Consider the following 70,003-nt stretch of genomic DNA (forward strand, 5'->3'; position numbering starts at 1 on the left):
AAAATATCTCTGGTTTTTGAAAATCTATGCAACTTGCTTGGCATATCTTTTTTTATCTTCTTGAATATATGGTGATTTACATATAACCTGTAAACAATTGTATTTTATGCTAATTCTTAAACTATATAAAAGCATCTTAATTTCTCTATATTTAAATTCTAAAAAGACCCTCATTATATTTCTCTTTCAGGCTACAAAACGGTAATAGGATTTTCTTTTAAAAATGCTTAAAATATACTATACTTTTATAACATAATGAACTCCAAAAACTTTTAGAAATATGTTATAAAATATTTCAATTCTAAAATTTCAAAGGATAAATAAAAGAGATACATTTGAACCAAGAGAAGAAGGCATGAAGCTGATATATAATACATTAAAAAATAGTTATAGCTGGTACCTTTAACAGACGTTCATGCATCATAACTAGTAAGATAAAAAATATAAAAATTTTCAATAGAATCTCAGCATAGTGCAGAAAATGCTAAAATTTTCAATAGAATCTCAGCATAGTCCCCTTAAATTCGGTTCAAGGTCGTAATCTGGCCTGTTTAAACATGTGGGCCGCCAGCGGGTCGGGTCAACTCAGGCTGGGTTTGTCCAACGCAATGAAGGGCCCAAGCCATGATCGGGCAACCCTAGTCGAAAAGAAGGCCAAGCGGTGGGGTTTTGAAACCCTTTCTCTTGCTGGGCACCAGAGGAAAGGCGAGAAGAGGAACGGCGAGAGGCGAGACGAGATAGATGGCCGTTCCGGGGAGGCGCAACGGTCTGATGGACGATGGAGAGGATGAGGAGGGGCCTTTCGACGAGGTGGAAGGAGAGGCCTGGGACGATCTCGACCGCGACGTCCCTCCCCATCTCCGCGCCCTCGTCGACGCCGCCCAGCGCGGCAACGTCGACGCCCTCCGCCTCGCCCTCGGTACCATTCCCAAAACCTCTCTCTCATCTATTCCTCCGAAGAAATTGATTTTGTTCTATTCTCTGATGTCCTAACATGATTTTAGCTTTCGTTTGATGTAGTTTGATGTGTTTTGGTTCTCAGTGCTATTTAAATCGATTACCGTCCTCTTTTTTCATGGAAAGATCTATTGAGCATGACATTTCGGGGAATAACCTTATCCATTACAATGCCAAATGGGCAAGTCCTGTTCTGAATTGAAATTTGGTTGCTCTTGGAAAATCAAACCGTTTAATTGCTTATGTCTTGTGGACGCTTGGCGATACGTGGATTGATGTATGAAACGGAGTACTATTAATTGTGTGAATAAGGATGTGCTTTGTTTTGTGTCTATTTGGAACTGTAGAGGAGGTATATCAGCTGAAAAATTTAACTTCTGCGTAGGGTTCCTTCACTTGCATATGCTGTTATTTCATCATATATTCCTTCCAGCTTCAAATGCTAGGATAATAGTGAGTTTGATATAACCTCCTAGTCGTTAATGTTAGCATTCATTTGTTTTAGTCGCCAATATCGGGGTAAAAGAACATAGGATGTTAAGCAAGAAAAAAAGTGGGCACAGATTACCATAGAGGAGCCTTTTAGGAGGTTGAAATTTTTATTTTTATTTGTAACTAATTGTGTTCTGTTAGCAATACCATGTGATGCGTCGATTTGCTTGATTTTTGCATGTTCTTTGTATGCTTTAAGAAAGAAATATCAAGGTACCTAGGAAAATTAGAATGATAAATAATGTTAGTAACCTGAGTGTGAGCAGGTATAGGAGCAGATTCAAATGTGGGTTTGGGGAAGCACATTTCCCTGAAAAATTAGAATAAGAAGTGCTTACATAATCGGTGCAGAGTGAATTTTTTGCGAGATTCAAAAGTGGGGGCAGTGTCCTAGACAGAATTTTCCCATTAGTAGGTAAACAACTAGTCATATTTCCTGAAAAGCAACTTGTGATTACTTTTAAAATCTCTTTTCATGAGATAGAAGCTGGGAAGCTAACTGAGTTGGACTTGTACCTTTAAAGTACAAAAGGAAAACAAGTTAGTGTGCCCATGATTGGGCTAGGTAAAGCTATTCAGTATTAAGAGTAGAATGCTTTCACATTTCATTTTTCTATTTTTCATTCTTACTTACAGCATCTTTATTTTTATAGGTTTGTTAAACCGAACCTTTCGATTCATCCTTGAATACATGCACCTGAAAATTAGATGCAAGAATTAGGACGACACTTAAGTATTGGACTGTAAGAAGAAAATATTTTATATATTGGAAGGATTCAAACACTTAGACATGCACTTGCACTTGACAGATGTACCCAAGTTCATGTAGCATAGGTTTGCCTTCATGCTATATTATTATTATTTTTTGTTCCCTCTTTGGCTTAGCAACTATATTTTATTATACTTTTCAGCTATTTCGATTGATCTATTTTTTTGTCCTAAAAGCCTTTATTTGAGAAGTTTTGGAATAAAGATGCCCACAGGATAAAAATTCTCTTTTCCTTGTCTAACAGATGCCGTTCTCTATTCCAAGTCCATGAAAATAAATGATCTAGTGAACTACTGATAATGTAAATTTTGGCTTCAAGGGGACTAGAAGTCACATATGTGTTATCAGTCTCATCATATCAATTACTCAAGCTACATTGATGAGGCAATACTTTGTCCGATAAGATATCTTTTTGTGTGTGCATTTTAATGTGGTTGAAAAGAAAACCTATAACTCAAAAGAGGACTTAGCTCGTTTTTTATCTTTTTGTAAGCAAAGGCTTTATCTCTAGCGACTAGGATTGTTCAGTGAAATTCAGCTTGAGACATTACAATGTAGAAGCTCTTGTAGTTGGGTTTTAGTTGCTCCTAGAGATACCTGTAGCTTGCTTGATGGCTAGATACCAGCTAACTGTTCAGCTAGTTGGTTTGCTTCCTTGTGGACATGTTTAGCCTTGAACTGTAGAAGATACTTCTTTGGATAAATCTCCTTCCAACCCAAGGTTCTGCTGGTGGAGGAATTGCAGGTTGGAGCAGCCTCCTTAGCTCTCCTTGTCAATGTAAGATAGTCACATCATCCGTTTTCCCTATTCTCTTCAAACGGAGAAGCTAGCATCAACCTTTCTCCCTATGGGGTAGAATAGAAATTTATATTTAATTTATATTTATAGTATTAACTTGTGGGGTAACACCTAAATGCCATAGGATGTAACTTGGGTTGGGCTCAACCCAAACCTGAACGGCCCGACCCATTAGTTGGGTTAGGTTAGGCCTATGCTTCATGAACTTGTGTTGCACTTGATGCAAAAGATCCAATATGATCAATCCCATGTTTTGTGGTGTTAGGATTGAGCTTAAACCCAACTTGTACCTGAATCTAATGCAACATGACCCAAACCAGCCCGGTACATCCTATTTGGATAAATAGATTTATACTATGTTTTGCAAAATATACTTATATATTTCACATAACTATATCTTTGGTTTTATCAAGTCATATAATTGCATACAGGCTCTCAAAAAAGATCCTAGCTAATCCAGTATCTAACCTAATAAGGATTTCTAAATCCTTTCCCTAATCTTAAATTACCTATATTATTTGACTTAGCCTGGTGTTGGGCAACTCAACACAACACAAGCCAAACCAATACTAAAGCGACCCAACTGAACTTTGCTAAGGTGGTGGTCTTTCGGGTTAGATTGGAGAAATCTCAACCCAAGGAAGAATTGGGTTAGTGTTGGAGATATAGAGGTGCGTTGGGGAAATCCCAGTTCAAGGTAGAGATGGGTACTTGGTTTAGGGTTGGCAGATCTAGGGTTGGCAGATCATTAAATTTATTAAAGATGACCTGCAAGTAGTTTATTGTACTTCTGTTAGTAGGATACCATCTTAAAGCCCCTGCATTCTCTTTATGGATCAATATATGATCAACTGAAGTTTGAGAATGTGTTTCATCTGTTCTCAACATGAAGCTTCTCTCTTTGTATTGGCATTGAATTTCTGGCCAACCTAAAATTGAGCATGAAGGGTATGAAATCTGAATTGCTTTTTGGAAGATGGGATGACAGCCTTATTGGCTATCTGGTTTAAGCTCTTGCAGTCATTGGCAATCGCCTTAGACTCCTAGGTTCTTTTAGACTTGGGAAGTGTTTTAACTTTGAACGAGGATGGTGAAAATAAAGGGTCAGTAATCAGTCTAGAGATCCTCATCTGTCTTTTATGCATAACTTGTTAGCCAAAGAGCCAAATCAGAACGCAGAACCCACTTAATGCGACAGGATAATGGTAAAAAGTACTTGTTTACTGTCACCGTGATCCCTTTGTTACTAACTGTAAATGTAATCTGGTTGTTAGGTCACAGTAATCAATTATTTGATATGCAATCGACTATACTTCTAATTTTTGTAAATTATGCTCATTAAATTCTTTGAAGCTTCTAACATATACTTGATCTTGTTGTGCTATGGTGTGCTATTTTGTATCCTCATTATGGCAAGTATTTTTCGTGGCCTATGAGTTAAAGTTGGAACCGGTTATGCTTTTCATGCTTTGATCTATTATTTATCATAACTACTGCCTGATTTTATTGTGCTTCTGCACATGAAATACAGATAATCACAGTGGCAGCATTGACGATCCAGTTGAAGATGGTGATACCGTCCTTCACTTGTCTTGTCTCTATGGCTATCTTCCATGTGTACAGGTTGGCAATCTAATGTTTGATTGGTTCTCAGTTTTTGTTTGCTTCTTGATTGATCATAGAAGTGACATATGCTAAATCTTCCTCTCAGCTACTGTTGCAACGGGGTGCTAACTTAGAGTCCAAAGATGAGGAAGGGGCAATTCCTCTTCATGATGCTTGTGCTGGAGGTAGGTATCACATGATCTGGGGTTTAGGCCCATGACCCAGCAGACTACTTTCTGACCTTTTAGGTCATGAGATCCAACCCTGATACACATCAACAGTCGAAATAGTAAACCAAGAAAGATCAATGTGCTTTTTTTTGGGGGGGTTCCTCACATTAAACATTTGTGCAGGATTTACCGACATTGTTCAATATATAATCAACTTTGCTGGTAGCCCTGATTGTGTTGAGCGAATGCTGAATATCACTGACGCTGAAGGAGATACTGTAATTTAGCTTAAATTCTAACCCACTTTTCTTATATGCCTATCTCGTTTTCATGTTCCGAGATTTGAATAGTCTTGATTTGTTGTATGTCCAGCCTCTTCATCATGCAGCCAGAGGTGAACATCTGGATGTCATACGGTTGTTGCTTGCAGCTGGGGCTTCTCCTAAGAAGACAAATGTATATGGAAAGGTTCATATAACAAGACTTTTTATGCTATTAGTCATTTTTTATGTAGTCCAATCACTATTTACTAGATTTACCAGTTCTTTTCTCCAATCACAACTATTTATATTTAATTTACTAACTATTGACCTTAACAGACTCCTGCTGAGCTTGCGGATCCAGATACAGAAGTTTGGAGTGTTTTAACAGCAGCAGCGGCTTCTGTCCCAGATGCTGTTCGCTGCCAGTAGGATTGGCAGAACATTTGAAAGCCAGTCGTAAGTACAGCCTCCTTTTTTCCACTTCTACGGTAAACTGAAGCTTTCTATAGGAATGATTTGGTAAGTTGAAATGTATCAGGATGGAGATTGTTTTTGGTTTACTTGGTTAGAATGGTTTCATTATAAACATATTGCTTACAATTAAAACTTTTGATTTGGGTATAAGCACTGTTTGCTTTTGGTATACCCAGGGTCATAATGTGTACTCTCAAATTTCTAGTAGATTATTTAATGAATCAGTTCCTTGATTAGATCTCTTCATATTCTGTAAATGGTTATTTATAAAGTTTGATCATTTTTCTTTTCTTTCTTACTAATAAATAACTGAAGTGACAGACTTGTTTGGATGGTTTTTTGCTAGTGCGACATATATATATTCCATGTGATGCATCAACCTGGTTAGAGAAAACTAGATATGCCCATTGCATGACCAATGATTTTCCGTGTTATTTGGCTAGCCCTAATGTTATAAGGCACGTGAATGCATTCCTAAATTCTATCTCTACTTCCTTCACTGCTTCCTGAAACTGACCTGCTTACACTGCACTGCTTCTTCCAACAATACTGGAAGTGGGGCTACCCTATATGGTCAAGCCAAGCAAAAAGGAGTCAGATCTTGGGATAATAATAAAGTGAAGATGGCACTTTTGAACTTCTTGCACTTGTCGCACATTCACAATTCTTTTGTGGACTTTTTGGATTTTCAACATGTCAGTGAGGATATTATGGTATCTACTAGTTGTGTGGTGTATATTTTGAGGGCAGTAGTTATATGCTTTACTATCTATTTTGTGCCTACAGTAGAGGGCCATAGCCCATAAGTAGATTACTTGGAGCAAGTATTAAGGATGAACTTTGGTCCTATATGGACGTCCCTCTTTCTTCTCAAAGGCAACAGACTCAAAACTGTATTTCAGGCATGGAAGTGGAAAGAACTTGCTTTTGCAGTGTGAATCGCTCTTCTTCAGTTGGTACTTACTAGTGTTCCTCTTTATCTAATGATCAACTCCCCTGATTCACTAACACTATTGGATGATATGGGAAAAAAATCTTCAGACCGTTCCTCTGGGTCTTCTACTGAACATTGAAAGTTTCACTTGGTTGAGTGGGAACATGTTTGCCAATCAAAATCTAGTGGAGTTTTAGGTAGACCTTGCAGGCTTGTTTTAATGGCTAAAGCAGCAGGCGATATAATCCTCCATCCTAACTCATTGTCCTCTTGGGTTATTTGGACCAAATATCATTATGATGCTTCATGGTCTTCTTACACTCAGGGAAGTGGTGTATCCAATATTTTTTTAGGAGGTTTGGGAAGGAGCCCGACTTCTTATCACAAGACCAGATGGATTATTGGCAATGGAAGCCTTATTCGGGTTTTTGCTGACCCCTGGTTTGACATCACATTGCTTGACCTATATTGCCTTCAGCCTTTAATGCAGAAGGATACAAGGATGATCTCAGGGTGGCAGACCTTATAACGAACGATGAACAGTTGAATTCTTAGCTTTTGACTAATCTTTTCCCCCCTCATCTTGCTACTTGAGCGGCTGATTTGCAAATACCCAGAAGTGATTGGAATGATGGACTGATATGGGGTGCCAAACACTGCTATATCAAGGTGATTCTTGAGGGGGCTTACAGGATGACTCTCATTGTCCCGAGAGGGATGTAAGCTTCGCCTGGGTGAAAGTTTTCATAAGAAATATCAGCATATTTATATAGCTGTAAGGATGATCAGTTTGCTCAATATTGTAATTCTGATATTATCTTTTATTTTTTCTGTAAGTTCTACTATAATCATTAAATTAAGGCCATTTAATTACATCACACAACCAATATTGGTAGTTCATCACCATCACATTGTCAAAGTGACTTAAATCAGTTGACTTAACTTACCATTACCTACTTTCCGTAAAATAAAAATCATTACCTTTTTTTGTATAGGTGAATGATAAACTTACTGAGTATCAATTAGTAGCATGTCAAGATTTACAAATCATGATGGTGATATTTGCCAAAAGTAAGTTGATGAAATTGGATTAACCTCCCATTCTTTGACATCATAAACCAACCTATCACCTTGCTTCATACAAAAATCCGCCCCTAAATTACCTATCTTGAAGCTTAGCTAATGAGCGCCCTATATGTCTAGAAAATTCCAAAATACTTTCATGTCGTTTTGTAACAAATCTTCATTCCTTATATTTCAAGATAAGTTCCTTGTCTGTCATGATGTTTGCCATATATCTAGTTGCTATATAATCATTTGTTCTTACAAGCGAAAAGTTCATGTTCTTGACTTAAAAGTGAATAAATTTCTTCTCCATCGAGTGTTGTGGTGTTAGGATATACCATGTTTGCAGATGAGATTCTGGGTGGAAACTCTATTCTGGTAGCGTAACTTTCTGTCAACATTTTTTTTAATTGTTTCCGAGTAACATCCCAAGCTCATGACATTTTTCTTTTCAATCTCTCTATTCTTTATTTTCATTTCATCTGTATTTATTACATGTGAGTTATTATTTTCATTATACTCATTTAGAAGCCTTGCTCTCTTCACATATATTATAAATGACCATGACTGTGTGCGGTTGCCAAATAGCTTCCTCACATGTAACTAGAGCATGAATGCTATATCAATTTATTTACTCAAGATTTTGTTAATAGAAAATTATATCATCACTTAAATAAATAGTGGATGCATTGTTCTCTCATATAAGAGATTCATTGACACTTGACTGAGAAGTAAATACGAGTCGATATGCTGACACAAACAAGGTTCAAAAAAATCAATCTGGCTAACAAGTTTCTCAGTCATAATTTTCCATATTAGTGCCAAGATGCCTCACTAACACCCATTTTGTAGCTCTTGTATACAACCACCTTATGTTTTGTTAAAAAGAACTAGCTTCCTAGATGTATGCATTGTTCTGTGTGCTTTCGCTGATTTTGATTATAAACACCAATGCTTGCTTCATATCTGAGGAGATAAATTGTTGCTAATTCAGAAAGTAGCAACATTTGACATTCTTCCTATTAGTGATTTGTGTTAACCATTAGCTCATCATAGAAGTAGTGGTATCTGTTATTTTTTCTATCTAAAACTTGTCATTCTATCGATGAATGATTTATTTTAATCATTTATTTGAGTGGTGTAGGTGGACTCATAATTGAATTCATCCTTCCATTTTAATCTCAATTAATTAAAGGACTGTTATAGTGGGTTTAAAGAGGAAAAAGGATTAATGATAAAAATGTGTATCGTATAATTTTAAATAATAAAAAAAAATTAATTGGTATGTAATTTTCGTATTACGTCTAATATGCTAATTTAGAAGTTAAACTTTGCTTCTGTTTTTAAAAAATTAACTCTGATAAGAGTCAATGATTCGTGCAGACCCTTTTTTTCCTGAGAAATGTGTAAATAAACTTTTGTAGGATAGTATGCTAGAAAATAATGCCAGTAGGCTCACTAGTATAGATGGCCCAAAACGGGGTCTTACATAACTTATTGTTGGAATATGGATCTTATGCAGATTGCCCTGAAATGCTCACTCTGTACCTAGAGCACATAAGTTTAGAATGATTGACAGTCTCGTAGCTGCTATTAGTTTCAAAGTAAAATAGCTACAAGTGAGTTTTTATGCATATATTCATATCTTCCAGCGAGCTTTGCAACTCTTAAAACATCTCCCAGTGGTCAAGAAAGTTGGGTTGCCATATTAATAAAACGTATTTCAGTTAGTTTCCTTTAAGTTAAGGAATTCTTGGGTCAATTCTTCTATTGCGATTTTTGTGGGAAAATCATCTGAAATTTGGCACCACAGATGAGCTAATGCACCATCCTTAGGCTACAGTACCAATGCGAACCTTGGCTTGTGCTGGCTTCTATCCTGTCCTTACTGGTGGTTTCATGGATCTGCCTGGCTCTCGGGAGGGTTATTTTAGAAGGGCCAGGTTAGCATGGTGACTCAGTTTGAATGGAACTAAGCTACCATAGTTTGGTTCAAGCAAGTGGAAGTAGCATGGTTTTCAGGTTAATGGAGGAGGACTTGATAATTATATCAAATTACATGAGGAAATTAAGTTAGTAGAGAAATTGAAAGGATAACTATACTATGAGGGAACTTATAGACGCAGGAAAGTACATTTTCATTTTCATAAAAAGATAGGGATGACCTCCTTTGTGGATTACAAGAAGTTTAATGCCAGACTAATGATGAATTGATATTTGTTCTTTTATGGAGGTTTTTTTGGGTTTTGATAATATACAGAAAAGAAGTTACTTTTTTTTCCAAAAAATGTTTGGCAGCGAAAAGAAAATTTTGGAAAGATGAGAGAGACGGAGAATAAAAAAGGGTTGATTTTGACCAACCCAAGTGGCTGGAAAAACTTTTGCAACTGTATCAAATAATTTTCAGAGAACATTAATAATTTCTAGTTCATTAGACTAAATCCATATCATGATTACTTTCTCTAAAATTTTCTTTGCAAGTTTCCTATTAAACAACGTAGGTGATATTGTTGTGATTATTTTTATCTTCTTGCATATCAGATTGTCTTTCTGTTATTTAATTTGCGAAAAACACATGGTTTTTTGTTCTCTGTAAGAAATGGAGAACAATAATAAAGGAAAACTTCCTCTCAAAAAATAATAAAGAGAAGTAACTGTTCGTAGTTTACATTTTTTTTTTTAATGTGAAGCGCTGCACAAGCCCGCTGTCCCAGTAGATCTAGTAGAAAGATTTCAAAGGAACAGGAAGACAAGAAGAATTGCGTCATAAATTCCAAAAGTGAGATGCTGCTGCTGCTTTAGCCTTACCTAGAAATATACACACAAACATGCATTTATGTGGGCTTCACCTGTTGATAAAGGAGAGAGATCTATCCATGGACAAAAGTGGGGAGTAGCTTACACTTAAGAGTGTTAAAGTCTCATGAGGCCTGCGTGAAGTGGGAGTGGGATCAGTAGGTGTTGAGTGAAGAGTAGTGCTGAACTTATGGGTGGGAGTAGGTCTGAGGCCACTGTCGTCAGAGCGGCTTCTGAGGCGGCTTGTCTCTTTTCTTACATCACTCAAATAACAACCATAACACTATCCGGCCACTATCAACTCCCCTTCTTTCCACCATCCACTAGTAAATAGCTACCCCCACCCCAAGCGTCTCTAGCGCTGTGGTCATCACATGCTCCTCTTCTTATCTCCACACTACCTAACAGCCTTATTGACAAAATAATGTGGACACCAGTGCCAGGTCAGCCATCACTCGAGTTTACGGTCGCTACAGAATCCAGCCAGTTCAGTCAGCTTGATTTTATTTTGGATTGATTTTATGTTGTGGATCTATTTGCATATTGTCATTTTAGAGCTTTATGGAATTGTTTTCTTTGGAGGATTTTTTTTGTTATTTTATGACGTTATATATATGGGTCCGTACATTGTTTATGGGGATGCTATGATGAATGAAAATTGATTCTCTTTTTTTGAGCTCTGGCGTGTGAAACCCTGAGTGGAGTCAGGTGAGAAGCCTGGTTCATCCTCCTCCCCCTCCCTCCTCTCTCCTTCTTTTCTATTTCTCCTCTCGCCCTTTTCTCTCTTCCTTTCTCTCCCTGCTGTCGTGCGTCACAAAATGGATGGCGACATCTTTGCAAGGTATCCATGCGAGTACATGTGGCAGCACATGAATGGCCATGCTCGCCATGCTGGTCCATTTAGAACGCAGCCTTGCGTAGCCATGGTCTTTTTCCTTCTATTCATTTGGGCGAGCTGACACATGGGATGACATAGAGGAGTAGAATTAATTACCATTCAATCAAGGGGGTGGCGACTACTGGTGATTGCCCATTAGGAAAGCTAAGAGTTTCTTTAAAATTAAGAAGGGAAGGAGTGGGGGGCATTGACTCTCATCACACTGCCACTCCACGCCGCTGCTAAGTTAAAAAGCCAAAACAGTGACACAAGAGGGAGCTGGAAAGGCCAACAAGTGGTTTTAGCTGGTATTTGGTGGATGCGTTGTTTTCTATCATGCTGTGGGCTCATCGCCAATTGTGTTTCGGCCGATAACGGTGGATGTCTTGTTTGGATGGAGATCTCACAAAGTATGCTCGTAGACGTAGTCGGCAACCGCACACTGACAGCCTATCAGTCTAGTCCTTCGGCTCCTCGGCTATGTCACCTACTGAAGGAAATTGTCACATTAGGAATGGTTGGATAAAAATGCCGGTCTGTTTGAGAACAGGTCGTTGACTTCGAGGATGGTGATAGATAGAGCTATGCTACATGCGGAGGAGATCATCGGTGCTGCTGCATTGTTCTCTTTCGAAATGGCTAAGGACATATGGGATGCTCTTTCCACTATTATAGCGCTCAGATTTGCCTTAGTTTCTTGGGTGCCTCCATCTTTTGGTCATCTCAAAGTAAATTTTGACGGCAGCATATCGGTGGATGGTGTGTCTGGAGGTATCGGGTTTGTAATCAGAGATTCCTTTGGCACACTAGTAGTAGCTGGCGGTCGCCGTACGCCAGGATTTACCGTTGTTGGGGCAGAGCTCCAGGTAGCGTGGGAGGGATTATCTTATGCAAAGTAGGTACTTGATGCTGAGCAGATGCATCTGGAGGGGGATTCATTAGTGGTGATCGACTGGATACGGGGAGCGGATAGGTATGGCGATGGTCATCCTCCATCCGTGAGACCCGCAAATTGGCTCAGGAGATGGACGATTTTCAGGCAGCACATGTGTTTAGGGAGGCGAACCGGCCTGCAGACTGGATCGCCTCCTTTGCTGCCCGGCATGCCGGGAAGGTCATTTGGACTTCAGCAGTAGACGCTCCCTCTTCTCTATGTTCTTTACTTTTTTGTGATTTAGCAGGTTGGATTCACGTTAGAGCTTTATAAATTGCCGTCTTTACTAAAAAAAAAAAAAGAAAATTGTCACAAAGTATTGCTGTGACTGGTTAGCGGTAAACTTGTAGAAGTCGGCAATGAAGTTTAGTGTGACAAAGAATTTTGCTGAGAAGCAAAACTTAACGAATGTTTAGGATCCAAGATGTGGCATTATCTTGGGGCTCCGATTTTGGGGAGGAAGTGATTCTATCTTGCTGGTACATAGAGTGCAGGCAAGATTGGTAGAAGGTTGGAAACAAAAGTTTCTTTTGGTGATGGGCAGAGCTGTTCTAATCAAGTCGGCACTTTGTGCGATCGATAAAATTTCATACAAATGAAAGCTATAGGGTTGATAAATGATAGTTTCATTAGCCCATTGACTCGTAATCTGGGTACCAATCTACGTTTGACATCATAACTAGGCATTAAAAAGATGATTAATATATAAAAATCAATCTATGTTTGGTACCATACTAGACAATAGTGAAATGACTAAAATGCAAAAAAATCATGTAGTCTTTTCGCGTGAGATTTGTTGAGAGAACAAGATATCAAGTGCGGTAGAATTTGATATACATGTTGAAATCTTACTCCGCTTAAAAATTCATTTGTGCTTCCTTGGTGATGTCAGGCGTAAGATGTCTGATTGGGGATGAAAATTCCATCAAATGTATTTAGGGACCCATGGATCTTGCATCTACCTTTAAATCAAACCCATGTTCTCTTGAATAGCTTTGCTCTGGAGAATTCAAGGTAAAAAGATCGGATCGTAAATGAAGAAAGGAGATGGGATGAAACTCTTATCAAGCAGGTTTTTGGAGAAGAGAGCTCAGCAAGTCCCCTCTCTCTTGCTTTGTCGAGGTTTAAGGAGCATTATAAGCTTGGATGGGATGGTTTTGTATCTTCCAAAGACATGGTTAAGGATTTGTATAAACTTCGTTGTTGCAGAACCCTGGCTAGCAGGAATGTGGCATAGATAAGTGTAAGAAAATATAAAATATATAAATAAATCTATCTTATTTTATTAGCTTAAGCTTTTAGGATAAGTGGTGATTTTAACATGGTATCTATGAGACCCTGGAACTGGGCCCGGTCCACCCCAGTCCCAACGCAGCAACGGGATGGATTCTTTCCATCCCGAAGAAGAAGGAAGAGCCCTATTTTAGGGCTTTCTTCTCCTTCTCCTTCTCCTTTGAGCCCACCGAAGGAGAGCCGCCGCAAAGGGGGGAGGGTCTTCTTCGCGTTGCCGCCGAAAGTGAGAGGGAGAGAGAGGGCTATTGGGTTCGTACGGGGGGTCTTCTTCCTCTTCATTGCCGTCGGAGAGGGGGAGGCGCCGGTCTTCGTCGGGGCGGAGGTAAGAATCCTTAGCCTTTTTCTCCTCTTCTTTCACTGCTTGGCCATGACGTGTGGTGGGTTGGAACCGGCCGATCGCCGGATTTGGGTCCAAAACGGCTTGCTCTAGCCGTCGGCGTGTTCGCCGCCGCCAGTCGCCGGGGGTGGCCGGATTTGCTCCGCCACCCGCTGCCGCTGCCAAGGCCGGCCACCGCGGCCGCCTTGGGTTCGACCGGGAGGAAAGAAGAGGGGGCGGCGGCAGGGGGTCATGGATCCCCTGTTTCGCCGAAGGAGAAGAAGGGAGTCGGGAGAGGAAAGAAGAAAGAAGAAAAAGAAAAGAAGGAAAAAGAAAAGAAAAGAAAAAGAAAAGAAAAGAAAAGAAAGAAAAAAAATAATAATAATAATAAAAGGAGGGTGGTTTACGGGTATGAACCCGGATCCGATCCCGAACCCGGGGTGCTAGATACTTCGGCAGGGTCGGCCCTGGGAGAATGTTAAAATTTAGGTTTTATATATATATTGTGATGAATTTTAAAAGAAAATATGGTTTTTGAATATTAGGTTCTGCGAGGAATTTGCGGAATTAATTGGATTTGTTGTGGATCGCGTTCGCAAGGTAAGTGATGTAACCTCTTTTCTAGATTTATCGGCAAACTATATATATGTTTCACGAATCGAATTATTCGTGATTTCCAATTTGATGCATGGATTATATGTGTATTTTAGAGTATTATATAATTATAATTGAACGTATTTGCTTCTGATTTGAATTGTGTTTAATTGCTCTGACATTGTACCTTTTGGCTTGGAACACTAAACATAATGTAAGAAAAGATTATGACTTGAAATAGATTCAGACTTGCAGTCGGTCTATGTTGAGGACCCTACCAATGGGGGCTAATACATTGGTACCGCAAGAAGAATAGTCGGTGATATGATCCTACCACAGGGAACATGTGGTCATAGTTCCTGGCTGTTGAGTTGAATCTAATAAATTGAAAGAAATTAAGATATGAACGACATTTGGTTTTGACATTGTATGTTTTTTTTTATATATAACTGAAATATGAAATAGAGAACAAATCGAACTATCGACCTGGCTATGTTGAGGACCCCGCCAATGGGGGCAGATACGTTGGCAATTGACTGTCCTGAAGGACTCACCGCAAGAAGATTAGTCGGTGTTGATGACCCTGCCACAGGGAATATGTGGTCATAGTCCAGGATCGACATGATAAATTGAATATGTGAAAGAATCTTGAAACCGCGAAAAGAATCTTTTGAATTTAAGAAATACTTGACTTATACTTTGGAACTGCATATTTATTTATTTTCCACATATTATTTGCTTGATTTACCTAGCTAGAGTGTTCATTAACAACTGGGCTGTCTCGCTCATTATACTATCTCTTGTTGTTTTACAAATTTCGAGAACTAGTTTATTGGAGATTCAAAATGGGAGAGCGACTAAAAGGATTGTGGCACAAGTTATCTTAGATTAGGGTTATTTAAGTTGATTTGTTATTATGGACATTTATTATGATTGGCGGACTTTTGTTATTTAAGAATTTGGTTTCTGCATGTTGGTCAATTATTGTTCCGCTGCGTATTTAGAACTGTGAGACATTATGACTTGAATCAGTCAATGGAATAAGATTGCATTTATTCAGTTAAATTAATTAGATTTATAAAATTGAGATGTTTGGTGAAGATGCCTTGCATGCTCGTGGGGAGAGTTTCCTACGGGTGTATGGCGGTTGGCGCGACCCCCGGTTCGCAATCTCGGGTCGGGGGCGTGACAGTATCAGAGAAGAGGTTCTAAGTTCGAACCCTGTCTCCACACTTTATGCCCAATGCAGTGCTTATCTCTAGTCTTTCTTTAGACATGCAAAGCTCAATTCGAGGCCACATCGAGGTATATTCTGTCTAACCATACTATTTTTAAGCGCTACATTCCTTATCATATTTGGTTGGAATAGCTGAGTCTTTGAGAACGTCATGATTAGCCCCCAGCCGATCCTTATGAAGGCATCCATCCATGCAAATGAATTTAGCCATTCTAATGCCTCAAGAGAGATCTTTGACAGCAAAAGAAACCTTGTCTGTATCTTCTCATGTGATTTACTTCATGTGGGAGCCTCTCCTCCTCTCCAGCTTCCTCAAGATCGACTTTAATGCTAGTGTATGAATGGTGGAACCAATGTGAGGCTGGTTTTGTGATTAGAGGATCCGGTTATTCTTTACTAGTGTTAGGTAGTGCTTATACGATATTACCGCACCGCTTCCGGTGTTGAAGGCAGCATGAGAAGGATCAGTGTATGCCACTATGATTTTGGAGGCTAAAAGAGGACTCCAGGATGGTCATAGGTCAGCATATGATTCAGACTGGTGGAGCCCACCCACTTTTAATGGATATTTGGAGAATTGGATCTTCCTTGGCATCTTTTGAAGCCACTTATATTTATGAAGAAGCCTATTCTGTGGCTGATTGAACGGCCTGCATTCATGGCTCATCATCCTGACTCGATGATCTGGGAGTCTTGGGATTTAATCCCCATTCATCTTCGTGACAAGTTTGATCTCCGATGCTTCTGCTTGTAGTATTTATTCAAGGGCTGTGCAATCTGCAGCTCCAAAATCATAAAGTCATGATAAGAGGACAAAAGATCTTAATGATATAAATGCTATGAGAAGAAATCACCATGAATTAACAGCTTCTAGAGCGACATATCACAGTTATCTCCGATCTAATTTTTCCTTAATTAATGATATAAATACAAAGTGAAAGTTATCTTAGTGATTTAATTTTCCGTGCAAGTTTCATAACTTCTGAAAAGAACATAGAGGGCGTTTTACAATAAATGCAATTCCATTTTCATCATAACATGGAGTAGCTTGTGTGCATCACCCACTGTGTAGACTATGGACATATTGTTGCACATCAAGGCCACAGCAGATTTTGCACCTAACCCAAACCCTTGCTGTCGAACATGCAGGGTACTTAAAAGAGTTGGGGTTCTCCATATGTCAAGCAGTAGGAACCAAATGCTTTTATAATTAACAGAGATTTCAACTCTCAGATGTTAAGAAAAATCTATGATGTTCATAAACTATAGAAGAAGAAGAAAAAAAAGTAATTTGATATTGGAGGAGAGGAAAGGTGAGAAGGGAAGCCATCTCAGTGATCAACTGGATGCCTTCCTTGCACCACCACCTAATAGAGAAATTATATCCTACACGGCATGTACTATGTGGCCATTCACGCTACTGATCACAGCCTCTTGTTCCTGTGAGCTCTATGCATCAAGCGCTCGTCTCAGTGCACCGTTATAGAAACGAGCGGTTGTAATGCACGCTGTGCGGGATTTGATTTCTCCACCTAATGATGGTAACAAGTGCAGGCAAGTCAAGAACCGGTTAGGCCAAGAATCTATCTCCCTCGTTCCGCACACGCATTGACTTGCTTCCGAGAGACCCACATTCCACACACCCCATTGTCATATTTAATACCACCATCTTAAACCGTCCATTTGATACAAGCCATAATCCTATTGCTAATAATAGTAAATAAACCTTGTTATTAGCTACCAAATCCAACCCAATCCAATCATTCAAGAGAGCATCATGGGGTTTGCATGGGTTGGGTTGGGTGACATGTAGTATAACCAACCCAATAGTGCATAAAATTACCCAAGTCAAGCCCTCACACCTACTTTAAGCTTTCTTTATGCATGATATGCATGCATTATACAATTCCATTATAAAATCCAAGCCAACAATTAGCTAATTTTGTAGTCAAATTTTAAATTAGTGTCTTCCTGTTATAACGGGCCGGCAGAAGATATCTATGGTCCATGTAAACCACTAAACACATGCATCATATATACATTATATAAGGTATGTATGCTAATGGCACTACAAGAATATATTTATTGGTCTCTACTTTATAATATGGGAAAAGCAGCAGAAAAAATCGGTCCTTACATTATAAAGAGTGACATCCATTGGTACATGATTTAGAGGGTTTCACAGCCTATCTTTTTTATTTTATCTTCTTTTTTGTGTAGGCCAGCTCTTAAGGCAGACACTCTTTTTCTTACTCCTCTTTGACAAGGGCAAACCCATCACCCATCTGTATCACCCTCATCTTTTGTTGAATTTTAAATTAATCATTTTATTATCAGAATTATGCGCATCTATATTTATACTTTTTTATAATGCAAATTTGTCCATACATTTGCTGAATTTTAATGCCATGGACTCAATTATGAGAAATCTTTAAATGATGACATAATTAAAAATAATCTTCACAAACAACCATCAAAAAAAGATTAGGGGCTAAGCGATTGTTTTGGGGAGGTGAAGGGCCTTGAACCGGGATGGTGGCTCCTATAAGCAAATATTTTTTGGCTAACCTTTATTTCTTGGTTGTTCAGGAATTATGCGTTCTTTTAGCAGCCCTTATAAATCTTTTTCTTTTTTTTGGCCTAATATTAAGCATCACAAGCATATATAGTGAAATAATCATCCATTCATCATGTATTCTATATTTTTTTAATTGTATATAAAAACTACTAACTAAATTTTTAGATACCTTGCGAGTGACAGATAATTAAGTTATGTTATAAATTTCACTGCAAGGGAACTCCGCTAGGCCCCTCTTAGTTTCATCAGATGTCATGACTGCAGTAGCTTTGTTAATTGCTTAAATCCAAAATTTCTTTTCTCATAGCTTACCAAAATACACAGCTTGCTATCATCTTCCTAACTCAAGTACACTTATGTATGAAACATATAATAATAATAATAACAACAACAACATCAACAACAACAACAATAATAATAATAATAATAATTAGTGGAACAGAGATATTAAAAGAAGAGGAAGAATAGTGAAATGAATCATTCTAGTAAGAAACAATTGCTATTTCAATTGAAATAATGGATGCAGGCATCTTAGCGAGGGGTCCAAGATGATTTTTCTGTCTAAGCCAATTTCAGACTCGGTCCCTTCTCTTTTATGGATATATGTGCTTAAGCGCATGCAATGAAGATTGTTCAGTTTCTCCTCCAATAGTTATGGGCTTTATATAAATCGACTATAATTAAAGAATAATTTGGAAACTTGTATGGTTCTTTTAAGTTAATGGTAAAATAAAATATTGAAGTCAAATGCTTGGTATCCTTAGTGAGAAGAGCCCATAACCACATCTGCTGTTACTTACTCAAAACTAATTGGGCAGAAATTCTTCATCTCACATATTACCAAAAAACTCACCTATTATGTGTAGAAATATTGGTGTAGAAAAAAATTGCAAAGAGCCAAAGATATAGTAAATAGTCAAAAGAATAATTTTCATTCAGGAAAAAAAGTACTGCTTATTGTCCTATAGAACTGAAACTCTGGAGGGATGCCTCATCAAACTTCCCAATACCAACTCTTCCATGTGCGGATCATATGCCATATTCCGATCCACAAAAGTTAGAGAGAAAGAGGGAGAGACACCACAAAAGAGGTGTTTATGGTAGAGCAGATTTTATTATTAGAAGTGCTAGTAATGCTTTTGTAGTTGCAGGTGGCGTTAGAATTTATGACAACCATTTCAATAGCAGAATTGCATGATGTGTGAAAAAGGCCGTCTTATGCCATTTAAATATTTTGGACTACTCATATTTATAGAGAAGAGATTCTCAGACACTTATTAGATGGCTTTCTGCCGAAATCAGACTTCATTCTCTTCTCTTGGATTGCTGGCGCTTGCTACGTTTGTTGCTCATATTCAAGATTTCTTATATATATATAGGAAAATCAACCGTACAAGTGATTGGATGGTGTGTTATGTGGCTAAACACACAGTATCAACAGTATGAGATTTTAGGACACAGATTTACTTATACTCATTCAATTTAATTTATCTGATTTATCAAAAAGCTTAAAAAAAATCTACAGTAGTGTATTATATATATATATATATATATATATATATATATATATATATGGCAGCTGCTTTACAAGTAGTCCCTACAATCTTTAGTAGTGGAAGTGTGAGGGCGGTGAGCGGGGCCCTCTTTGCTTTTCCATTGAAAGCCAAGCTAGCCACCCATCTACTTCTCCGATAAATAAAGCAAATGTACAGACATGTAAAAGAAGGTAAATAATGTCCACATATTAGAAACTCTAACAGGAAGAACAAAAAAAAATACTTAAAAGAAAACAAAAGAGGGTGAGGAGGAGCGAATTCTCCGTGGTTCTAGGCTTGCACTCCAACTCCCTATCACCGAGAATCCTCGCACTAGAAGTTGACGGTTTTGCTTCAAAGCCAACCGAACCTCTCCACCCCTATTCTTATCCTTCTTGTTTGCCCCCCTCACAATATTACTGACCTCCTCTCTTTTTAGCTAGCCCTTGTTAGAGAAGCAAGGCAAGGACATGCCTTTACCGTGCTCCACTTTTGTTTCATTTTTAGCTATAACTCCCTCTCCTTTCTCTCTAGCTATACCTGTGATTTTTTTGGAGCCAACCCTTTTCTTAACCAACCTTAGCTAAGGGGCCGAGTGCACACAACTCGGTTAGATAGCTCTTCCTCTCTGTCCCTTTCTATTTGTTTCTTCCCACTCCCCCTCTCTTCACTCCACACCTCTCCTATTTCCACCTAATTTCCTATATTTTAACTTCTCTCTCTCTCTCTCTCTCTCTTAGCTATATGTGAGCAAGTGAGCTTGGCAACGGAAGGAATGGCGGACTAATTCACGGTTCTTCGTCACAAGAGGAAAGGGCGGCTTTTGACTCCTCTCGCTATATATAAATAAATAAACTCCCACCCATCCCATCTTTGCTCTGCCTTTCTCTCACTATAAATATATTATCGACACCCTCTTCCACTCCATCCACCTCGCTTCCTCCATCACTCTACCTTGTTTTCTCCTCCTCCTCTTCTCTTTCTCTCTCGTCTTAGCTAGGGGAAGGGGATCGATCGAGATGGAAGCTCCAGAAGAAGCCATGGGCTCCAACAGCACCACCAGCAACGGCATGGGCGGCGAGTGTACTCATGGCGCCTCCGCCACCATCGTCGCGAAAGGAAAGCGCACCAAGCGGCAAAGGATCCACCCGCCGGCCCTGGCGGCTGCCATGGCGGTCACGGACTCCTCGTCGGCCTCCTCGGCTGATGCTTCGGGGAGCATCACCGAGGAGGAGGAGGACATGGCCAATTGCCTCATCCTCCTTGCCCAGGGCCGCGGCCGCTCCCTCGATCCCGGCCCCAAGCCGGAATCGCCGGCCGAAGAGGGCGGCGGGACCGAGAAGTTCACGAGCCGGAGATTCACAGAGGCGGCGGCGACGACTACCGGCGGCAAGGCTGGGTTCTACGTCTACGAGTGCAAGACATGCAACAAATGCTTCCCGTCGTTCCAGGCGCTCGGCGGGCACCGCGCCAGCCACAAGAAGCCTAAGCTGGCGATCCCGGCGGCCGAAGAGAAGAAGAAGATGGTCGAAGAAGATATGCTGCGGATGAGCATGAATTCTTTCCCCAAGGCAGTCGTCGGCGGCAGCAGCAGCAGCACCAAGCCGAGGGTGCACGAGTGCTCGATTTGCGGTTCGGAGTTCAACTCCGGCCAGGCGCTGGGGGGCCACATGCGGCGGCACCGGCCGGCGGTCATCCCGGAGGCCCCAGAAGCCAAGAAGGAGCGGACTATCCTCTCCTTGGATCTAAACCTTCCCGCGCCCTCCGACGACGACCGGCCCGACCTCCAAACACCGTCCTCCCCGGCTTTCTCCTTTGCCACCAAGCCGCCGCTCATCTTCTCGCCGTCGGCGTCAGCCCTGGTGGATTGCCATTACTGAGACCAAAATAATGGAAACAAAGCCATCCATTCTTTCTTTCCTTCTTTTTCATTTCATTTCATTGGCCTTTTATTTTTTTGTTCCAACAGATTAAACTGGGGATTATGTGGGTCATGTGAACTACTTATTCGCAAGTTGCTATTGATATATATCTATATATCTATATATATATGGAGAAGATTCTTTGAATTCTTTTTATCAATATTGATCTTAGTTTTCTTCGATTGAGCTGGTGCCCATATGCCTTCTGCGAAGGGGACGAGGAGAGAGTGCCATTGCGTTCACGTAAAGGGAGTGAGTTCTCTCTCTTTTTCACTCTCTCTCTCTCTCTCTCTCTCTCTCTAAGAGTTAGCTCGGTTTGGTTTCTCCACCACCAAAGAAAAGGCCGTGGATTAGGTTCGTCCTCCCATGAGTTTGTTTCGTTTGTAAGACACCTATCCCCGCCCAATAAATGCCAAAGGCCTAAAAAGAGACGGACAATGTGGCAACTTGGTAACTTTCAAGGCCCTTGGAGCCTACCAATCACCCACTTGGACCATCCGCCACCTCTCTCGCCCTTTTATTTTAAAGGAAATTACTTGTTCGACTCTAGAATTGCATGCACTTGATACTTTTACAGTGGCCAGAGCTTGCAAGTGACTCGCTTCGCTCCCATCAACCATTATATATCCAGCACTGACCATTTACAAAGCACCAAATTCAACAATTTATGCGGTTCTAAAATTCATGTACGCATCAATTATTTTGGCTTTCGTACAGATTTTTATGTGCATCACCGAAAACCACCAGCTACCGAGGGACCAATGGACAGAAGAGGTTGCCTAATATCTAAGCGCCTAGACATATCTCCTATAAACGAGGCCATCCCAACTCATTCCTCGCCTAACATCACGACATCGATGTAACATATCAAGTGCAATGCATGTGAAGCTACCACCGTATAACAACTCCTTCGAAGAACCGAAAAATTTCTTTCGATTAACCTTATATAATACTCCAAGATCTCATCCAAAATAGCTAGTTAGAAGATATTATTTTAATTTTCTGATCCTGTATAAGTACCCAAGACGAATAATCAATGTGGGATAAACACATGGCCGCACGGGTTCTCATAACTTGTGACCCCTAGAAAATTTGGCTATGGAATTACGGAAAATTTCCTTAGGGCTGATTTAGTTCGCGGAAAGCATTTTTCCTTCTAGGAATATGATTTTTGGGAAGTTGATTCCTGAGAAGAGAATGTCTGGAAAAGAACTTTTGGCGTGTTTGATTGACAATAGAAAAGTCATAGATTTTCAGAGTGCTTATGTTTGGTTGACCATCCACTTTCCTGAAAAAATTGTGTAATTCATATTATACTCTTAATAAAAATTAGGTCTTTAATTAATGCCTCTTTAATGTTGAAGGACTTTTTTGAAAAAAAATAAAAATTGAGTGATTTCTGACTCACGGAAAAGTAATTTTACATGATTCTCATGGAAAAGACTTTTTCATAAAACGTGGGAATCATATTTCCATGATAATACAAATTTTCCATCTTTTTTAAAAAAAAATCCAACCAAACAAAAGGCATCCATTATTTTTTCGTTGACCACACTTTTCTTCCTTCTTTTCTCGCGAACAAAACGAGCCCTTAATAAGCTTAGCTTAACGGCATCTTCGCGACTTAATCTAGGCTTATTAGACTTGAGTGCACGTTTTGGCAGTGAAAGGTGTGGGGGTGCATGACGATGCCACATGGGGTTGGGTGGATGCCCTTTTTTTAATCCATCGACTCCACCAGCCCTTTTTTTTATTCTTTGAACTATGAACTGTTTCAAAAGATTTTGATTGGTGGGATTCCTCTCAGCAAGTACAGTTGCCTGCTACTAGCGGAGTGCTTCACACCCTCAGCAAAGTGACGAGCTTTCACCGGCGTTTATGAAGTCAAGGGCTACTCCAGTAGTTACAAGTCGCTGGATGCTACAGCGAGGCCACTTTGCCTTCTGGCTTCTGCCGGATGCTGAGAACTACTTTTTGTGATAGAATTGAATCCATGGATGGTGGTTGGCGAGCCATTGGGTACAGAGATGGCAACACAAAATATAGTTTGAGGGTCGACTTCGTCATCATGGTTACCATCCTTCCACGGTATAAGCTTCCGTGTAATGGCTGGTTTGCTGATGACCGTTCGACTTGGACTTCGCAGGCTCCCGTGGTGGAGTCGGTGCCGCTTGACACTTTCTATGGGCTGTCTCTGGAATAATATCTTAATAGCCTTTCAGGAGCATTCCATGTTGCATGCATAAGAATCTGACTACTAAAATGAAAAATGAATAAATACTCCTTTTTTTGCACTGATTATTTTCAATTAATGAACAATCTGGTTAATTATAACTCTTTTTTTCTGTATGTCGCCGCATGTTAATCAAGAATTAAAACATATAGTGATTTATATAGATCAAAAGGATAAAAGCTTCTTCATATACTTTCTGTATTCAAAAAAAAAAAAAAAATCAAAATATTAAAAATGACTGAAAATAATTTCTATTATTTAAAGGAAGTCAAATTCCAAAAGAAGAAAATAGTGAAGCATACTACTATATTAAATCCATCGGCAATTAATGTCAAGCATTGAAGCATATAGCCATCAAGAAGCACATATATTGTTTCTTAGGATCGATATTGTTAAGGATTAATTTTATTTTTTCTTAAACAAAAGTAATCTTGGATCCCAGGTCATGCTAAGGCCTAGATTGTCGGTTCCTCGTTGTGATGATTGCATCTTTAGCCACCACTTGTGTGCGTGTCAATGAAGATTAATTAGGGAGGCTGTGTAGGACGAGTGTCCTTGCCAACGGCTATGTTCCTTCCTTATTTCCACATCATGTTTGCCATAACCAGTAAGCTTTCGCGATTGAGTTGAAGCTGGATTACATGGATAACAACAGAATGATGGGAAAAAAATCTTATGCAGCTATGCCTTCAAAGTGAGGCAATCCTGTGGAGTCCTCGCCATCATGAATAGCAAAAATGAACTCTATGAGCTGTGGAAAGAGAGAGAGAGAGAGCCGGGAAAACAAAAACGTTATGTGAGTTTAAAGGAGAGAGCCGATTGCAATTAAAGATACAAGAGAGTTTATTTGGATTTTGTGGTAGGATTTGATTTGGCCCGAATGGTTGTTCTCTTGTGATGTACGAGTGACTTATAGTTGCATTGTTTGAGTAATTTGTGGACATCTTGGGATCTATGGGTCTCTCTCGCAGGAGCTATGTATGATGGGAATCGAGGTTGTCACTTGGTCACCCTGTCTCGGAAAACAATGAACGGGATTTGGACAGGCCCATTGGGCATTCAGGCCCTTATGTATATGATTAGTTGCTTCTTAGGCTCGGCATGCGGATACTAATTTCTTGGGATGGATTACAGCCAGGTCAGAAAGGTAGTTGGGATGTTCATGAGAGGTGCATAGCTCCAAACCTATTTACACCGTTATTGGAGTTGAGAGGTATTGGCATTAGGTATTGGGGAAGGAGCAAGATGGTATCGAACAAATGCTGCAGTTGTTATACTCCTCTTGAAGCTGGTTTCAAATAAGGCAGTCACAAAGCAGAAAAAAAGAAAAGAAAAAGAAAAACCAGCGATTTGATGTTATCATTTTTTTTTCTTTTTTTTTATTTTTTGATAGCCGGGTCGAACAAGTAAGAGGGTGTTACCACTCAGCTCGCATTATATGAACATAACAAGATGAAAACGCAATGCAATGTCCAAGTGCAAAAAGATCTGTGTTTTTATGCTTCTACACCCTAAAACTTGTCTCACTTCTATCAAACACATAGATAAATAACATATAAGTATTCAGAGTTTTGGCACCGATTCGGCTAACCTTGCTCTAAACATTAGACACTGTATTTGTGACATCAAGCAGCATGTATCTGATAGTGTTAATAAAATTTTGGTAGGCAATAAGGCTGTCAAGGATGAGAGCAAGCAGGTAAAATCTTTCATAAAACTGTAGCTACAACTCCGTTATTTTCTGGATTCATGATAGTGATCTGGTCTATCTGCTAGGCCGAGCCAACATCACGAGGCCAAATGTTAGATATGAGTACGGCATAATATTTTTTTTCAAGACTTTAAATTGCTTGCATATGATCTGTCTAAATGCTGTCACCTGTAAATTATAGTACCGCTGCTTCAACTTGGATATGTGCAGAGAGGAAAAACGGAGCAGGTTTCATTTACCACTGCCAGGAGAAAAAACAAAGGTTAGCAGAAGTGACTTCAAAGCTGAGGAATGCCACCTAAGACGGTAGGGTCTGAGCGCTGTTCTCAAGCAACCAGTTTACTGTGGTTAACTGAAGAATTATAAGAGATTACTTGGACATCTTATGTGCACTTTGTTTTCAGTTTGCCAAGGTTTTCCATGTGATATCTTTTTTGCACATCTGCTAAATTGCATCTGATGGTCTGTCGGTGGCCATTGTAGCTGTTTCTCACCACTTCAGCTCATGTGATGCCTTTACACAAATTCCTGTTCAAGTGCCTCCTAGCTTCTCTGAATGGAAATTTATACATTTGTACTATCAAGATTATTGCAGTTGCTTTAGTTTTGTGTTCTTAATGACCTGAAATTATGCTCTTTTTTTTCTGAAGGAAAATGACCTGAAATTATGCTAATTAAAGATATATAAATTTCTGAGAATTATTTGTGTACCCTAAGGGTTCACTTAGAAGAAGCTCCAATCATTAATACTGGCACTTGATTTCTAATCTTCTTCAAAATACAAGTTCATTCAACTACTTAATCAGCATGTACCCAAAAAAAAAAAAACTACTAAATCGTCATTTTCTTTTCTTAACTTGCCAATTGTGATGACACTGAAGACAGCCACGGGCAATGAAATCAGTTCTTACCTTGGCACCCTTTGGAAAGATGGTTCAGACCAACCAGGATGTAAATTCTATTGCAAGGAAGCATTGCTCGCAACCTTCTAAAATAAAGGTAGGTAGCACCTTCTCCATGTTTTGAAAAATGAATATAAAGAGACCGGTGCGATAATTTACCTGCATACAAAGCAAAAGTTGCTTTATTTGTGTTTTATGCATTTTTTCATGAAAGCATAAGTTTATTGCTTACCAAAAGGAAAAAAGACAGAAGTTTATTGCCCCATCCCAGTTCTGTCAGCATCCAATTATCACTGATGTGACAATACACTAGCTATGCGAAAATTGCACTCCGAAAATTAGCTGATAATTAATTACAGATCTTGTGTTCATGCCCTGCATTACTAGTCTTGTGTATTGCATATCACTTGGTCTTCTAGTAACCTAAAGCAAAGTTCCAGGATATCAATGCTTGTAGTAATAAAAGTTTCTCTAATACCATGCCCCACGGATCCACAAATAATTTGCTGTTAATCTCCAGCTCCTGCCACCAGAGCTTAAACCCATCACAGCACTAATAAACTGGATTGCCCCTATATAAATCCAAGTTTTATCAATCCAAATGTCATGCCAATAGCATTTTGATGAGTTTTATTTTATTTTTATTGACCTGGCCAATCATAAGTCTTGATGTATTAATATGAGTACAAAAGAAACCAGACTGGCTTAAATTAACTCTGAATCAGGACTCTAAGTCCAACTTTCACTAGGTTACAAGCATTTATAACAAAAGGATTTATTGAAAAGATACTTGAGATTATGCCTAGTTGCCTTCCATATTACTTGTTCCTTGCACCTAACTCCAAAAAACACATTGTCCGCAGCAACTCAAAGTTGACTTCAAAACATCAATAAATCACATAACTGGAGTCAACCCAACAACACCTGCACATACAATACAGTGACGAGAATGAAAAGATGAGAAAAGAAAGGAAAATTATTGATAGCTGAACCTGTAGAAAAGGAATAGTAACTATACACAGAGAAGAGATAATAATTGCAGCTTGACCATGAAATCTAAGTAAAATGTGAATATCTGCACTTGAATTATTATGCCCCTCGGAACCATAACCTTCAGAATTTCGACATTTCTAGAATCAGGTAGGTTTAAAGTTCTGAAATTTACAAAATATTGGACAATTTGCCAAAAGTTTGGAAATAATTCAAATCATTGAAATAAGAAATTAACAAAATAAGTTTAGAATTATCTGTATGTTTATATTTTTAATAAAAATAATAAGCATAGGATAGGTTGGGACAAGAAATAATTGCAAAACAACATCAGCAGCAATAATAGATAGTGCCCTTAGCTTGTATGCTATTAGTTTTCTTGAATCAGTTCATGAACAAAACAACAAAAAAGTCCCCAAGAACTCTTGATTAATTTGACTCAACAATCATTAGGTCAAATGGAAAATATGAATAACTCAAGAAGTTTATATGATTCAGACAGCATTCTTCAAGCTAAGCACAAGAACTTATCCTGTTAGAAAGAGCAAATTATTTTTCCAGTTGGCACTTGGCACCATAGATATCTACAATGTCAATTGAAGTAGTTTTGCAAAATGTTATAATGATGCTTAAAGCAAGAGATTTGTGAAGTGAGCCTACAAAATTATCAGCTCTGATGCACCCATTTTTCCTATCTGTGCTCAAGACTTCAATGCTACCTAGTGATCGGCACTACACATATATTATGTAACCGGGTTAAGTTCATAATCATCTGTAATAAATTAATTATTATGTATACTTGGGCCCATAGCCGCTGTCTACTCTTGTTCACTAGTGTCTAAATATGCAATGCACATGAAGGTAGTACTCATCTGAATTAAAGATTTTATCATTCATGTAACTTGATACATACACTCCTAAATTAGGGTCGTGCAATTTTTTCTCTGATTCACCAACCTGCTAGTTCTTTTTATGAGGCACAAGAACTGAACTATGTGGTATATTTATTTATAATGGATTTGTTATAGTGATGTGGAGACAGGCAGTTCAGAGGTGCATGAGTGCATGATTGAAGTGACAGTCTGGATGATAATAGAATAGATAGAATAAATATACCTTTTTTGTCTTCATATCACCCAATTTTCCTCTCCAAGTTAAAATTGTTTGGAGGCCATCAGAGGCTCAACTTTCTTCTCAAAGTACGTAATTAGTATTCTAAACCATCAACTACAAAAATACATAATTTGTACCTCCCCGTCACATACCAACCTCAAAGATAATTTCCTATCTTCAATGTTCATATAGAGTCATTTACATCTTAACCTAAAATCTCAAGTCATCAAATGAATGCTCAATTGGCTTAATCATTCTATTCATCAGCATTTTCTTTACTGATGCTAATCAAATTCATTGTGAAAAATATAATATAAAAATACATGGCACCATATTTCGCAAAACTCAAATTGCATTGGCAAAACTTTCAGAAGAAAATTATCATTCTCCATATCCTCTTCATTATACAAATGAACTAAAACTTAAAGCATGGTTAAAATCTCACACTTCACAAGAGGATAACAATTAATGCAGCAGAAAGCCATATGAGGCAGATATGCCAATTTTGGTATTCAAAGACACAAGGATTGTTCCAAGCAAACAGCATGCAACGAGACCTTCTCTATACCATATATGGAACACTCAGAGTTAATCTCCACGAAGTACTTGGGATTTAGGAAAGCAATAGCTTATGATTTATATGTGTGTGTGTGTGTGTAGAATGGCTAGCAAAACTAGAAATCCAACAGATTAGCAGAAGAGAGAAAATGTCAAAATAATTTGCATACCACATGCCAATCGCCCTCCCGCATTTCCAGTGGTAAGGCTAAGTTCATGCCCTCCTGCAAACAAACAATGAGAGAAACTAATGTTTGCATCCCAAGAGGTACTTAGAGAAAGAAGGAAAATAGGCAAAAAAAAAAAAAGCAGATTAAATAATTTGATAAATTCTTTAATAGAAAATTCATAAGAAACCATTTGAGACCAAAAGATTCTAAATGACAAATATCCAGATGACAAGATTACCCTTTCCCAGATCATCCTGAAGTTCATGAACCACAAATGCTCTTCCAATAATTGCATTAGGTCCACTCAGTGGAATCTATACATATAACGAAGACAAACAGTCATGATGCAGAATGATCAAGGAAAGAAAGAGAATGAGAAAGTTTCAAAAATAGAGAAAAGTGGAGTAAGAGTGGGAACTAAGAAAGCACTATTATTATGTTATTCGAATAAAAGAGCTAAAGATCAAATTTGAGATTTTAAGCATACCTGGTTATCTACAATTGTTGCCTCAGCCACTCCTATATTTATTTAAAGCAAAAACAACAAGCATATCCATCAATTCCTATCTTAGGTCAAGAAGCAGTTTTATGGAGCTTGCTATTATCATGAGATTACCATCAGAGTTTGCAATTATGTTTCCCAGGTCACCTGCATGACGGATTTGGTCTTCTGGAGCACCATGGGTCATGTTGTTAGGGTTGAAATGCGCCCCTGTGAGGAAGGCCAGAGTTTAATGGAGGAACATCAGAAAACATGATGAATGGTCCAGAAAAAAATGTACGGGTAGATGGGTTTGACACCATCTCATCAGGATCGGCATAACTGACAATATTGAATTCAAAAAAACTACTGCATATTCAAAATTGGGCTAACTGGTTATGCTTTTAGTTCTATATGTTTAACCTTTTTTATAAAAAAAGGGAGAATGTTTCAAATTTACCTGTTGAGATGCACCCATTGGTAGTGTCCCCATGCTCATGCTGCAGGACGGGAAAAAGGCATTATCAATGCATTATCTTAAGGAGATGGTAACAAAGTAACATATCTAAAGCACTCACAAGATGGAAGCCATGAGGTCCAGGTGTGAGTCCAGAAACACAAACTTTTACAGTTGTGGGACCTGTCAAAAAATCCTAGAATTAAAAAATCATGGATAAATTGAAGACAAAAAAACACACACACACATAGGGAGAGAGGATAGGATCGCTAGCAGCACTCACCTCTCTCACTGTCATGTCATAAATTCATGACATTTTACAATGGAACCACATGAAAATAACCCAGATTTAGTTCCACATTGAAATCAATGGTCGAATTATTACCTGACGTTTTAGCTTGTAAAGATGGTGTATAACAGGAGACTACAATTTGTGGCTTATATCAGATTTGCATGCACATGGAAAAGTTGTTGGAGCCATGTAAGGATATATATGCATGTCCATATTAGCAACTGCTATTTGATGTGTCCAAACATAACTGTTGTATTAAACACTATTCATGCAATCTGGAAGTTCCAAAAATCCTGATTTTACTAATATCTAGATTAGATGACTCTGAACAGGGTAAAGGAAGATGAGAAGGATGCCTTTATGATAAACTCTCATCCCAAATGGACTGTATTTCACGCTGAATGCAAATAACAAGTCAAGGATCTTTAGCCCTCAGGTCAAATGGAACAAATCCTACGTTGCTAAAACCAAATAAACTCTAATACCATTACTCTAACAAGGTTAGCATAACCATAGAATTCCAACCTGGGCGAGTGGAGGTTCTGACATTCAAAATCTTGATTCTATCGGCTCTTTGATTATAAAATTACAGACTTGATATGCTCCTCGCAGTTCTTCTCTCCAAATAGAACTCATGATTAAGATTCGATAAAGACAAATAACACGATCAAAGTCTCTTTCCAGTGCACAAAATAAGCGCCATCCCACAAATTAGCCAAAAATTTGTACAGAAAAAAATGGTTAAAACACAGCCACATGTATATTTGTCATAATTGAAGCTTAATTAACAATAATTCATGTAAACACAAGAAAGTAAAAATTAGAAAAAGGCAACCAAGTGTATTCCAGTTTCCATCAGCAGAATGGAAAAGAACAAAGAAAGGCGAATCGGGAGAGTAAGGAGCAAGCAGACCGTTGTCTTCTTGGAGGAGGGTGACGACGCCCTCGACCTGGGAGCTGCCCTTCAGGACGGCGACCGCCTTCTTGGTAGCGGCGACGATGGTCAGTGCCCTCCCGGGGGCGGAGACGGCGAGCCTCGAGGAGGAGAAACGGCGGGGAGAGCGCCCGAGGAGAGTCGAGCGCAATGGTCGAGCAGGGGAGGGCACGAAAGGAGAGCACCGGGCGTGGGGCGGCGACGCGGTCCAGACGGTGCGGGCGGCCATCGCCGGCGAGGTTTCGGGTTGCCCCGGAGAAACCAAGAAGCAAAGGCCGCGAAGGCTGTTTTCTTTGGTCAATCGCCGCCGCTTATATTTAAAACCTTCACAGGCTGCCCAGCCGAAAGGCGACGTGTGATCGTTTCTGGAAATTTCTGCAGGGTGACAGCATGGCCGTGAAGGGTTCATTGAACGGGTCTTGCTGCAAGGACGAGGCAGCATACCATGCCGAGTTACTGGGCCCAGCTTTGCTGCAGGCCTGGCCCGTTTGCCTTGGATTGAAGTGGAGAACATGGAGGCCCTCAATTAAAAAATAAGATTTTTTTTGTGTACGTATGCTCCTAAATATTAAAATTTATATAAATATGATTCTAAAATTAATATTTACATATATATTCTTATAAAATATTTATTTTGCATGTATATCCTTTATTTTTCCTTTTTCTTGCATATGTGTCTACACCATGCTGTCAAAAAATTAGCAGTTTAAAATAAAAAATGACTGAAATATCCGTAATAGGTAGATATACAAAAGAAAATATTTGTAAGGATATATATTTAAATAATACTTTGCGAGAGTATTCAAAAAATTTCATATATTTAGGAGGGTTTACATGCAAAAAATTCTAATTTTTTTTAAGCCTGTTTTAACACTGGGATTTGGTTAATATGGCATGACTTTTAACTACTTAAAAAGTAACAAAATTTACCAACAAACAAAAACTTTGTGTTATGACATTGAAAAAATAATGTTTCAATTAATTTATTATAGCAATTATTTGAAATATTGGATGAAAGCAAAATTTTATTAATAATATATATTTAACAACAAGATATCAAGTTGAGTAAAATGTTTACTTGTAGAAGTAAAAGATTGAAAATTCAACTACAACTCAAAAGTGCGGTCAACGAGAAAGTAAAGAGATGTTTCTTATTTGGTTGGAGTTTTCAAATGAGAGAGACGAAAAAGTTGTATTTCCGTGGAAATATGATTCCTACGTTTCATGGAAAAGTCTTTTCCTTGAGAAACATAGAAAAGTTACTTTTTCGTGATCCGAAAATTGAAATATTTTTATTTTTTTTTCAAAAAGACCCTTAAGCATCAAATCAAGGATTCTTATTTAATCCAAAGCATTAAAAGCCTAATTTTTATTAAGAGTATAATAGAAATTACATATAACTTTTTCAGAAAAATGGATGGTCAACTAAAAATAAGCACTATGGAAATCTGTCACTTCCCATGATCAACCAAACATGCCAAAAGTACTTTTCCGGTCATCTTCTTCTCAAGAATCTATTTCTCATGAATCATATTCCTATGAGAAAAAATGCTTCCCGCGAACCAAATGAGCCCTATATTCTTTTCTTTCTTTCTTTTTTTTTTTTTTTTGGTTTAGGCCAAAAATGGCTGGGCCGGTTTTGTAGACTGGGCCAAGTTTGCTGGGTTTTCTAGTTTCTTTTTCAAACTTTTCTAAGGTCCGTGGGTGGTGAAAGAATAGACCAATGGCAGTTTCTTAATGTTTCCGGCTCATCTGTAGGCATAGTAGTAGGGCGGAGCTCACGATGCGTTAAATGTATCAGAACATGGAGCAAAACATATTCTCTCACAGTCAAGTTGAAGAATCGAATTCTAAACTTCATGCTCCTTCACCACCGTCCATGGTCCAACTGATGGGATGCAGCTCCAAAAGAATTTCTGGCTGGAGCGACTAGAAATTAGAAGCATTTTTTATGGCTGCTTGATAATTGGCGGAGACTTTAATGTCATCACCTTATACCGTAATGAAAGGAAAGGGTAAACCCAAGGTCGAAAAGATTTTGCTGCATTTCAGAAGTTTATTAGAGACCTTTATTTGACAAAATTGCCTTTAAAAAGATCAACAGTTTAATTACATGGTCTAATCTAACAAAAAAACAAACATTAGCAAGGCTAGAGCGTTTACTTATCTTGGTTGAACGGCAAATTATAATGATGAATGCTGCAATGCAAGTTAGCTTTCCAATTGTTTGGCAGGGCTTTATGTAAATCCAATAGATCTTTGGTACATGTAAAAGATCAAAGAATCCAAATAGATTTGTTTGGCTAGATTTTTTCAATAAGATCCTAAATTATTATAAACAATGTCAGAGTGAATCCATGCTGCAATACCTCCTAATCTAAATAAACAGAATTAGGTCTGCTCCGATGCTACTTTAACTGCCATGCCTTCGACCCAAAAGCAAAATTTGAGTATACAAAATAGGGTGGTGATTCTTGAGCAAGAAAACTTCATAACAAAATCAAATTTTTCCAAAAAAAAAAAAGAAGGATCTCTTCGGAGAAGTTCATCTCGCATCTAGGAGTCCTGAAGTCATTACCAGCGTTATGGAATACAACTTCTATCTTGGGTTAGAAAATCAAAATCTATATAGACCAGTGCCGGAACAAGCTGACATAGAGGATAATGTATCGATTTCAAGATTGATTAGCATTTGCATTCAAAATATGCCTCATGAAATTCAGTGGGATGGGGGTGAGTTCTAACTTTCAAGATGCTAAGTTTTATAATTTTATAATGACTCTGGTCTCTTATCTCCTCTTTACAAAATTCTTAGAACGATCAAATATTTTGTCTGGCTTGCTTGCTGTAGCAAACTTAAGATGAAAAAGAACATGAACAGTTAAAAAAAAAAAAGGCTTCTGAGTGATGCCTACTTTCTTCTTTTGTGGTTCATATGAAGAATCCACATGGCACTTCCTTCCGACACATCGATATTCTCAAATTTGATCAATCTTTGAATATCAGAGGAAAACGAAGGAAATGGTCGGCTTTTCCTTAACATGCGAATGGGAAGAAGACGGGTGGGCACAAGATAAAAAAAGATAAGAAATAGTTTCTTCTAACTTAAAAGTATAAAAATAAAAATAAAAATATGTTTGAATATTTCTATAGTATTGGATTGATATTCTTATAAAAAATGGAACCATTTAGTTTATATTTTTTAAAATTTATCCAAACCCAATCCATATTCTAGCTTTAGACTGTATATTTTTTTTAAAAAATTATTGAGGTTCTTTTTTTTCTTTTCATAAGATTAAGGAGAAATAGAGTTTGATTGATAGCGGATCATACTTAAATAGGTGGTCCAATCTATTAATTTTATAGAACTTTTAATCCAAATATGTATATATATAGCTAAAAATATAAACTTCAGAAAGAAAAAAAAAAATACCATATTGGTGCGGATAACGTTACTAAAATCTACAGTCGTCGCTGTAGGTGGATGTTCCGGCCAGCTTGATTTTATTTTGAGAGTCATTATATATTATTGGGCTTATTAGGGTATTTTGCTATTTGATATTTTTTAGGACTTGTTTTGGTAATTCGTTATTTTGAAAAATTTTTATGAGACTAGTTTTTTTTTAGAGATTTATTTGCATATTATTATTTTAGAATCGTTATGAGATTGTTTTTTTAGAAATCTTTTTGTTATTTTTTAATCGAGTCCATGCACTTATTTAAAATTATTAAATAATTTTAAATTATTGAATGATTTAGAATGATTGAACAAAATTGTTTGCTTTCCTTCTCTTTCATTTTAGGACGAGAAGTTGGAAAGCATAAGGATGGTAGTTCCCCATTTTTTTTAAACTATATACATCCCCAATTATGTCTAATCACTGGGGTTGGTGGCGCATGGTCCAATGAACACCCGCATCGGGATACGAGGCCTTTGGGCCCGTCTCAAAGACTCAAACTTACTTTCCCATGGCCATGGATGCCCCCCTCACTTGGGTGGCGAAGGTCAACTTTCATGCTGCCGCCAGGCCGACGCATGCCCACGGAGAAGCTGAGGACTGCTTAGAAGGCCCTCTTCAATAAAGTAGGGCTTTAAGAGGACCCTACAGTCGTCACATCAATATTGTTATAAAAAAAAATATATATTTCTATCTATTTGTTGCAATATACGTGAACAATTTTATATATACTGAAAGATCGATGTAGTTTGATAAAATCGATTAAATTTGACATAATCAATCATCCTAGCCAATCATATGATTTTAATAAATGTGATAGAACATGTACGGATTTATACAGACCTCATTAGGGCTTGTGCCTTAAAGGATAAAAAGTTATATTGTATTATTATATATAATATAATAAATATTCTATTATATTATATTATTATTATATAAATATAAAATAAGGTTGAGGGTTATTTTAGAAATAAAAATAAAAAAAATATTTTACTGATAGAGAAAAAAAATATCCTTTCTTCTCAGACTATTTTATGAATAAATATTGCTTATGAAAAAATAACTTACTTGTCTAAAAAAAAAGCATCAGAATATAAGTAAATTAGTCAATAAAAAAATTAAATAATTTTTTTTATAATATTTATCCACTAAATAATAGAATTATAGAGCTCTCAAGCCTCCCACAAGAGGCAAATTTACCTGTGGATTTTCATGCCCTTTTGCTGTATATGTAGGTTAGGTAGTTCAAGTTTTGCCACATAATGCCGATGCATGAACTGTAGAAAATAAGCTTCATCCAAGAGTAGAATTAGAAAAAAAATAAAAGAAGAAACAATTAAGTTAGATCCACCACTCCAGTTCTCGAATGCATGTAGGGTGTCTTTGGTTGGTGATCGAAATGGGAATCAAAATTGCCATTCTTCCAATGTATTTGGTCCATGGTCGGAATTAGAATGGAATTTAAAAACTTGTGGAGAGCAAGGGTTGTAATTTTGGAAGATTAGCATATTCTTATTTTCTGGAATTGGTATGAAAACAGAATTTTTTTCAACCAAACGGTTGGAATAGAAGTCACTCATTTTTATTTTTATTTCAGAGCCCAACTCATTCCAATCAAATTTGTCCTTGCTTGTTTCGACATTTATTAGGGATCTTTTTTTTGCTTAAAAAAAGGGGTAGGGGGAGGAAGGGATAAGCCCACTCCCGCGTAGCATTCCTCACTGGGCCCCCGTCCCGCTAGGAGAATGTTCGATATGGGTAGATACCGTTTTACTCATACCCTCTCGATCCGAAAGTGAGTACGTCACATCTGGCACCACCAAAACTACCAGTGGACCAATAAGTGCTCATAGACTCCAAGTTCAAGCAGTGTCACCACATTTTAATCGACGCGCGGGTGATGTGGGAATTTATTTCACATATTTTCTTAGTCTTAATTGTTTTGTTTTAAAGTGTTTTGTATGTTCTTAGCTCATTTGTCTAGAATTTAGGTGTCTTCTATATTTATTTAATTCTTGAAAATTCTAGGCATTTTGCAGGTGTTTAATTATTGAATTTGGTTGAAATTGGGCTGGTCTAGTCAACCCAGAATACTGTTCGGTTTTTGGATTCTAACTGGAGCTACATACCTTCGTTTCATATGTTGTTTAGCTTGTTGGAAAGATAAGACATAGACCTAAAACTTTTATGAAGATCACAAAACCATGTTATGCCGTTTTGAAGTCCAAAACTTAGCCGAAACGGAGAAGTCTGAATCTGTCCAGAATTTTACTGCGGCCTAGACCCTATTTCGGTTTTCAGCTTGTATCTAGAGTTATATAAGTTAGAATAATGCAAACCTAGGTGCGTTGGAAATCTGAGAATGAGATCTAAAACTTTCATGAAGGGTCCAACTCCAAAGTATATCGTTTTGGTGCTCTAAATCCAGCTGGGAGTCAAGTCTAAAAATCAGCCTAGATTTTCGGATTTCAGCTAGCAGATAGGGAGGAAATCTGTTTTAAAATTCAAAAAAAGGAAATTCCGAGAAGAGGAGGGGGCCCAGCATATACGAAGAGGAGGACAAGCAGATAAAAAATAAAAAAATGCAGAGAATCTGAAATTCCGAGAGGAGGAAAATCTGAAATTCCGAGAGGAGGAAAAAGCTGGAATTCTGGGAGAAAGAACGGAATAGAGAATTTTTGCAAATACAGAGTTCTTTTCCTTTCTCTTATATATATATTATTATTTTTTTATTTGCTGAATTGTTATTAAGAATGTTGAATGCGAATTTATGTTTGAGAAATAATTAGATTGATTTATTAGTTATGATTTGCAAGTTTTCTTATCCTAGGGCTAGGACGTAGTCATTGAATTTTTGATATGAATTGAGTATGGTTGTATTGAATATCTTTTGTTAATTGCAATTTGATGATTTCGGTTTTCATTCTTGCAATTTACTGGCCATGAATTGCATGCTTAAGATGTTGAATGAAGTAACGAAAGTTGAAGTTCAATATTAGTTGATGAATTTATCAAACATTGGTGGTGTAGTTTAGAAATAAATGCACACCCTTGTGTTGCCCAGATAGACAACCCAAGAGGGGTTGGGTTTTACACTAATTTTGCAATTAAAACGTTTGTGGATAACTAATTAATTCTTTTTGCAGGTTAATTAATTAGATGCTGTGAGCAGTGAATGAAAAGAAAGTGCAAATAACAAGACAATCACAAACACAAGGATTTTATAATGGTTCGGAGCTAACCCTTGCTCCTACGTCCACTCCCCAAGTCTCACTTGGAAATTCACTATAACCCCTCGGATTACAGCCGGTTGTTTTACAAGCTCACAACCAAACTTGTTGTTTTACGAGGTCACAACGAACTCGGTCGGTTTTTCCAGGCTCACCGACTAGAACCACCCCGATTGTTTTTTCGGGATCACAATCGAACCCTTACACCGTTGGTTTCAACCTAGGCTCACCAACAAACCTATACACCCTTGATTCAATTCCCTGATTGAATCAAGTAAAGACCAAATGGAAAGAACAAAGACAAACAGAAAAATAGAGCTTCTAAAAAGCAGATATACATCGATATAACTAAGAGAGAAGTTTAGAGCCCTCAAACACGTTTGAGTTGGAGTAGAGAAGGGCTTCTTGAACTTTCTGTCTCCTCTTGAATGTCTGGAAGACTTGAAGGCTAGAGGAGACTTCTTTAATGCTGGGAAGAGTCGGTTGAATAGAGTTAATGGTGCTCTTCCTTCTTTTTCGTTGAAAAATCGTTTGCAGATGAAGGATTCTTGTTTTCTTTGAGTGGAATGTTTCTTCTCTCCTTTGCTACAGTCCTCTGTGGCTATTTAAGCCATTCCCCACGGAAACTAGCTGTTAGACTCACTTTACTAGCCGTTCTGCACCCTCTGCACATCCTGACAATGTGTCCGTTGGGGTCGGAGTCGACTCGCGCGATCTGGAGTCGACTCGGCTGTAGCGGGAGTCGACTCATGCTTTTCTGGAGTCGGCTCGGCAACTGTTCCGGATTTGAATTAAAGTGAGCTTCTCGACTGGGAGTCGACTCGACTTAACCCGGAGTCGACTCGCCAAAACCTGGAGCTGACCTGGCATTTTTGGAGTCGGCTCATCCCATAAAATCCACAGAGCTATTCTTCAACTTGGCCCACTCGAGTCGACTCAGAAATACTGGGAGTCGACTCGGCGCTCAGAGCCCGAACTCCCGATCTTCTGTCTTTTGGCTCGTCCAGTCTTGGAGTCGACTCGAGCTGTTCCGGAGTCGACTCGGCTCTCAGTTTCCGAAACACAGCCTTCTGTCTTTTTGGTGTAGCGCTGCCTTGGAGTCGACTCGAGCTGTCTTGGAATCGACTCGCGTCTCAGAGACAACAATTCGGTCTTCTGTCTTTTTGGGGTCGCGCTGTCTCGGAGTCGACTCGGGCATTGCGGGAGTCGACTCGGATCTCAGTGTCCGAAAACTGCTCTCTGACTTTTGCCTAGTATAACACTGAGAGTCGACTCTAGCTTTCTTTGGAGTCGACCTGCCAACCATCGGAGTCGACTCGCGTTCCTCAAGAGTCGACTCGGCTCTCAGGGTCGAAAATTGCTCTCTGACTTTTTGTCTATAACTCCCTGGAGTCGACTCATACTACTCCAGAGTCGACTCGGCAAGCTTCGGAGTCGACTCGCGCTCTTCAGGAGTCGACTCGTTGACAGGTTTTGAATTGAGTCTTTCTGTTCATCTGTCTGTTCTCAGTCGGAGTCGACTCGTAATGTTCCGGAGTCGACTCGAGCCTGTGCCAGTGCTTCTGATACGCTTGGAGTCAACTCGTAATATCCCGGAGTCGACTCAAGTCTCAGACTTTGGTTCAACTTGACTTCTTAACTTATCCAAAATATCTTGAACCAAGTCTAGACGCACTTAACCATAAATTTATAAGATTTTCACTGAAACACTAGATTGAATTCATTAGTAAGCATAAGATATACTCAAATGCTTTGATCTCATCAAAATCAAATAGGGTTATGATCAATCACTCCACAATCTCCCCCTTTTTGATGATGACAAAACATTGAGTATATGTACAGTGAATTGCGCAACACACAAGGAAATTTATTGATAAAATTTTGAAATGAATTCAAGTGTCTGGTTATTTAATTTATCCAAACTTGAAAGGTGTGAAATAATAAATTTTGGAGTTAAAGCTCCCCCTTTCATTTGGAATTATATAAGCCTTCATGTCATGCAATCAATTGTTTGGCTTATTTGTCTTTAATGATTTTGCTTTCTTAAAAGTTCAGATTCTCCCCCTCAACATATGCATTCAACTTGTTTTGATTCTCTAAATTTTCTTTTAATGCATTGAAGCTTTTGAACTTAAATTTTTGGTTTTTAGAGGAAAAATCTGTCACTTTGTTCTTGAGTAGGATTCAACTAATCTCCGAATATCCCTTGAATAGATTCTGGAGTTACTCCATTAGGAGCCCCAACAGAGAGATAATGAGCCTCGAGGTATTGAATCCACTTAGAACAAATTATTGTGTGTTTTAAAAGTTTTCCTTTTTATTGATTTTCTTTTTCCTTTTACATATCTATTAAATATATTCTCCCCCTTTTTGTCATCATATAAAAAAGGAAGTGAGTAGAACACACAAGCAAGCAGAGATCAATTTGCACAATATTGAAGAGAATTTGTCTACTCATTGTATTGATGTATATGTAAGTACATTTGTGAATACAATAAGTAAAACAGAAAATACATGTCAAAATAAAACAAAATCAGCTAGGGTCTCCTCGAGGATGTGGCTCCTCCTCTCAATCTGTTTTGCTCCATGAGGAGACCGACCCCGTCCACAACATTCCCTAGCTGGGAGATAATGGCCGAGGTGGCCCTGCTATGTGTCGTGGAGAGCTCGGTCAGAGTCTCCTGAAGTGTGTCCAGCTTGGCGATCAGCACATTCGCCAAGCACTCGGCCCCCTGACTAGTAGTCCTCATATCTTGTTGGATGTCATCGCGCATCTTCCGAGTGTTGCTCGTGACATCGCTCATGTTGGAGAACTGGGCTTGTATCAGGCTCCTGACGTTGAAGATCTCCTCCCTCAGATGAGCCGTCATCTCGGTCACGGCTGATAAGGAGGGAACCAACGCAGAGGAGGGTGCAGAGGCTGGACCTCGGAGCTCCCTCAGCAGGTCGTCATCTCTAACAATCTCCTGCCGCAACTCCTGGAGCTGCTCAGGAGAAATTCGAACCTCCATGGGCTGAGTAGGTGGAGCTGAGGAGGAAGGTCCGGCTGAGGTGGTGGGAGCTGAGGTGGAGGGAAAGGTAGGGAAGTCTGAATCAGGATCTGGACTGGGGGAATGTCTGGTAGTAGGTGTGGAGGAAGATGGTTTCCTGACCCAAGTTCCCTCTACCTTACGAAACCCCATCCTGTGTAGGGTTCCCTCACGCATGCGATCTGTCCATCGCAATGCGCGAGAGGGTTCCCCCTCAGGAATAGGAATCTCAGACTCCCTAAAAATAAGTGTGTACATCATCCCATAAGGAAGGGTGAGCCTAGGTCTATCTAGTGGCTCACATAAGTATCTATAGATCATCTTGGGGAAGTTGATAGGGGTGTCTGGGAGAATGTAGTACATGAGGGCTAGGTCCCTCTCAGACACAAAATCAAATCGGCCGGTCTTAGGGAACAATGACCTAGAAATGATGCTCAGGAAGAGCCGCATCTCAACAGAAAGTGAGCTAGCGGACACCTCATCTAAGGGGGACTGGGGTGGACTCCCTAAAATGGCCATAAGGGCCTCAGTCCTATCCTCGGGGTGTGTAGGAGATACCCCTACTTGGGGAAGGTGGAGGATTTGAGCTATGAAATCCTCGGAAATAAATAATGGGACACCGGCTACGGTTCCCTCTATCCCACCATTTTCCCTACGCACAGTTCCATAAAACTCCCTAACTAGACCTGGGTATGTGGGGAGATCTAAAGAACAAAAGAACTCTAAACCCTGGGCCCTCAACCTCTCCCCTATGGTGAAGCCCTCCCGGGAGAGATAGTCAAAGTCGACGTATCTCCCGGTGGAGACCGCCTTCCCGGCGCACGGTCGCGAGGGAACCGCCCTCGGCGGGGAACGAGCCGGAGGTTGTGGCCTCACGGGATCGTTCCGAGCTTTGGAACGTCGCTCGGCACCGATCGCGGGTTGGGGCCTCTTCCGGCTTGGGACAACTGACTTACGGGGCATGGTTGACCTAGGGATGAGGAAAACACCTAAGGGACGGAAGAAGGTCGACGGAAAAGCCCTAAGGACGGTCGGAGACGTTGTCGGAGTCGGCTCTAGGGTTTGTGAACAGTGGCGGCGGTGAATAGAAGTATTGATTAAACGCTTGGATTAGGGTTAAAAACTCGGATCCCGACCGCGAGTCGACTCCTGTAAGTCTCGAGTCGACTCGACCTCGAGTCGACTCCAAAATATGCACGAGTCGACTCCCTTATGCTGCCATTGATCTCGAGTCGACTCCCGTATATGTGCGAGTCGACTCCCCCTTACGAGCCGACTCTGAAACTTACTCGAGTCGTCTCGAACTCTGGCACGTACCTAAAAATCATGCTCTTTTCGTGCCGAATGAGGGAAAATCTCTAAGTTATGATCTGATTTGATGATCATAGATAAGAAACTCTATATTTTGCACAATCTAATCATCAAAATCAATGAGCTAGAAGAGAATATTACTAGGATGGATCAATCACTCCTAATTCTCTCCTAAGCACACTAAATCTCTCTTCACTCAAGGGTTTTGTGAAGATATCAGCTAATTGATCATTAGTGCAAACAAATTGGAGTGTCACATCACCATTCAGAACATGATCTCTTATGAAGTGATGTCTTATCTCAATATGTTTAGTTTTTGAATGCTGAATTGGATTTTTGGTTAGATTAATTGCACTTGTATTATCACAATTAATGGGAATTTTGTCTTGTTTAATGCCATAGTCTTCAAGTTGTTGTTTAATCCACATAATTTGTTCACAACAACTCCCGGCAGCTACATATTCAGCTTCAGCAGTAGATAATGCAACCGAGTTTTGTTTCTTGCTAAACCATGAAATTAAGTTTTCTCCTAGGAATTGACATGACCCGCTGGTGCTTTTTCTATCAAGTTTACAACCAGCAAAGTCTGAATCTGTGTATCCTATTAAGTTCAGACTAGATTCTTTAGAATACCATAAACCTATACTTTTTGTTCCTATTAGGTATTTAAAGATTCTTTTTACTGCAATTAGATGAGATTCCTTAGGATTAGACTGATATCTAGCACACATGCATACACTAAATATGATATCAAGTCTACTTGCAGTGAGATACAATAAAGATCCTATCATACCTCTATACATCTTTTGATCTACAGATTTACCTGATTCATCTTGGTCTAGTTTGCATGATGAGCTCATGGGTGTGCTGATTGACTTGTTTCCCTCCATATCAAACTTCTTAAGCATCTCCTTGATGTATTTAGCTTGATTGATGAAGATCCCTTCTTTTGATTGTTTGATTTGAAGCCCGAGAAAATAGTTCAGCTCTCCCATCATGCTTATTTCAAACTCACCCTACATCAAGTCAGCAAACTCTTCGCAGAGGCGATTGTTAGTAGCACCGAAAATAATATCATCAACATAAATCTGCACTACTAACATATCTTTGTTTTTCTTCTTTAAAAACAGTGTTGTATCTACATTTCCCCTAAAGAACTCATGATCTAGTAGGAATCTGCTAAGTCTTTCATACCATGCTCTAGGTGCTTATTTCAAACCATAAAGAGCTTTGTTCAGTTTTACACATGATTAGGGTATTGATGATTTTCAAAACCAGGAGGTTTACATACACCTTCTCATTAATATACCCATTCAAAAATGCACTCTTTACATCCATTTGAAATAATTTGAAATCCTTCGAGCATGCAAATACTAATAATAATCTAATTGCCTCTAGTCGAGCTACAGGAGCAAAGGTTTCATCAAAATCTATACCTTCTTCTTGATTATACCCCTTTGCTACTAGTCTAGCCTTATTCCTTATTACAATTCCATTTTCATCAAGTTTGTTTTTATATATCCATTTGGTGCCTATAATTGAATATTCAGAAGGTCGTTCAACTAGATTCCATACCTTGTTTCTAGTAAATTGGTTTAATTCTTCTTGCATTGCATTTATCCAATTTACATCTTTTTCAGCTTCTTCTATGTGTTTGGGCTCAAAATGTGAGACAAAAGCTAGATGATTATTTAAGTTCCTAAGAGATGCTCTAGTCCTAACAGGTTGAGATGGATCATCTAAAATTAATTCCTTAGGATGCCCGTGAGCAAACCTCCACGCCTTAGTCAGTCCATGATCCACAATAGCCTCTTGGCTTGATGATGCATCTCCAATTAATTTTTGATTATCATCTTGTAACGTCATCTCATCTATCTTTTCTTCAAGAATTTTAGCATCATCATCAAGATTAACTCTCTTACTAGAAGAGGTATCACTAGAATCATCAAAAACAACATGTATGGATTCTTCTATAACTAGGGTTCTTTTATTAAAGACTCTATAGGCTTTACTAGTTGTAGAGTACCCTAAGAATATACCCTCATCAGATTTAGAGTCAAATTTTCCTAGATTATCTTTCCCATTATTATGAACAAAACACCTACACCCAAAGACATGAAAATAATTTACCTTTGGTTTTCTGTTTTTCCAAAGTTCATAAGGTGTTTTCTTTATAATGGGTCTCAATAAAACTCTATTTAATATATGACAAGAGGTATTGATGGCTTCTCCCCAAAAGTACTTAGGAAGGTTACTTTCACATAACATGGTTCTAGCCATTTTCTCTAGAGTTCTATTTTTTCTTTCCACAACTCTATTTTGTTGTGGTGTCCTAGGTGCAGAAAAGTTATGAGTTATCCCCTTTTTACTACAAAACTCATCAAATAAGTGATTTTCAAATTCGGTTCCATGGTCACTTCTAATAGCTATGACTGAAGTATCTCTAGCATTTGTTACTTCTTTATGAAATTTCTTGAAAACTGAAAATGCTTGATCCTTATGAGCTAAGAACATGACCCAAGTGTATCTAGAATAATCATCTACAATAACTAGCCCATATTTATTTTCACCTAGACTTGTGGTTCTAGTTGGTCCGAACAGGTCCATGTGTAGTAGTTCTAGAGGTCTAGAGGTAGAGACACAATTTATAGATTTAAAGGAGTTCCTTGATTGTTTGCCAAATTGACATGCTTCACATATTTTATTCTTTTCAAACTTTAGTTTTGGCAAACCTATCACGGAATCTCTTTTAACTAGTTTTGATATTGTGTCCATGCTTGCATGACCTAACTTACGGTGCCATAACCAACTAGCATCATTATCCTTAGTTTCATTAACAACTAAACATGGGTTATGTTTGGCAAGATCCTCAAGGTCTACAACATACACATTCCCACGTCTTATTCCTTTAAAAACTAAACTATTGTCATTTGAGTTTGTTAAGATGCATAGTGATGGTTTGAACATAACATCATAACCTCTATCACACAATTGACTAATGCTTAGTAGATTATGCTTAAGACCATCAACATATCGAACATTATTAATAAAGGTTGAAGGGGTAATTTGTACTTTACCTATACCAATGATGTGACCTTGGTTGTTGTCTCCAAAAGTCACAGCACCTCCCTTCTTTGCTTCAAGGGTGAAGAATTGATCCTTGTCACCCGTCATGTGTCTTGAGCAACCACTATCCAAGTACCAACAATTTTTGTCGACCTTGGCTGCAAGACACTCCTCATTGTCGTTAGCCATAAAACACATATTGGTCTTTTCTTCTTGTTCTCCATCCGATGATGATGATGATGTGTCGGAGTCCGATAGGGTGGAGACGAGGACTTTCTTCTTCTTGTACTTGCTCCCCTTCTTCAGCAAAGGACACTCAGCTCTGAAGTGCCCTGGCTTCTTACACTCATAACATCCAATCCCCTCATTTTCCCTTTCCTTATCTTTATCCTTGTGATAGGAACTTGAGGGGCCTCTTCTTTGATGTGAGGACTTCTTCCGGTTGATGAATCTTCTGAATTTCCTTACAAGGAGAGCCTCATCATCATCTCCCTCATTGTCTTCTTCTTCACTGCTACTACTGCAAGATAAGTCTTTGTTAGTATGAACAGATTTTAATGCTATTACCTTTTTCTTGTGAGAAGACTCTTCTTCGCTGTGTTGTTTCATTGTGAGCTCGTGCGCCATTAGGGATCCAAGAAGTTCCTCAAGTGGAAGCTTGTTCAAGTCTTTGGCTTCTTGGATTGCCGTCACCTTGGCTTCCCATGACCTTGGTAGACAGCGAAGAATCTTCCTGACAAGTTTACTGTTAGTATAATTTTTGCCAAGGCTTTTTAGGCCATTGACAATGTCAGTAAACCTAGTGAACATGCAAGTGATTGTTTCATTAGAATCCATCTTAAATAACTCGTACTTATGAACTAATATATTTATTTTGGATTCTTTGACTTGATTCGTGCCCTCATGGGTCACTTCAAGTCTATCCCAAATCTCTTTTGCAGAATTGCAAGTAGAGACTCTATTGAATTTATTTCTATCTAATGCACAGTAAAGCTTATTCATTGCTTTGGCATTGAGTTGTGCCTTCCTAAAGTCATTGTCATCCCAATCTTTTTCAAGTTTGGGTACAGTGACACCCTCTACATAGATGGATGAGATGTATAGTCCATTTAATATAATGGTCCACATCTCGTAGTCTTGGGCTTAGATAAATACTCTCATCCTAGCCTTCCAATATGAGTAGTCGGATCCATTAAAGAATGGGGGTCTTTGGGTAGACTGGCCCTCAATGTGGGAAGATCCAAATGGGGTTGTCATTTTGATCTTTTACTCTTTGGGTAAAAAGAGTTCAGGCTCTGATACCACTTGTTGCCCAGATAGACAACCCAAGAGGGGGGAGTGAATTGGGTTTTACACTAATTTTGCAATTAAAACGTTTGTGGATAACTAATTAATTCTTTTTGCAGGTTAATTAATTAGATGCTGTGAGCAGTGAATGAAAAGAAAGTGCAAATAACAAGACAATCACAAACACAAGGATTTTATAATGGTTCGGAGCTAACCCTTGCTCCTACGTCCACTCCCCAAGTCTCACTTGGAAATTCACTATAACCCCTCGGATTACAGCCGGTTGTTTTACAAGCTCACAACCAAACTTGTTGTTTTACGAGGTCACAACGAACTCGGTCGGTTTTTCCAGGCTCACCAACTAGAACCACCCCGATTGTTTTTTCGGGATCACAATCGAACCCTTACACCGTTGGTTTCAACCTAGGCTCACCAACAAACCTATACACCCTTGATTCAATTCCCTGATTGAATCAAGTAAAGACCAAATGGAAAGAACAAAGACAAACAGAAAAATAGAGCTTCTAAAAAGCAGATATACATCGATATAACTAAGAGAGAAGTTTAGAGCCCTCAAACACGTTTGAGTTGGAGTAGAGAAGGGCTTCTTGAACTTTCTGTCTCCTCTTGAATGTCTGGAAGACTTGAAGGCTAGAGGAGACTTCTTTAATGCTGGGAAGAGTCGGTTGAATAGAGTTAATGGTGCTCTTCCTTCTTTTCCGTTGAAAAATCGTTTGCAGATGAAGGATTCTTGTTTTCTTTGAGTGGAATGTTTCTTCTCTCCTTTGCTACAGTCCTCTGTGGCTATTTAAGCCATTCCCCACGGAAACTAGCCGTTAGACTCACTTTACTAGCCGTTCTGCACACTCTGTACATCCTGACAATGTGTCCGTTGGGGTCGGAGTCGACTCGCGCGATCTGGAGTCGACTCGGCTGTAGCGGGAATCGACTCATGCTTTTCTGGAGTCGGCTCGGCAACTGTTCCGGATTTGAATTAAAGTGAGCTTCTCGACTGGGAGTCGACTCGACTTAACCCGGAGTCGACTCGCCAAAACCTGGAGCTGACCTGGCATTTTTGGAGTCGGCTCATCCCATGAAATCCACAGAGCTATTCTTCAACTTGGCCCACTCGAGTTGACTCGGAAATACTGGGAGTCGACTCGGCGCTCAGAGCCCGAACTCCCGATCTTCTGTCTTTTAGCTCGTCCAGTCTTGGGGTCGACTCGAGCTGTTCCGGAGTCGACTCGGCTCTCAGTTTCCGAAACACAGCCTTCTGTCTTTTTGGTGTAGCGCTGCCTTGGAGTCGACTCGAGCTGTCTTGGAGTCGACTCGCATCTCAGAGACAACAATTCAGTCTTCGGTCTTTTTGGGGTCGCGCTGTCTTGGAGTCGACTCGGGCATTGCGGGAGTCGACTCGGATCTCAGTGTCCGAAAACTGCTCTCTGACTTTTGCCTAGTATAACACTGAGAGTCGACTCTAGCTTTCTTTGGAGTCGACCTGCCAACCATCGGAGTCGACTCACGTTCCTTAGGAGTCGACTCGGCTCTCAGGGTCGAAAATTTCTCTCTGACTTTTTGTCTGTAACTCCCTGGAGTCGACTCATACTACTCTAGAGTCGACTCGGCAAGCTTCGGAGTCGACTCGCGCTCTTCAGGAGTCGACTCGTTGACAGGTTTTGAATTGAGTCTTTCTGTTCATCTGTCTGTTCTCAGTCGGAGTCGACTCGTAATGTTCCGGAGTCGACTCGAGCCTGTGCCAGTGCTTCTGATACGCTTGGAGTCGACTCGTAATATTCCGGAGTCGACTCGAGTCTCAGACTTTGGTTCAACTTGACTTCTTAACTTATCCAAAATATCTTGAACCAAGTCTAGACGCACTTAACCATAAATTTATAAGATTTTCACTGAAACACTAGATTGAATTCATTAGTAAGCATAAGATATACCCAAATGCTTTGATCTCATCAAAATCAAATAGGGTTATGATCAATCACTCCACACCTTGTGACCTACAATCAAGAATTTCACATATCATAATAAATTTATATAAATTTCTATGATCACAAAAGTAGACATAGGATTAATATAGGTATAGGTGTTATGCCTTGAAAGAGGATATCATATAAAAAAAGGGGATTCGGTCATTGTAATTAATAGAATATTAACAATCAGATTTAAATTCATTGAAGGAATTCAATTGATGAAATCCAAGCCCTAGGAACCTTTCATATTTGATTTTTTAGGTCAAGAAATTGCAGTCAGTCACATCAATTTGGGATCGTTTAAATAATATAGAAAATTTATAAATTAGTACTTGAATCGCCTCCTTGTGGAAACGATACTCTTTTTGCCCTATTCTACTTGTCATGACCCATGCACTTGTGGTAGAGTCTAGGGACTATCAAATTTTTGGCGCCATTGCCGGGGAGGATTGTTTTTAATATCAATACAAATAATTTTTTGCATTAATTTAGACTGTTTTGTTCTTTTTGTTAATTTATGTTTTCTATATTTAGTGTATGCCATGAAACTGTGAGCTAATTGAGCCTTTTGATCCAGAAATTGAAAGAACCTTACGAGCATTAAGAAAACAACAAAGATTAGACCTAAAGCAAAAAACAAGCAGTAGCCATGGCAGATAACCAAGATAACCAGAATAAAAGGTTGTTGAGTGACTATGCCGTGCCGAATGTCAATGGTGCTCAACCCAGTATTGTGAGACCTACAGTCAATGCTAATAATTTTGAGATGATTAAGCCTGGTCTCATCCAAATGTGCAGCAGGAGCAGTTTGGTGGAGGACCTACTAAGGATCCACATACATACCTTGCCAATTTCTTGGAGATTTGTGATACAATCAAGATGAATGGAGTTAGTGATGATGTTATTCGACTCCGACTTTTTCCATTTTCTCTAAAGGATAAAGCCAAGGCCTGGTTGAATTCTAAAGCACCTAACTCTTTCACCACATGTAATGCCTTGTCACAAGCTTTTCTGAGTAAGTATTGTTAGCAATATATCATATAAATAAATAAATAAATCTATTAATTCAATTAATGGAAAGTCTTAAAGGGAATAATATACATGCATATTATTCGGCATCTAAATAATTTATTTCAATGCAAAATAAATCTAATCTAGCACAAAATAAATCTATGTATTTAATAAATTTATATCATAAAATTTCAAATCCTACAAATCTACTAATATTAAATTAAAAATAAAAGTAGAAGAAAGTAGCCTGATTGAAGACAGGTCGAAGCGCGTAGACGCTGTCCCAAAGAAGTATTTGCCCCCACGTACGGGTCTCCCGGCAATCCTTCTCGGAGATACGACGACCCTACAACTTCTTCTTCGGCACGTCTCGGAAGAAGTCAAAGCGAACTCGATCGGACTTGCAGATCCAGCAAAGAGCGGAATGAAAAGAACTAAATAAACTGAATAAAAATGTAAAAACAAAATTTGGAAGTGGCTAAGAGGAAGAAGAATTTTTCTAGAATTTTTCCACTATTTTTCTCAAATTTTTCGTATTAGAAAAGAGATGAAATCAAGGAATTTATATAGGGATTTTTACAGGGGCAAAATGGTAATTTTGCGGATGCGTCCACGCATTCCGCGGATGCGTCCGCGACCTTCACGCGGAACGTTTGCAACGTGCGCCTTCTAGAACAGCTGAAAATCCACTAAAGTGCAAACTATAGGACTTGGTACCCTTAAAATACCTAAGGATCCTTTCTAATGCTGTCCAGTGATCTCTATTTGGATTAACAGTATATCTGCTAAGTCTATTTACAGCATATGCTATGTCTGGCCTGGTGTAGTTTGTTAGGAATCCTAGTGAGCCTATGATTTGAGCATATAGGCTTTGAAGGACAGGAGTTCCTAAGTTCTTTTTAAGATGAGTAGAGGGATCAAATGGAGTTGAGACAGGCTGACAATCAGAATAATTAAATTTATTGAGTATCTTGTCAACATAATGACTTTGGGATAACTCAATACTATTTGCACTTTTAATTATTTTGGTATTTAAAATTAAGTCAGCTTATCCCAAGTCTTTCATATCAAACTTATGACTTAAAAATTATTTTACTTCATCAATTATCTGAAGATCTGTCCCAAAGATCAGTGTATCATCTACATAAAGGCACAAGATCATAAATTTGTGCCCAACTCTCTTATGATATACATATTCATCTGTGCTATTGATTTCAAATCCAAATGTCATTATTGTTTCATCAAATTTCAAGTGTCATTGCTTGGGTGCTTGTTTAAGACCATAAAGAGATCTGACTAATCTGCAAACTTTATTTTCTTGGCCTGAAATTACAAATTCCTCTGGCTGGTCCATATAGATTTCTTTATTTAAGTCTCCATTTAGAAAAGCTGTCTTGACATCCATTTGATGAATTACTAATCTATGGATGGAGGCTAATGCTATAAGGACCCTAATAGTTGTAATTCTAGCTACAGGTGCATAGACATCAAAGAAGTCTACCCCAAGTTTCTGAGTAAAACCCTTGACAACTAATCTAGCCTTAAATTTATCTACAGAGCCGTCAGGTCTAAGTTTCTTCTTAAAGATCCATTTGCACCATATAGTTTTACAACCAGGAGGAAGATCAGTCAATTTCTAAGTATGATTTTGGATAATTGACTGCATCTCATTGTCTACAGCTTCTCTCCAAAAAGGTGAATCCAAGGATTTCATTGCATCCTCAAAGGTAGTTGGAGAGTCTTCTATAAGAAAGGTATAGAAGTCATCTCCAAATGTTTTCTTTATCCTGGATCTCTTACTCCTCCTAGGTTCTGCTTCTACTTCTATTTCTCTTGTCTTTATTCTACTAGAGCTACTAGCTATACCGCTATTTACTTTAGTCTTAAGTGGAAAGGTGTCTTCAAAATATGTTGCATCTCTGGCTTTTATGATGGTGTTATTACTAATATCACTTTCTTCTGAATTAATCACCAGAAATCTATTGGCATTACTATTGGCTGCATAACCTATGAATATAGCATCCACTATTTTAGGTCCTATTTTTTTTCTTTTAAAATTAGGTATTTTCACTTTTGCCAAGCACCCCCACACTTTCAAATAGCTAAGATTAGGTTTTCTATGTTTCCAAACTTCATATGGGGTCAGATCATTATTTTTAGAGGAAATCCTATTAAGGATATAACAGGCTGAAACTAGAGCTTCTCCCCATAAATTCTCTGGCACTTCTGAGCTTATAAGCATGGAGTCACCATATCCATTAGAGTCCTATTCTTTCTTTCTGCTACTCATTTGATTGGGAAGAATATGGAGCAGTCACTTCATGAATGATTCCATGATCTTCACAAAATTGAGTTATCTCATTAGATGTATATTCACCTCCCCAATCTGATCTAAGAATTTTAATTTTTTTTTCCTGTTGGTTCTCAGCTTCGATCTTAAAAATTTTAAATTTATTGAGGACCTCATCTTTGGTTTTAATTAGGTAGATGTAACAGAACTTGGATAGATCATCTATGAATATCACAAAGTTTCTGTTACCTCCCCTAGAAGTTCTACCAAAGTCACAAACATCACTATGGATCAACTTTAATAGATCTGAATCCCTATTAACGAATTTAAAAGGCTTCCTTGGAAGTTTGGCTTCTACACAAATTTGACATTTCTCATGGTTCTTAAGATCACTTTTTGGTATTAGATTTAGGTTCATAAGTTGCTTAATTGAATTATAATTTACATGACCTAATCTACCATTCCAAATAGAAGGGGGTTCTATATTCATAATCAAAGGATTTTCATTTATTGAAGGAGCTATTACATTCATCTTGAATAATCCTTCACTAAGGAATCCTTTTCCAATAAACATTACACCATGAAAAATTACAACCTTATTGGACTCAAAAACAAGACGAAAGCCTTGCTGGACAAGCAAGGAACCACTAATGAGATTTCTCCTAACAACTGGAACATGTTGGACGCTGTGCAGGTACAGAACTTTTCCAGAGGTAAGCTTTAAGTCCACACGTCCTACTCCTAGCATACGCGCCTCCGAGCTGTTTGCCATGATCACAGCTCCTCCACTTGAGATCTGGTAAGAAGAAAACCAAGAGCGATCCGAACAAATATGAATACCAGCTCCGGTATCAATCCATCAATCAAGTGCTTGTAAAGTCATGTTAACTTCAGGAGTGAAGGAAACAGACCTGAAAGCTGTCTCAGAGGAGCCAGCGCCGGAAGTCATCATGTTGACTTGAGCACTGGATGTGTGTGGACCCTTCTTCTTAGATTGAAGAGGTACAGTCTTCTTATAGAAGCACTGGGGAGACAAATGGTTGGTCCGACCACACACATAACAGAAACGAGCACCACCTTCTTCTTTCTTCTTCTTCTGCTCCTAGGATTGAATAGGCTTCTCATTGTAGTGGTGGTTAGGGTTTCTAGGGTTGTAGGGTTTCTTTTTGAAATTCTTACGGAACGGTCGGTTTTGATTTTTCTTAGGAGGGGCCTCTACATTATATGCATTATTCTTGGATCCAGTAGAGGTATTATTCCTGAGCCTGTGCTGCTCTTCAATCCTAATGGAACTCAAAACTTGGGTTAGGGTGAGAACTCCTTGGGTGTGGCTCAGGGTCTTAGCAAAATCAAACTAGGAAGTAGGTAGTTTATCTATCAGACAGGCTACCTGGAATGATTCATCCAAATTGGTTCTATTAGCCCTAAGCTGGTGGATCAGGATTTCAAAATCATGGATTTGGTCGTTCATAGGCTTTGAGTCCACCATCTTAAAATTATTGAAGTCGGAGGCCTTGAACCTTTTTACCCCAGCATCATCAAGACCATATTTGCTATCTAGGGTGTCCCAGAGTTCTTTAGCACTCTTGGCTATGTAATAGATATCATACAGCCTCTCAGAAAGAGCACTTAGGATTCTATGGATACAATGATAATCTATCTCATCAAGTGTTCTAGAGGGTGTGCTAGTGGTGGCAGAATGTTCAGTATTGGAAGAGGTAGTTGGGTTGGACCCGTTATCAACTTCGGTAGTACTTTCACCTATGGCTGAGGTTAACCCTAATATGGTGAGCCAGAACCGTATTTGGTTCTGCCACCTCCTAAAGTTATAGCTATCAATTTTTCAGGTTTGGCACTAAGGTGGTCACTAGTGTTTGAGGCTATAGGATCATGGTTACAAAATAGAGACAGTAACCTGATTGAAGGCAAAAAATTTATGTCAAAAGATTACACTAATATTTATATTGAACTTTGGATGTCTAATTGATATATCCAAAAAAACTAATAGCTAGATCAGCTCCAGATCGGTGGTGGAGCACTAGGCTCACTTAAGTACCAATCTTTCTTAGGCACGTATGCCTTTTTAACAAGCTTTTCTTAGACACTATTAGTTAGTGGATATAATCACTAGAAATCACACAAATTCAATATTTAAAACAACCTAAATGCAAATTTAAATGGATTAACTAATTTTTGAATTTTTTGTTTGAATTTTTTGAATTAGTAACAATTGATCACTAAATTTAATGCTAGCAAAACAATTATTGTAATTAAAATTTAATTTATCAATTCAATGAATTATATATATTATAATTGATTTATTTTCTTATTAGAATAATTGATTAGTAATTTTGTGGTCGCAAATCAATTATTGTAATTAAGATGTCAATTCAATGAATTAAAAAATTTATTTCTTTATTAGAATAATTGATTGAGATTTAATAAGTCAATTCAATGAATTATAAGATTTATTTCTTTATTAGAATAATTGATTGAGATCTAATAAGTTAATTCAATAGATTAATTATTATGTATCAACCAATTTCTGAATTTTTCGTTTGAATGGGATCTGGAAATTACTCCTTGAGGAGTCCAAATGGAGGTATAATAAACCTCTTGGAGGTTAACCAAATTATTACCTCTTTAGAATAATTTATTATTAATGATGTGCTGGCAAACATAATTATTGCAATTAAAATCTAATATGCCACAATTATAATAAAGAATTTAATTAATTATATATTACTAACAAAAAATAAAAATAAATACTTCTTTGGATTGTTAGCGATATAACATATAAATAAACAAATAAATCTATTAATTCAATTAATAGAAAATTTTAAAGGGAATAATATACATGCATATTATTCGGCATCCAAATAATTTTATTTCAATGCAAAATAAATCTAATCTAGCACAAAATAAATCTATGCATTTAATAAATTTATATCATAAAATTTCAAATCCTACAAATCTACTAATATTAAATTAAAAATAAAAGTAGAAGAAAGTAGCCTGATTAAAGACAGGTCGAAGCACGTAGACGCTGTCCCAAAGAAGTATTTGCCCCCACGTACAGATCTCCCGGCAATCCTTCTCGGAGATACGACGATCCTACAACTTCTTCTTCGACACGTCTCGAAAGAAGTCAAAGCGAACCCGATCGGACTTGCAGATCCAGCAAAGAGCGGAATGAAAAGAACCAAATAAACTGAATGAAAATGTAAAAACAAAATTCGGAAGTGGCTAAGAGGAAGAAGAATTTTTTCACTATTTTTCTCAAATTTTTTGTATTAGAAAAGAGATGAAATCAAGGGGTTTATATAGGGATTTTTACAGGGGCAATATGGCAATTTTGTGGACGCGTTTCGTGTCCTTCATGCGGAACGTTTGCAACGTGCGCACGTGGGCGCTGGCTCAATACCAAAAATGCCCAACGAACATTTTATTTTTCAAACACGCACGCGGCCCAAGATTCGGCCGCGTATGCATTTAATTCTTCCTTTAGCGCCCGGCCGTTTCCAAATCCAAATGCGACAGCGGAATTAAATTCTGCGACGCTGGCACCCGTTGGTGCCAGCGAGGGAGTGCTCAGGTGCACGCGGGCGTAAATCCCAGTGGGCCCCGTGCATTAATTTTTCCATCAAGTATTTTCTCCAAGGTAAGACTGCCAAACTTAGAACTGATATTACCAGTTTTGCTCAGTTTGATGGTGAATCTTTGTATGAAGCCTGGGAGAGGTTTAAGGATTTACAGAGGAAGTGTCCACATCTTGGTCTTCCTAGCTGGCTGATTGTACAGACTTTCTATAATGAATTAACACATTCAGTCATGATTACCATAGATGCAGTTGCAGAAGGTACTTTAATGAGTTAGTCAACAGAAGAGGCATATGAGTTATTAGAAGAAATGATCTCTAACAATTATAAGTGGTCTAATGAAAGAGGTATGCCTAAGAAAGTTTCAGGTATGTATGATGTAGATGGCATAAACATGTTGAATGCCAAGGTTGATTCTCTAGTAAAAATATTCGGTAAGTTGGGTAATGTGAATTCCGTTTCTAGTCCTGTATTGAGTTGTGATTGCTGTGGAGGAGCTCACATAAGTTCTGATTGTATGCAGGTTCAATTTGTGTCTAATTATAACAGGCAGCAGCAGCAGAACAACCCTTATTCCAACACATACAACCCAGGCTGGAAGAATCATCCCAACTTTTCATGGAAAGATCAAGGTAATCAAGGTAGCAGTTCTAGACCTCTCCATCCTCCTGGTTTCCAACCAAGACCATCCCAACCAGAAAGTAAGCAGTCTTGGGATGTAGCTATTGAGAAGTTAGCCAATGCCAGTTCAGAGAGATTTGAGAGACTGGAAGCAAAGGTTGACCAGTTGGCGAGTTCCAATAGAAATGTGGAGGTGCAATTGGGGCAGTTAGCCAATTCCATCAATTCTCATGGACAGGGTAATTTGCCTAGTAAGACAAAGGTCAATCCGAAGGAGCATTGTGTTGCCCAGTTAGACAACCCAAGAGGGGGGGGGGGGGGGGTGAATTGGGTTTTAAAATAATTTTGCAATTAAAACGTTGTGGATGACTAATTAATGCTTTACCAAGATGATTAATTAATTGCTATGTGCTGTGAATGAAATGAGAGTAAAAGAAAGAGACACACAATCACAAACACAAGGCGTTTATAGTGGTTCGGAGCTAACCCTTGCTCCTACGTCCACTCCCCAAGTCTCACTTGGAAATTCACTATAACCCCTCGGATTACAGCCAGTTGTTTTACAAGCTCACAACCAAACTTGTTGTTTTACGAGCTCACAACGAACTCGGTCGGTTTTCCCTGGCTCACCGACTAGAACCACCCCGATTGTTTTTCCGGGATCACAATCGAACCCTTACACGTTGGTTTTACACTCGGCTCACCAACCAACCTCTACACCCTTGATTCAATCCTCCGATTGAACCAAGCAAAGACAATATGGAAAGAATAAGAAACAAACAGAAAAACTGAGCTTCTTAAAAAGCAGATTTGCTACAATATAAACTAGAGAGGAGTTAAGAGCCCTCAAACACTTTTGAGTTGGAGTAGAGTAGGGCTTCTTGAACTTTGAGTCTCCTCTGGAATGTCTGGTCGACTTGAATGCAGGAGGAGGCTTCTTTAAAATGCTGGGAAGAGGAAGTTGGATGGAGTTAATGGCGCTCTTCCTTCTTTTCGTTGAAGACAAGTATGCAGAGAATGAATGCTTGATTTCTCTGAATGGAATGGTGCTTCCCTACCTTGCTACAGTCCTCTGTGGCTATTTAAGCCATCCCCCACGGAAACTAGCCGTTAGACACCTTTTTCTGCCCGTTCTGCACACTCTGCACAACCTGACAATATGTCCGTTGGGGGTCGGAGTCGACTCGCGCGATCAGGAGTCGACTCGGCTGTAGCGGGAGTCGACTCATGCTTTTCTGGAGTCGACTCGGCAACTGTTCCGGATTTGAATTAAAGTGGTCTCTTCGACTGGGAGTCGACTCGACTTGACCCGGAGTCGACTCGCCAACTTCTGGAGCTGACTTGGCATTTTTGGAGTCGGCTCATCCCATGAAGTCCACGGAGCCAATTTTCAACCTGGCCCACTCGAGTCGACTCGACAATCCTGGGAGTCGACTCGGCGCTCAGAGCCCGAACTCCCGATCTTCTGTCTTTTGGCTCGTCCAGTCTTGGAGTCGACTCGGCTCTCAGTTTCTGAAACATGGCCTTCTGCCTTTTTGGTGTAGCGCTGCCTTGGGGTCGACTCGAGCTGTCTGGGAGTCGACTCGGCTCTCAGAGACAATAATTCGGTCTTCTATCTTTTTGGGGTCGCGCTGTCTCGGAGTCGACTCGCGCATTGCGGGAGTCGACTCGAATCTCAGAGTCCGAAAACTGCTCTCTGACTTTTGTCTTGTGAACCACTGAGAGTCGACTCTCGCTTTCTTTGGAGTCGACCTACCAACCATCGGAGTCGACTCGCGTTCCACAGGAGTCGACTCGAATCTCAGGGTCGAAATTCGTTCTCTGACTTTTCTGTCTGTAACTCCTTGGAGTCGACTCATACTACTCCGGAGTCGACTCGGTAAACATCGGAGTCGACTCGCGCACTTCAAGAGTCGACTCGCTGACAGGTTTTGAGTTGATGCTTTCTGCTCGTCTGTCTGTTCTCAGTCGGAGTCGACTCGTAATGATCCGGAGTCGACTCGAGCCCGTGCCAGTGATTCTGATACGCTTGGAGTCGACTCGTAATACTCCGGAGTCGACTCGAGTCTCAGACTTTGGTTCAAACTGACTTCTTAACTTATCCAAAATATTATGAACCAAGTCTAGAAACACTTTAGACAAGATTTTCACTGAAACACTCAATTAAATTCATTAGTAAACAAGAGATATACTCAGATGCTTTGAGCTCATCAAAATCAAATAGGGTTATGATCAATCACTCCACAATCTTCCACTTTTTGATGATGACAAAACATTGAGTATATGTAAAGTGAATTGCTCAATAAACAAGGAAATAAAATCCATAAATGAATTCAAGTGTCTGGTTATTTAATTTATCCAAGCTTGAAAGGTGTGAAACAATAAATTTTGGAATTAAAGCTCCCCCTTTCATTTGGAATTATATAAGCCTTCATATCATGCAATCAATTGTTTGGCTTATATATATTTAATGATTTAGCTTTCTTAAAAATTCAGATTCTCCCCCTCAACATATGCATTCAACTTTGTTTTGATTCTCTGAATTTCCTTTTAATGCATTGAAGTTTTTGAACTGAAATTTTTGATTTTTAGAGGGAAAATCTGTCAATTTGTTCTTGAGTAGGATTCAGCTAATCTCCGAATATCCCTTGAATAGATTCTGGAGATTACTCCATTAGGAGCCCCAACAGAGAGATAATGAGTCTCGAGGTACCAAATCCACTAAGAACAAATTATGTTTTAATTTTTGATTCTCATTTTGAGTTCTTTTATGTTGATTCCATTTACATATCTACTAAATATTTCTCCCCCTTTTTGTCATCATATCAAAAAGGAGGTAAGCAGAACAAACAATCACTTAGAGATCTGTTGCTGGTGGTCCAAACCGAGAACGATTGGCACAGCGGTGTGAACGGGGTTCCATTTGAGTTGCCTTGGTTGGTGTTGATTGCGCTCCACCTTCCACTAGGAAACCTGCAAGCAAGCCTCGCACCACCACTGGGGTAGTGGGGGCCCTCCGACGATCAAGTCAGAGGAGATTGGAGGAGAAGGAGAGATAATAGTAGCAAGTAAGAGAATACTCTGGAAGTTCTTGCTTACCCTTCCCCTTCTCCCCCCAGCCGCATATATACCAGGCTGGGGGGTCCTTTTGGGGGGTTGGTCATCGTGTAGCACGATGGAGCTGCCACTGACATGGCCGTTACAGGGCGTCGCGGGGCAGCGCTGGGTACGGCCATGACAGGGCGTAGTGGAGCTCCGCTTTGTACGGCTATTACAGGGGATCGTGGAGCAGCGCCGGATACGACCGTTGCTGGGTGTAGTGGAGCAGAGGGCCGCGGCGTGCCTCTGGGGAATAGCCTGTCGTTGTCGAGAGATGCCCGACTCGGGGTCGGTCTGCGGAGACGAAGATGTCCGACTCGGGGTCGGATTGCTGGATCAAGGGGCTGCCGTAGTCTTCCTGGGCGCGCGTGCCGGTCACGTGGGGCATGGTGGCTAAGTTTTCCCGTAACAAGATCAAATTGCACACAATTGAAGAGAATATGTCTACTCATTGTATTGATGTGTATGTAAATGCATTTTAGAATACAATAAGTAAAGCAAAAAAGTACATGTCAAAATAACACAAAATGATCTAAGGCTTCCTCGAGGAGGATGCGGGTCCCCGGGGCATGCGCTCTGCAAGTAGTGTGACTGCATTGGTGACGTGCTCGAGCTGTCGGATAATGGCCGAGGTGGCCCTGCTATGTGTCGTATCAAGCTCGGTCACCGACTTCTGAAGTGTGTCCAGCTTGTCGATGAGCACATTCGCCAAGCGCTCGGCCCCCTGGGTAATGGTGCCCATATCCTGTCGGACGTTATCGCGCATCTTCCAAGTGGTGCTCGAGACTTCGCTCATGCTATGGAACTGGGCTTGGACCAGGAACCGTACATTGTCGATCTCTTCCCGCACATGGGCCGTCATCTCAGTCACGGCTGTCAAGGAAGGGACCAACGCTGAAGATGGTGCAGGAGAGGGAGCAGGCACTGAACGCCGGAGCTCCCGAAGTAGATCATCCCGCAGGTCTCTAACTATCTCCTGGCGCAACTCCCGGAGCTGCTCAGGAGCGATCCGGACCTCCATGGGCTGAGGAGCTGAGGAGGAGGGTCCGGCTGAGGTGGTAGGAGCAGAAGTGGAGGGAAAGTCAGGATAATCTGAGTCTGGCTCAGGACTAGGGGAATGTCTGGTGGTATGTGTGAAGGTGGAAGACTTCCTAACCCAGGTCCCCTCTACCTTCCGAAATTCCATCCTGTGTAGGGTCCCGGACGCATGCGATCTGTCCATCGCAATGCGCGAGAGGGTTCCCCCTCAGGAATAGGGATCTCGGCCTCCCTAAAGATAAGGGTGAACATCATGCCATAGAGGAGGGTGAGCCTAGGTCTATCTAGTGGCTCACATAGATATCTATATATCATCTTGGGAAAGTTTATGGGGGTATCCTGAAGAATGTAGTACATGAGGGCTAGGTCCCTCTCAGACACAAAATCAAACCGTCCGGTCTTTGGGAACAAAGACCGAGAAATGATGCTCAAGAGGAGCCGCATCTCAACTGAAAGTGAGCTGGCGGACACCTCATCTAAAGGGGACTGGGGTGGATGCCCTAGAATGGCCGTAAGGGCCTCAGTCCTATCTTCGGGGTGTGTGGGAGCCACCCCTAACTGTGGAAGGTGGAGGATTTGGGCTATGAAATCCTTGGAAATAAACAATGGGACACCGGCTACGGTTCCCTCTATTCCCCCATTCCCCCTATGGACAGTACCATAGAACTCTCTAATTAGGCCAGGGTATGTGGGGAGGTCTAGGGAACAAAAGTACTCTAAACCCTGGGCCCTAAGTCTATCTCCTATAGTGAAGCCCTCCCGGGAGAGATAGTCGAAATCGACGTATCTCCCGGTGGAGACCGCCTTCCCGGCACACGGCCTCGAGGGAACGGCCCTCGGCGGGGAACGAGCCGGAGGTTGTGGCCTCACGGGGTCGTTCCGAGCCTTGGAACGCCGCTTGGCACCGATCGCGGAATGGGGCCTCTTCCGGCTTGGGACAGTGGCTTTGCGAGGCATGGTTGACCTAGAATGGTATGAAATCCTAATGGACGATGAAGGATCAACGGGAAAAGGACCTAGGGGCGGCCGGAGACGTTCTAGGAGTCGGCTCTAGGGTTTTGAACAGTGGCGGCGGTGAAAATAAGTGTTTTCTAAACGATGGAGTTAGGGTTAAAAAGTCGGATCCCGACTGCGAGTCGACTCCACTGAGTCGCGAGTCGACTCGACCTCGAGTCGACTCCAAAATATGCGCGAGTCGACTCTCCTTAGGCGCCTGTTGACCTCGAGTCGACTCCTTACTGTATGCGAGTCGACTCCCCCTCTGCTGCCATTGTTTTCGAGTCGACTCCCGTAAATGTGCGAGTCGACTCCCCCTTACGAGCCGACTCTGAAACTTACTCGAGTCGTCTCGAACTCTGGCACGCACCTAAAAATCATGCTATGTTCGTGCCGAATGAGGGAAAATCACTAAGTTATGATCTGATTTGATGATCATTGTAAAGAGACTCTAAATTAACCACGATCTAATCATCAAAATCAATGAACTAGTGGAAAACACCACTAGCATGGATCAATCACTCCTAATCCCCTCTTAAGCACACTAAATCTCTCTTCACTTAGGGGTTTTGTAAAAATGTCAGCTAATTGATCATCAGTACAAACAAAATGTAGTGTCACATCACCATTCAGTACATGATCTCTTATGAAGTGATATCTTATCTCAATATGTTTAGTTCTTGAATACTGAATTGGATTCTTAGTTAGATTAATGGCACTTGTATTATCACAATTAATGGGTACTTTATCTTGTTTAATGCCATAATCTTCTAATTGTTGTTTGATCCATAAGATTTGAGCACAACAACTCCCGGCTGCAACATATTCAGCTTCAGCAGTAGATAATGCAACCGAGTTTTATTTCTTGCTAAACCATGAGATTAAGTTTTCTCCTAGAAATTGACAAGACCCGCTGGTACTTTTTCTATCAAGTTTACATCCAGCAAAGTCTGAATCTGTGTATCCTATTAATTAGGCTAGATTCTTTAGAATACCATAAACCTATATTCTTAGTTCCTATTAGGTATTTAAAGATTCTCTTAACTGCAATTAGATGTGATTCCTTAGGATTAGACTGATATCTAGCACACATGCAAACACTAAACATGATATCAGGTCTACTTGCAGTAAGATACAATAAAGATCCTATCATACCTCTATATAGTTTCTGATCTACAGATTTACCTGATTCATCTTGGTCTAATTTGCATGATGAGCTCATGGGGGTGCTGATTGACTTGTTCCCCTCCATATCAAACTTTTTAAGCATCTCCTTGATATATTTGGCTTGATTGATGAAGATGCCTCCTTCAGACTGTTTGATTTGAAGCCCGAGGAAGTAGTTCAGCTCTCCCATCATGCTCATCTCAAATTCACTCTGCATCAAATCAGCAAATTCTTCGCAGAGGCGATTGTTAGTAGCACCGAAAATAATATCATCAACGTAAATCTGCACTAATAACATATCTTTGTTTTGCTTTTTCAGAAATAGTGTTGTATCTACATTACCCCTAGAGAACTCATGTTCTAATAGAAATTTGCTAAGCCTCTCATACCATGCTCTAGGTGCTTGTTTCAAACCATAAAGTGCTTTGTTCAATTTATATACATGATTAGGGTATTGATGATTTTCAAAACCAGGAGGTTGTTCTACATATACCTCCTCATTAATATACCCATTTAAAAATGCACTTTTTACATCCATTTGAAATAGTTTGAAGTCCTTAGAGCATGCATATGCTAATAATAATCTAATAGCCTCAAGTCTAGCTACAGGAGCAAAGGTTTCATCAAAATCTATACCTTCTTCTTGATTATAGCCCTTTGCTACTAGTCTAGCCTTATTCCTTATGACAATTTCATTTTCATCAAGTTTATTTTTATAAATCCATTTGGTACCTATAATTGGATATTCTGAAGGTCTTTCGACTAGATTCCATACCTTGTTTCTAGTAAATTGGTTTAATTCTTCCTGCATTGCATTTATCCAATTTACATCTTTTTCAGCTTCTTCTATGTGTTTGGGCTCAAAATGTGAAACGAAAGCTAGATGAGTGTTTAAGTTCCTAAGGGATGCTCTTATCCTAACGGGTTGAGATGGATCATCTAGAATTAATTCCTTAGGATGCCCGTGAGCAAACCTCCACGCCTTAGTTAGCCCATGATCTACTATAATCTCTTGGCTTGATGATGCATCTCCAATTAATTTTTGATTATTATCTTGTAATGTCATCTCGTCAATCTTTTCTTCAAGAATTTTCGTATCATCATCAAAATTAACTCTCTTACTAGAAGAGATATCACTAGAATCATCGAAGACAACATGTATGGATTCTTCTATAACTAGGGTTCTTTTATTAAAGACTCTATATGCTTTACTAGTTGTAGAGTACCCCAAGAATATGCCCTCATCAGATTTAGAATCAAATTTTCCTAGATTATCTTTTCCATTATTATGAACAAAACACCTACATCCAAAGATATGAAAATAGTTTACCTTTGGTTTTCTGTTTTTCCAAAGTTCATAAGGTGTTTTCTTTATAATAGGTCTCAATAAAACTCTATTTAATATATGACAAGAAGTATTAATGGCTTCTCCCCAAAAGTACTTAGGGAGGTTACTTTCACATAACATGGTTCTAGCCATTTTCTCTAGAGTTCTATTTTTCCTCTCCACAACTCCATTTTGTTGTGGTGTCCTAGGTGCAGAAAAATTATGTGTTATCCCCTTTTTACTACAAAACTCATCAAATAAATAATTTTCGAATTCGGTACCATGGTCACTTCTAATAGCTATTACTGAAGTATCTCTAGCATTGGTTACTTCTTTATGAAATTTCTTGAAAACTGAAAAAGCTTGATCCTTATGAGCTAAGAACATGACCCAAGTGTATCTAGAATAATCATCTACAATAACTAGACCATATTTATTTCCACCTAGGCTTGTGGTTCTAGTTGGTCCGAATAGGTCCATGTGTAGTAGTTCTAGAGGTCTAGAGGTTGAGACACTATTTATAGATTTAAAGGAGTTCTTTGATTGTTTGCCAAATTGACATGCTTCACATATTTTATTCTTTTCAAACTTTAATTTTGGCAAACCTATCACCGAATCTCTTTTAACTAGTTTAGATATTGAGTCAATACTTGCATGACCTAACTTACGGTGCCATAACCAACTAGCATCATTGTCCTTAGTTTCATTAACAACTAAACATGGATTGTGTTTGGCAAGATCCTCAAGGTCTACAACATACACATTTCCACGTCTTATTCCTTTAAAAACTAAACTATTGTCATTTGGGTTTGTTATGATGCATAGTGATGGTTTAAACATAACATTATAACCTCTATCACATAATTGACTAATGCTTAATAAATTATGCTTAAGACCATCAACATAGCGAACATTATCAATAAAAGTAGAAGGGGTAATTTGAACTTTACCTATACCAATGATGTGACCTTGGTTATTGTCTCCAAAAGTCACAGCACCTCCCTTCTTAGCTTCAAGGGTGAAGAATTGATCCTTGTCACCCGTCATGTGTCTTGAGCAGCCACTATCCAAGTACCAGCAATTTTTGTTGACCTTGGCTGCAAGACACTCCTACACAAGCAGATCATATAATCTTAGGTACCCAAGTTTTCTTGGGTCCTTCATGGTTAGTCATATTGGTTCCTTTTGAAACCCATACCCTTTTAATTTTTCTTTTAGTTTTTCCTTTCCTATAGTCACATACAGTTGCTTTATGTCCTACAGTTCCACAACAAAAGCAGGTTACTTTCTTAGTTTTGCTTTCTCCAGCTTTAACAAAGAAGTTACTCAGAAGTTTTTGCTTATTTTTAGGTTTATATCCTAAACCTGCTCTATTGAATACTGCTCGTTGACTATTAAGTATCATATTCAGTTTTTCTGAACTATATGTAAATTTTTCAATCAAGGGTTTGTATTTTTCAAGTTCTTTAGTTAGTGTTTGTTTTTCTGGTTTTAAATCATTCAGTTCTTTTGTGATACTCTCATTTATATGTTTATTGTTTTTGGGTTCTAATGTTTCTTTGTTCAGCCTTTCATTTTCTTTAGTTAAGGTATTATTCTTTTGTATCAAGATTTGGTTGCTTGTTTTAAGTTCTGCATTTTCTTTGGTGATACAATCCTTATCCTTAACTAACTTATCGTATTTATGTAGGTAAGATTGATTAGCTATTTTTAGTTCTTTATTTTTAAGATTTATGGCCTTATATTCAATCATTAATTCATTAAATGCATCATACAATTCATCAAAGGTAAAATCGAGATGCGTGTTGGATGTTACCTCATTTTCATTGGCCATGAAACAGAAATTGGCCTTTTCTTCTTGTTCCTCATCCGATGATGAAGATGATGCGTCGGAGTCCGATAAGGTGGTGACAAGGGCTTTCTTCTTCTTGTACTTGCTGCCCTTCTTTAGTAAGGGACACTCAGCTCTGATGTGCCCCGACTTCTTGCACTCATAACACCCAATCCCCTCATTTTCCCTTTCCTTACCTTTATCCTTGCGATAGGAATTTGAGGGGCCTCTCCTTTGATGATAGGACTTCTTGTGGTTGATGAATTTTCTGAACTTGCGCACAAGAAGAGCCTCATCATCATCTCCCTCATGATCTTCTTCTTCACTGCTGCTACTGCAAAACAAATCTTTGTTAGATGATGTAGATTTGAGAGCTATTACCTTTTTCTTATGGGAGGACTCTTCTTCGCTGTGCTGCTTCATTGTTAGCTCGTGAGTCATTAGGGATCCAAGGAGCTCTTCAAGTGGAAGCTTGTTCAAGTCTTTAGCTTCTTGGATTGCCGTCACCTTGGCTTCCCATGACCTTGGTAGACAGCGAAGAATTTTTCTGACAAGATCACTGTTAGTATAGTTTTTGCCAAGGCTTTTTAGGCCATTGACAATGTCAGTAAACCTAGTGAACATGCTAGTGATTGTCTCATTAGAATCCATCTTAAATAGTTCATACTTATGAACTAATATATTTATTTTGGATTCTTTGACTTGATTCGTACCCTCATGGGTCACTTCAAGTCTGTCACAAATCTCTTTTGCAGAATTGCAAGTAGAGACTCTATTGAATTCATTCCTATCTAATACACAGTAAAGCACATTCATTGCTTTAGAATTGAGTTGTGCCTTTCTCATGTCATGTTCATCCCAATCCTTTTCTAGTTTAGGTACAGTGACACCCTCTACATAGATGGATGGGATGTATGGTCCATTTACTACAATGGTCCATATCTCATAGTCTTGGGCTTGGATGAATATTCTCATCCTAGCCTTCCAATATGAGTAGTCGGATCCATTAAAGAATGGGGGTCTTTGGGTGGACTGACCCTCAATGTGGGAAGATCCAAATGGGGTTGTCATTTTGATCTTTTACTCTTAGGATAGAAGAGTTTAGGCTCTGATACCACTTGTTGCCCAGATAGACAACCCAAGAGGGGGGGGGGGTGAATTGGGTTTTAAAATAATTTTGCAATTAAAACATTGTGGATGACTAATTAATGTTTTACCAAGATGATTAATTAATTGCTATGTGCTGTGAATGAAATGAGAGTAAAAGAAAGAGACACACAATCACAAACACAAGGCGTTTATAGTGGTTCGGAGCTAACCCTTGCTCCTACGTCCACTCCCCAAGTCTCACTTGGGAATTCACTATAACCCCTCGGATTACAGCCAGTTGTTTTACAAGCTCACAACCAAACTTGTTGTTTTACGAGCTCACAACGAACTCGGTCGGTTTTCCCTGGCTCACCGACTAGAACCACCCCGATTGTTTTTCCGGGATCACAATCGAACCCTTATACGTTGGTTTTACACTCGGCTCACCAACCAACCTCTACACCCTTGATTCAATCCCCCGATTGAACCAAGCAAAGACAATATGGAAAGAATAAGAAACAAACAGAAAAACTGAGCTTCTTAAAAAGCATATTTGCTACAATATAAACTAGAGAGGAGTTAAGAGCCCTCAAACACTTTTGAGTTGGAGTAGAGTAGGGCTTCTTGAACTTTGAGTCTCCTCTGGAATGTCTGGTCGACTTGAATGCAGGAGGAGGCTTCTTTAAAATGCTGGGAAGAGGAAGTTGGATGGAGTTAATGGCGCTCTTCCTTCTTTTCGTTGAAGACAAGTATGCAGAGAATGAATGCTTGATTTCTCTGAATGGAATGGTGCTTCCCTACCTTGCTACAGTCCTCTGTGGCTATTTAAGCCATCCCCCACGGAAACTAGCCGTTAGACATCTTTTTCTGCCCGTTCTGCACACTCTGCACAACCTGACAATATGTCCGTTGGGGGTCGGAGTCGACTCGCGCGATCAGAAGTCGACTCAGCTGTAGCGGGAGTCGACTCATGCTTTTCTGGAGTCGACTCGGCAACTGTTCCGGATTTGAATTAAAGTGGCCTCTTCGACTGGGAGTCGACTCGACTTGACCCGGAGTCGACTCGCCAACTTCTGGAGCTGACTTGGCATTTTTGGAGTCGGCTCATCCCATGAAGTCCACGGAGCCAATTTTCAACCTGGCCCACTCGAGTTGACTCGACAATCCTGGGAGTCGACTCGGCGCTCAGAGCCCGAACTCCCGATCTTCTGTCTTTTGGCTCGTCCAGTCTTGGAGTCGACTCGGACTGTTCTGGAGTCGACTCGGCTCTCAGTTTTCGAAACATGGCCTTCTGCCTTTTTGGTGTAGCGCTGCCTTGGGGTCGACTCGAGCTGTCTGGGAGTCGACTCGGCTCTCAGAGACAATAATTCGGTCTTCTGTCTTTTTGGGGTCGCGCTATCTCGGAGTCGACTCGCGCATTGCGGGAGTCGACTCGAATCTCAGAGTCCGAAAACTGCTCTCTGACTTTTGCCTTGTGAACCACTGAGAGTTGACTCTCGCTTTCTTTGGAGTCGACCTACCAACCATCGGAGTCGACTCGCGTTCCACAGGAGTCAACTCGAATCTCAGGGTCGAAATTCGCTCTCTGACTTTTCTGTCTGTAACTCCTTGGAGTCGACTCATATTACTCCGGAGTCGACTCGGTAAACATCGGAGTCGACTCGCGCACTTCAGGAGTCGACTCGCTGACAGGTTTTGAGTTGATGCTTTCTGATCGTCTGTCTGTTCTCAGTCGGAGTCGACTCGTAATGATCCGGAGTCGACTCGAGCCCGTGCCAGTGATTCTGATACGCTTGGAGTCGACTCGTAATACTCCGGAGTCGACTCGAGTCTCAGACTTTGGTTCAAACTGACTTCTTAACTTATCCAAAATATTATGAACCAAGTCTAGAAACACTTTAGACAAGATTTTCACTGAAACACTCAATTGAATTCATTAGTAAACAAGAGATATACTCAGATGCTTTGAGCTCATCAAAATCAAATAGGGTTATGATCAATCACTCCACACATTGCAAGGCAGTCACCTTGAGAAGTGGTAAGCAACTTGGTCAGGTAAGTGGTGAGACTATAGTTGGTGATGAAGTAGACTATGAAGAGGTGAGTAAGAAGGTCAGTGAAGAAGTTGAGGACCTAGCCAAGACACCATCCCCACTACCACCAGTTGAACCTTATGTTCCTCCCATTTCTTTTCCTCAAAGGCTTAAGCAGAATAAAATTGATCAACAGTTTGAGAAATTTTTGAAAGTGTTTAGGCAGTTTCACATTAATATTCCTTTTGCGGATGCCTTAGCACAAATTCCTGCATATACAAAATTTTTAAAGGAGATCATGTCTAAGAAGAGAAAATTGGAAGATTTCGAGACTATTGCCTTGACGGAGGAATACAGTGCTATTATCCAGAATAAGCTTCCACCAAAGCTAAGAGATCCAGGGAGTTTTTCTATTCCTTGTACTATAGGTGATGTTGATTTTTCTAGAGCTTTGTGTGATTTAGGTGCTAGCGTTTCACTAGTGCCTTTATCTATGTCTAGGAAGCTTGGAATATTGAAGGAGTTGAAGCCTACTACCATCTCTTTGCAGCTAGCTGGTCGATCGGTCAAATATCCTTTGGGTGTTTTTGAGAATGTGCTGATCAAGATAAAGAAGTTTATCATTTCAATTGATTTTATTGTTTTGGAGATGGAAGAAGACACTGATCCCTATCATTTTAGGCCGGCCCCTTCTAGCCACAGCTGGAGCTATCACAGATGTTAAGAATGGTAGGTTGACTTTGAAGGTTGATGAAGAAGAGGTAGAGTTTAATTTATTTGAAGCTACTAAATATCCTTCTTTTACTGATCATGTTTTTCGAGTTGATGTTGTAGATGAGTCGACCAGAGAAGTTTTTAGGGCTAAAAATACTAAAGAACCTCTTAAGACTTATTTAGTGAGCGCAGGGACAAGTAAAGATGATAATCTGGAGGTTGCTAAAGTGGCATGTGCATTAGAGGCTACATGTCCTAAGCCAAAAAAGAGAGGTATTTATTTTGAGGATATCGGCAAAGGTAAGCCACCCTCTCCTCCTTCTAATGTGCAAGCACCAATTTTGGAGTTGAAGCCATTACCCTCACATCTTATG

The 70,003-nt window shown here is 39.4% G+C and overlaps 4 protein-coding genes and 1 non-coding gene across 5 annotated transcripts in view; 3 read left to right on the forward strand and 2 right to left on the reverse strand.

Moving 5' to 3' along the window:
* Window positions 1-640: 640 nt before the first annotated feature.
* On the forward strand, window positions 641-5,765 carry LOC103719982 (Ankyrin repeat family protein). Its single transcript, XM_008809477.6, has 6 exons — window positions 641-919; window positions 4,549-4,640; window positions 4,729-4,807; window positions 4,976-5,070; window positions 5,165-5,260; window positions 5,392-5,765. Exons 1-6 carry the CDS (start codon window positions 742-744, stop codon window positions 5,482-5,484), a joined length of 633 nt encoding a protein of 210 aa, XP_008807699.4. The 5' UTR covers window positions 641-741; the 3' UTR covers window positions 5,485-5,765.
* A 14,697-nt stretch (window positions 5,766-20,462) lies between these two features.
* Window positions 20,463-21,770, forward strand: LOC103719981 (zinc finger protein ZAT5). Its single transcript, XM_008809476.6, has one exon. It carries the CDS (start codon window positions 20,708-20,710, stop codon window positions 21,566-21,568), a length of 861 nt encoding a protein of 286 aa, XP_008807698.1. The 5' UTR covers window positions 20,463-20,707; the 3' UTR covers window positions 21,569-21,770.
* A 5,304-nt stretch (window positions 21,771-27,074) lies between these two features.
* Window positions 27,075-31,820, reverse strand: LOC103719980 (superoxide dismutase [Cu-Zn], chloroplastic). The gene is made up of 8 exons (XM_008809474.5): window positions 31,431-31,820; window positions 30,347-30,408; window positions 30,229-30,268; window positions 29,904-29,999; window positions 29,775-29,806; window positions 29,526-29,601; window positions 29,288-29,341; window positions 27,075-27,380 (listed from the first exon to the last, which is right to left on the reverse strand). Exons 1-8 carry the CDS (start codon window positions 31,678-31,680, stop codon window positions 27,352-27,354), a joined length of 639 nt encoding a protein of 212 aa, XP_008807696.1. The 5' UTR covers window positions 31,681-31,820; the 3' UTR covers window positions 27,075-27,351.
* A 23,967-nt stretch (window positions 31,821-55,787) lies between these two features.
* Window positions 55,788-55,894, reverse strand: LOC113461289 (small nucleolar RNA R71). The gene has a single exon (XR_003383464.3). It is a non-coding gene; the product is annotated as a small nucleolar RNA R71 (small nucleolar RNA).
* A 12,980-nt stretch (window positions 55,895-68,874) lies between these two features.
* LOC149768092 (uncharacterized) overlaps window positions 68,875-70,003 on the forward strand; it is a 2,483-nt gene continuing 1,354 nt past the window's right edge. Inside the window, exons 1-2 of the mRNA XM_089929935.1 lie at window positions 68,875-69,634; window positions 69,750-69,929. Coding sequence (XP_089786061.1) covers window positions 68,875-69,634; window positions 69,750-69,929 — 940 coding nt within the window. The remainder of the gene's footprint in view (window positions 69,635-69,749; window positions 69,930-70,003) is intronic.

The sequence above is a fragment of the Phoenix dactylifera genome, chromosome 3 (genome assembly GCF_051530095.1).
Source record: "Phoenix dactylifera cultivar Ajwa chromosome 3, Ajwa_hap1_PhDact_Kaust_v1.1, whole genome shotgun sequence".
Taxonomy (NCBI): domain Eukaryota; kingdom Viridiplantae; phylum Streptophyta; class Magnoliopsida; order Arecales; family Arecaceae; genus Phoenix; species Phoenix dactylifera.

Excerpts from the sequence above, each read along its gene's own strand:
- LOC103719980 (XM_008809474.5), bottom strand. The coding sequence starts at position 31,680 with ATGGCCGCCCGCACCGTCTGGACCGCGTCGCCGCCCCACGCCCGGTGC. Across the intron at positions 29,807-29,903 it reads CATAATTGCAAACTCTGATG|GAGTGGCTGAGGCAACAATT; the intron begins GTAATCTCATGA and ends AAATAAATATAG. Across the intron at positions 29,602-29,774 it reads CAACAATTGTAGATAACCAG|ATTCCACTGAGTGGACCTAA; the intron begins GTATGCTTAAAA and ends TTATATGTATAG.
- LOC103719981 (XM_008809476.6), top strand. The coding sequence starts at position 20,708 with ATGGAAGCTCCAGAAGAAGCCATGGGCTCCAACAGCACCACCAGCAAC.
- LOC103719982 (XM_008809477.6), top strand. The coding sequence starts at position 742 with ATGGCCGTTCCGGGGAGGCGCAACGGTCTGATGGACGATGGAGAGGAT. Across the intron at positions 920-4,548 it reads CGCCCTCCGCCTCGCCCTCG|ATAATCACAGTGGCAGCATT; the intron begins GTACCATTCCCA and ends CATGAAATACAG. Across the intron at positions 5,261-5,391 it reads AGACAAATGTATATGGAAAG|ACTCCTGCTGAGCTTGCGGA; the intron begins GTTCATATAACA and ends TGACCTTAACAG.